The sequence below is a fragment of the Lathyrus oleraceus genome, chromosome 5 (assembly GCF_024323335.1).
Source record: "Lathyrus oleraceus cultivar Zhongwan6 chromosome 5, CAAS_Psat_ZW6_1.0, whole genome shotgun sequence".
In the NCBI taxonomy this organism is placed as follows: Eukaryota; Viridiplantae; Streptophyta; class Magnoliopsida; order Fabales; family Fabaceae; genus Lathyrus; species Lathyrus oleraceus.
Genome location: NC_066583.1, coordinates 211,426,700 through 211,498,788, shown reverse-complemented (window position 1 = coordinate 211,498,788; position 72,089 = coordinate 211,426,700). Strand labels below are relative to the sequence as shown.

General features: G+C 35.6%; 6 protein-coding genes across 9 annotated transcripts in view; 3 read left to right on the top strand and 3 right to left on the bottom strand.

Moving 5' to 3' along the window:
* Nucleotides 1–1,714, bottom strand: part of LOC127082984 (coilin) — a 6,866-nt gene extending 5,152 nt beyond the window's left edge. For all 3 annotated transcript variants that reach the window (XM_051023217.1, XM_051023218.1, XM_051023219.1), the window contains exons 1-4: nucleotides 1,360–1,714; nucleotides 1,207–1,271; nucleotides 854–1,114; nucleotides 321–527 (exon numbers count right to left, since the gene is read on the bottom strand). In XM_051023217.1, the coding sequence (XP_050879174.1) occupies nucleotides 321–527; nucleotides 854–1,114; nucleotides 1,207–1,271; nucleotides 1,360–1,557 (731 nt within the window). In that variant the 5' untranslated portion in view covers nucleotides 1,558–1,714. The remainder of the gene's footprint in view (nucleotides 1–320; nucleotides 528–853; nucleotides 1,115–1,206; nucleotides 1,272–1,359) is intronic.
* A 37,099-nt stretch (nucleotides 1,715–38,813) lies between these two features.
* On the top strand, nucleotides 38,814–47,340 carry LOC127082981 (protein PECTIC ARABINOGALACTAN SYNTHESIS-RELATED). Of its 2 annotated transcripts, XM_051023213.1 has the most exons (12): nucleotides 38,814–38,956; nucleotides 39,028–39,345; nucleotides 39,488–39,538; nucleotides 39,622–39,712; nucleotides 40,928–41,004; nucleotides 41,676–41,764; nucleotides 44,168–44,287; nucleotides 45,341–45,457; nucleotides 45,548–45,691; nucleotides 45,782–45,905; nucleotides 46,005–46,196; nucleotides 46,450–47,340. In XM_051023213.1, the coding sequence occupies exons 2-12, from the start codon at nucleotides 39,046–39,048 to the stop codon at nucleotides 46,807–46,809; spliced, it is 1,665 nt and encodes a 554-aa protein (XP_050879170.1). In that variant the 5' UTR covers nucleotides 38,814–38,956; nucleotides 39,028–39,045; the 3' UTR covers nucleotides 46,810–47,340. The 2 variants fall into 2 exon arrangements, with proteins under 2 accessions (XP_050879170.1, XP_050879169.1); XM_051023212.1 differs by having other exon boundaries at nucleotides 38,856–39,345.
* A 1,011-nt stretch (nucleotides 47,341–48,351) lies between these two features.
* On the top strand, nucleotides 48,352–52,926 carry LOC127082980 (uncharacterized). Its single transcript, XM_051023211.1, has 14 exons — nucleotides 48,352–48,709; nucleotides 48,787–48,946; nucleotides 49,049–49,306; nucleotides 49,449–49,623; nucleotides 49,819–49,880; nucleotides 49,996–50,159; nucleotides 50,287–50,396; nucleotides 50,975–51,033; nucleotides 51,128–51,262; nucleotides 51,345–51,592; nucleotides 51,698–51,845; nucleotides 52,069–52,144; nucleotides 52,265–52,315; nucleotides 52,487–52,926. The coding sequence occupies exons 1-14, from the start codon at nucleotides 48,654–48,656 to the stop codon at nucleotides 52,702–52,704; spliced, it is 1,920 nt and encodes a 639-aa protein (XP_050879168.1). The 5' UTR covers nucleotides 48,352–48,653; the 3' UTR covers nucleotides 52,705–52,926.
* A 3,094-nt stretch (nucleotides 52,927–56,020) lies between these two features.
* Nucleotides 56,021–57,431, bottom strand: LOC127079768 (uncharacterized). The gene is made up of 3 exons (XM_051020137.1): nucleotides 56,785–57,431; nucleotides 56,525–56,673; nucleotides 56,021–56,088 (listed from the first exon to the last, which is right to left on the bottom strand). Exons 1-3 carry the CDS (start codon nucleotides 57,429–57,431, stop codon nucleotides 56,021–56,023), a joined length of 864 nt encoding a protein of 287 aa, XP_050876094.1.
* A 1,121-nt stretch (nucleotides 57,432–58,552) lies between these two features.
* Nucleotides 58,553–59,059, bottom strand: LOC127079767 (uncharacterized mitochondrial protein AtMg00810-like). Its single transcript, XM_051020136.1, has one exon. It carries the CDS (start codon nucleotides 59,057–59,059, stop codon nucleotides 58,553–58,555), a length of 507 nt encoding a protein of 168 aa, XP_050876093.1.
* Nucleotides 59,060–66,611: 7,552 nt separating this feature from the next.
* Nucleotides 66,612–67,842, top strand: LOC127082979 (sufE-like protein 2, chloroplastic). The gene has a single exon (XM_051023210.1). It carries the CDS (start codon nucleotides 66,735–66,737, stop codon nucleotides 67,314–67,316), a length of 582 nt encoding a protein of 193 aa, XP_050879167.1. The 5' UTR covers nucleotides 66,612–66,734; the 3' UTR covers nucleotides 67,317–67,842.
* Nucleotides 67,843–72,089: the final 4,247 nt, after the last annotated feature.

Genomic DNA, 72,089 nt, shown 5'->3' with positions numbered 1-72,089 from the left:
AGGGATGCAGAAATAAAACAGCTTATACATGAAACCCCATTTCCTACTTCATGAAAGCGCATCTCTCAATCTAAAAAGGTAGATAGAAAAACCATAAAATGGCCAGAATATAAGATCACCGTGCATGCAACAAATTGTCCCTGACATTTTCTCAGCTAAGTGTCTTGCACAAAACTTTCCAAATACACACTGTAATTTACGATTAGAAAATGGAATATATATATATATATATATATATATATATATATATATATATATATATATATATATATATATAATCCAAACATCTTATAAATGATAAATCTCTGGTAAAAATGCACCTTGTTTCATCGTTTGTTGACCCATTTTTGTCATCTTTTTGTTTAATTAAATCAGGGTTGCTAGACTTTTTTGACAACTTTTTTGATGACTTCTTGGCAAGACTTGGCTGGTGGTGAGTACCGTCTTTAATACTTATATTTTCCTCATCGTCGACCTCAGGAATGACTGATACGTTTTCAGTAGTAGACATCTTAATCTTCTTCTGACTGAATAGAAAAATAATTGAATCAAACTAACAAGTAACAGCTCGAATAATGTATACATCCACATATAACTGCTACAGAAATTCTAAACAATAAATAACTGCAAAAGGCATTTATACCCCTAGATAATATATAGTTATATACACTTGAAAATTAAAACAAGTAGTTCAGCAAAAAACAAGTTGTGCATCCTTACAAAAATTACTTCAATGAAACTAGATTCTGAAACACCCAAAAGCAAAAATGCACCATAAACAGCAAAGCTCATACAATTTAACAAGTCTGTATGCTTGCAGGGCACAACAGTTAGAAAATGTGAAGAAACAAACCTAGGGCTCTTAAGCTTCTTCGACGCCTTTCTCTTTTTCGAGGTTGTATTCCCATCCGATTTAGATTCCACGTATACCACATCTTCAGATTGATCATTATCATCATCATCATCTAGGGAAACAGTTTCATATTCTCGCCTCTCCTCTTGAAACCCCTCGATTGCAAGAACATCCAGAGCCTCTTTAGACCGATTCTCACGAGCTTGTAATGGCAGCATTGCAGGTTTACTATCAGTTAACCTACTTCCCTTTCTCCTCACACTACCATACACATGCAAACAACATAATAATAAGTAATAAAAACTATAACAACATCAGAAATTCAATACAACCATTGGATAAAAAAAACTCACCACACAATGTCTTTATCCTTCAAAATACAAGTGGACTCGAACGACGGTAAAACAAAGTCATCCATCTGAATCAAAAACAATAAATCAAACAAACAGAACAATGAAGTGATAAAAGAGGAATGAAAAGGACATGCAAGTATGAGAAATGTATACCGAAAGAGTGATGCCGGCGGGAGAGGTGCGGTGGAGGCGGAAAAGGGTTTGGAGATGAGAAGTGAGATCGGAAATGGTAGTGAGATGGGGTTCTAGAAGGAACCAGCAACGGTTCAAACCTTGTTTCGTCTTTGACTTACTTAGTATGTTAGGATCATCGAAGAGCAATCGGAGTCTCACCTTTTCTGCCATCGCCATCGTCAATGTTGCGGCTTTGCCAGCCAGAGCGAACTTTTCTTAAACCCTTGCTAGCTAACACAGTAGTTTCTTCACTCTTGGATGACTGTATAAGACCCTCACTCACATAGACACACAGCTGATTCTTTCCTCTCTTTTTTTTAATTTAATCTTTGTCTCGATAATCAAAAATAATCAAATTGGTATAATTTTAAAATTAAATATGTTTGTGTGGTTTTAAATATCTTACATTTTCTTTTTAATTTGTCAAATATATTTAGATAAAATACTTTTTTTTCTTTAACTTTATCTTTGAGTTCATTTTAGTCCTAAAATTTAAAAAAATCATTAATTCACTTTGTCTTTTATATGGATTTAAATATTAAAAAATAATTGAACTTGTATATGATTCATTATAAAATTAAGGTTAATAATTTGATGTTTCTCTTCTTCGAGAAACAAGTACAGAACTTGTAAAATCGAAAATTTCTGGTGGAGAATAAAACACTACAACTGTTATCTACAAGTATTCAGAAGCTCCCATTATAAGAACATTGATAAGCATGGATGTTAACATCTAAAATTCATATATTAAGTGAGTAAATTTACTTGATATTGGAAGCACTTGTTGCAATAATAGATATCTTTAAGACAAATATCTCTGGACCAAATCAAACTAAACACGTTGTGTGATGTTTTCAATGCTGACATGTAATGCAAATAGTTTTTTTGGTTTTTCTCATCAAAACTATTAGAGAAGAACAATTTATAGTTCTCATTGTTTAGTCTTTTGTTTCAGTTCTCTTTCTAAGCCATAGGCAAAGGCGTCATCTGTAACACCCTAAACCCCGGAAAATAGGTTTTAAATAAAAATAATAGGAAAAGGATGTTACTTCATCATAAACACTTCATAAATCATAAAACAACAGATGTTGTACAACGGAAATTTACTTAGAAACATCATAAAATATGTTTGATTTAACTGAATCAATACATCATAATCAAAATCTCATAATAGTTGATTACAAACAAATCAAAGTAATGCAAACGAACGTCATTATCCCCAGTGTTACAGATCAGAGCATTCTTATTCAAAAACTAGAATATACGAAAGATAAAAGGCTACTGAGAGGCAATAACCATCTCACTGCAACAACGAACTGCAGTCCTGCTAATCACTTGTGCAAAGCACACCACAAAACCAACAAACAAGAAAGGGGTGAGAATATACTTACATATAATACAGTGTGATTTCAGCAACAGAATGACATTAAAGAAACACAATGATCATATATATATATATATATATATATATATATATATATATATATATATATATATCAGTTACAATCACAAAACACGTCACCACAAAATGCAATGTTATGATCCACCAACTTCATCACCTATATGTATATGGTATCAAAATTATATTGTGAAATCAGAGGTATGTTACTGATTTTATTCCACTAGTCCATGGTCCTTCCCACCTAGACCAACGATCCCCACCAATGGATCTAAGACTCGCCCCTGGTCTTTTCCACCAAGACCAACGATCCCCACCAATGGATCTGAGGCCACCAAAATGGACCGAAGTCCCACCTAAACTCCAAAATACATGAATGCATGGTAATATGAATCATGAATATGCATTTCATAGACAAACATCATACTTCACCAAAATTATGTATAATAATATTTATAAACACCAAAATTATCCCAAAAGATATCACCAAAATAGGTTTCCATTCACGAACCACAGAGTATCCAATAAAGATCACGCAAATTCAAATCAACTAAAATTTTGTTTATTAAACAATATATTCACTTTTCTTACACCCAAAATTATTTAATTAGTTATATTCATAAAAGTGAGTTAAACATACTAATATTTTTATAATATTTTATAAAAGATATATTTAATTACTTTAAGACTATTTTATCACAATTTCAACTAAGAACAAATATTTTGTTAGTTTTTACTTTATTTATAAAAAATATTATTATTCACCAGAAAGATTAAACAAAATTTGAAATTTATTATAATCAAACGGTTTAATCCTTATGACATTGTCAAATGTCTTTAAATATATAAAACAAATAAAACATAAATGGTTGAAATTTCAGAAAATAGTAAAACGTTATTTTCAGAACTTAAACGAGCTTAAACGGCTTAAAAACCGAATAATCAGTGTTTCCAGTGAGTTTGATTTATGAGACTATTCCCTTTCCGAAAATATATAATATGCGATATTCTGACGTCAAACTTGCTCAAAATTCTGCTGAACCGTTATGAATCGCGACTTCTCCTCCCATACGTGCAACTAGGGGTGGCAAACGGGCATGCCCACCCCGTTTAGGCCCGTCCCGCAAAAGCCCGCAAAAAAACGGGGCGGTCATAGTTGAGGATATGGGCCTAAAACTTAGACCCGCCCCGCAAAAAAGTGAGGGCGGGGCGGGACAGACACATTTGAGGGTGAGAGCCTAAATCCTTGGCCTGCCCCGCACCCGAACCCGTTTTGCCACCCCTACGTGCAACCAACCCTCCTACCTCAGGTTTTCCAAGTTTCCGCCTCCCAATGTTGAATTCTTACCACATACAATTCCCAATGACAAACTCCCAAAATTAATTTTAGAGTTTTTAGATTTTCTCCAAAAGAGTTACGGATGACAGAACCGTAAAATAAAGGACAAAGAGTGACCAAATGAGATTATCTATATAAACACTTGTGAGATATTATCATATAGTACTGACAAAGGATTTTGGGAAAAACCAATTTGACAAAACATTTAGGGATCGATACTTTTGAATAACACAATCACAAACATTCAATTTTATATTATATTATATTGTGATTTAACATCAAAATTCAATATCGATCACCAAAAGTGATAACTCCCAAAACCAAAATTTCAATATAAAAATATATTATTCATAAAAAATCATACATACTAAAGGGGTTGGACCAAACCTCATATGGTCAGAGCAATACTTGTATTTTGATTTGATACATTTCACAGAGGTGAAAAATAAGCGCTGATGAGAGGGTAAGGGAACCATCATCATTCTGCTACCTAAAACCCACCATATAGTAAGCAATCTCCCCCTACCTTATCGATTGAGCTTTCAAGGTCTTGATGTTCTTCCCTCTCCAAATAACTGCCTTAGGATCGCTCCCAAAATGGTCTCTCTAGACTCAGATGCACCGTTTAGAGATATGTGTCAAACCTTCATTTTTCCCCTAACTGTCGGACTCTTGTTACAATATATATTATATTTAACTCAATTAAATATTAATTCTCAAATATTTAATCCCAAACTAAATATTTATTTAATTGATAAATAAAATAAAATATATCTTAAATTAAATAATTATTCAATTAAGCGTCACACATTTAATATTTAAATAAAATATTTATTTGATTTTAAAAGGAAAATATATTTTTAACGTAAGGTGTCACCCTATATTTAAATAATTAAATAATTATTATTATAAACCTCCAATAATTATTATCGTTATTCTAAATAATTAACTAAAACATACCGCTCTTAACCAAATATTTTAATAATTATTAAATTACTAAAATACCCTCGAATACTCTAAAACTTCATGAAACACCAAAAAATGCACCAATATCACACAAACAAATTATCAAATAATTCATAAAATGCTATAATTAAATAAAAACAATTAAATAAATTATGGGTGTTACATCATCAACTTGAACTCCAGATAGAACAAATTTGATCCTCTCAAATTGAGTTTGGATCAGAAAATATTGCGGTTGAAATTGAACATTAACATTAACATTATTGATCATTTGTTGTTGTGGAGGAGAGTATGACTGGAATTGATTACCTCTTGAAGCTCTAATTCTTGAAATTTTCTAATGAAAGTTGAGATCGGAAACCGAACAAGTGGCCTCATATTGGCCAATGGAGGAGGCATGTTTTGTTGCAGCCTAGTAAACTCGGATTGAGTTCTGGTAGGCCAGTTTGATTCTCTTCTAGTTGTCTACATAACAAAGCTCTTAAAATCATCTTTGTGAATGTGATGAATCTGAACATAATACATCTTGTTAAATTGTTGAAAAACTTATGATTTGTTAATATATAATTTATTCGTAAAACAAACAAACAAACATGATATAGCTTAGTGGTAGATGGAAAGAACTTTTGTGCGCTGTTTGAACAATTAAATGATCAACTTAGAACTTTTTAAAATTGAGGGACCAAAATGGACTCCATGATAAAGTTAAATGACCAAAAAGGGTATTTTGTCAAATATTTATTTTAAAGAATGGTACTCTTAAAATTTTACATCTACATTTTTGTCACTCCTGCAACTTAGCGACGATTTTTACAATTTTGTGACCGAATTAGCGATGGTTTATTACTTAACGACTAAATTAACAACAATTTTAGCGATGGTTTATTACTTAACGACTAAATTAACAACAATTTTAGCGTTGGTTTTAGTATTATGAATCAAAAGTGTGGATGAAAAGTTTTAGGAGAATCACTTTGAAATAAAATATTTTGAGGGATTAAAAACAAAATTTGAGATATTTAGGAGAACCACAAACATATTTAACTCATAACTTTATTAGGATAAATATCTTAATTTTTTGTTTTTATTCTCTAAAAAAAATCAAACAATAGTCTTTCGAATTATTTATTTATTTTTTTGTTAAAATAGTTCTCTTAATACTTTGCATTTATACTTGGAAATCTCTCATCTCATCCTTATTGGTGCATCCAATACCTTTAAATTTTCGAAAATGTTCTTCATGCGCCCAGGTGCATCAAAAATCACCCCAACGAGTGTTTTTCTGAGATACACTTCATTTTGATCAAAATATGGTTCGGAGACGCATCTTGTAGGAACAAGATTGTTCGTATCCATTGGGTTCTAATGATAATAAAGTACTTATATAACAAATGGATATACTAACACATATCAAGTGTGCAGGATCACAATCATATAATTAATCATGTTGAAAGCATATGTGGAAAAGTAATAAAACTCTGATTCTAATTGATCAAATTCGGATAACTCTGAATGTGTTCATCAGCCTCTGAAGGTTCAGACTATGGTCATGTGTTCCAGCCTCTCGTGACAGCTCAAACTCTGAAGGCTTGAGGAACCTCAAATCTGTACATTGTACCAAAGTAGACCAGTTTTGTTAAAGCACCAGGTTTCTGGACAGAGTCAACTATGGTTTCATTTTGCAAGGCTCAAGGAATGGTGATGTGACCTCTTCAGTTTGGTATACCTTTTGGTAGATACCTAGTTCTTCGAAAGGTGTTGTGAACAATACCATTATTCAGTGGACAATGCTTCTAACCATATACATTCTCCAATGTATCTCTTGGTATGCTTATTCACTAAGTTTGATCTTATGATAAACCCTCTAACGAATTTTTCTTTGCCTCTATAAAAGGAAGTTGGAGATTTGAAGGAAGCTGTACAACAACAACATAATACAATATCTTAAGCATAACTCTGAGCTTTTATCTGTAATTGTTATTGCATAAGATTTTAAGATTTTTTTATCTTTATGTATCTTATAAATCTTAAGAGATTAAGAACCTTTGCGGTTGTTGCACAACTATTATACTTCTGATTGTGTATCTAAGTATAGTAGTTGTCTTTTCTATTAAATTGTTTGTTTTAAGTAGAATAAGTCTCTTGCTCGCATGCTTTAGTACTTAAGTCTCGTGCCTACATGCTTGAGCAGTGAAGTCTCATGTTTGTGTACTTGAGAGCAGTGAAGTATCTTTATAGGTTGATTGAGCAGAAGCCTCTTGCAAGGTTTCTTGAGCATAAGTCTCTTTCTAGGTTGATTTAGCAAGTAAAGTCTCTTGCAAGTGTCCTTGAGAAAAGTGTAATTTATTTATTATAGTGAAAAGATCTTATTGAGGTAAGGGGACTAGACTACTCTCAGCTGAGGAGAGGAACCAGGATAATCTTTATGTGTTTCTTACTTTTACTTCTAATCATTATTATTTTTGTTGCTGCTATTATTTCTGATATCAGATTTTGAAGTTGCATTATCATAAGCAAAATGATTTTTTTGGCATACACAATTCACCCCCCCCCTCCCTTTTGTGTATTTTTCTCACCTTCAGTTGACATCAGAGCATGGTTTGTATTAACACTTAATTATGGTTCAATAATCGATTTTGAGAAAAATATGATTGCACTATCACGCCGGGTGCTCCTATTTCTTATGACTATAGTACTAATGAGAAAAGTCATTATTCTGCTAAACCAATTTCATTCAGTGGTGATTCCACTCAAGTTTGAATTATGGAAAAGCAAAATGTATACTTGCATCATTCGTCTTGATAATGAGTTATGGGACATACTTGAAGATGGCATAGACATGGTTGTTGATGGTGTTGGGATGGTTAGAGATAGGAAAAATATTACACCATCTCAAAAGAAAGTGTATAGAAGACGCCATAGAGTAATAGGTGTTCTGATTGAGGCTCTACCTCACTCGGAATACATAAAAATCATTGATAAGTCTACTGCCAAGACTATCTTTAAATCGTTGTGTTCCACTTATAAAGAGAACCAATAAGTGAAAGAGGCTAAGGAAAATCTTCTTCTTCAACAATATGAGTTGTTCGGGATGAAGGATGATGAAGATATTGAAACCATGTTTTATAGGTTTCAAACTCTTGTATCAGGCCTTCAGATCCTGAGCAAAAGTTACACTATGTTTTATCATATAAAGAAGATCTTGAGAAGTCTCTATGCCTGAGGTCACAACTCTTTAGGAGGATAAAGACCTGAATACACTGAGTCTTGAAAATTCGATAAGCAATATTCGGGGCCATGAAATAGAACTGAATGGAGATAAGCCATTGATGAAATCCAAAACACTAGCGTATAAATATGTGGCTGGAAGATTTGGTGGTAAAGCTGTAAGATCCTCTAAAGTCTGGAAATCATAAGAAGCTTCTGATGGTGACTCTAATTAGGAGGAAATGACCTTTATCATCATGATGTTTCAACAACTGTCAAGAAAGAACAAAAGATTATATGGTAAAAGCAATGACTTCAAAAGGGTATAGTTCTAAAGACAAAGTTGATGACCAGAATAATTGTTTCAACTGTAAGAAGCCTGGTCACTTCAGAGTTGATTGTCCTGGTATGTAGAAGGAAGAATCAAAGAAAGGAAACTTCCAAAAGGATAGCTTCATAAGTAAATTCAAAAAGAGTCTAATGACAACATGGGACGAACTTGATAACGAATATGGATTATAAAAAGATGAGGGGTAAGCAAATCTGGCTCTAATGGCCATCACACCCTCAAATACATAATATGAATCAACCTCTGATTCAGATTTTGATGGAGAAGATAGTGTATTTTCTAATCTATCTCATTCTGAGTTAATCTCTTTCGCTCAAGAGCTCATTATTTGTTGTCAAGATAAAGCAAGACTCATGAAAACATTGAAAAAGGAATGTGATCTTCTGAAATAAGAACTAAAAACTTCTCAAAATAAATTCGAATCTTTGGAGAAAGATCACATTACTCTAGTAAATAAAATATTTGATAAAAACTTGAGTGAGCATAAGATGACTCTTTAAGACATTATCATAACTTGTCTTGAAAGGACAAAACTTACTTCCATGATATATGGAGTAAGTGAGAGTAAAGGAAAAGGTCTAGTTATAGTGAGAAATATGCTAATGCTAAAGCTTAACTCATAAAAACTACATATGCTTCTTCTTCAAACAATGTTCAAACAGGGCTGAAAACTTGTTTTGTGGCTGCTTCTAACAAAGGTAAGAGTATGAACAAATTAGAACCCAAAACAAATTAATAAAAGTGTCATACCCCAATTTTGCCCCTCATTCAATAAATCAATGCATGCATCATGGCATTGACATCACCTGCCTATCATATCATGCATTTCACATTGCATAGTGCCTAAAATGTTAACCAAAATAAACTTTCAGATCTACACACAGACCGATCAAACTGATTCTCCAATGTACACGAAATAAGCTGACGAAAAATTTCAAAATCGAGATTGCAGATGTCAGTATTATTAATCTACGGTTCACGTAGTTTAACCTGGTAGGCTTGTTTTATTTTTTAGTTACTTTTTCAGTTGCATTTTAAATAGTTTGAGTCTTTTAAGCGGTCAGTTTTTATTTTAAAATTTGATCGAGACATGTATATTTCTGAGAAGTTTATTTCGCACTGATCATTTTGGTGCATTCAGTTTATCTTTTCTAACACTTTTGCGCCCGACTTTTATTTATTTTTGAGTCTTTTATTTTTATTTTTTTGCCAAAGTGTTCAAAATGATTAAATATGATTTTCTATATTTTTTATTTAAATTTTATTATGATTATTTAAGTTATTAGAATTTTGTTTATTTTAATTATAGTTGACTTATTTTGAACTCTAAAATCTTAGAAAAAGGCATTTTGGACTTTTGTATTCAAACTTAAAAACCCTAGTTGATGAGAAAGAGAGAGATCCAAGAAAGACTCGGCGACACCACTTGTCCCAATGTCTCTCCCTCAAAATTCCACAAAAATATTTAAAAAGGGAAAGAAGAACTGAACGGGGGAAGTTCTTTTTTCTTTCATTTTGGCTGTTGTTCGTGAGTGATTTATGATTCTAAAACACTAGCTCAAGGGAAACAACTCATATTCCCACCCTACAACACAAACCTTCAACTCACCACTCAAAATCAACCAACTAGCAACGCATCAATGGTCACCACTCTCACACTCCAAGTTCACAATTCAAATTAAAAAAAAAAAGTAAAAAAGAGAGCAACGCATGAGTTTTTTTCTCATTCTTAGTGTTGCATCTCATGCTCCATCCACTCATTCATGCCTTCAAAGAGGGAATGCATTCAAAAAGAGAGAAGGATATGTTTTTTTTGTACAATAAAAACTAGTAAATACTAAAACTTATTTTTCATCTTTTATTTTCTTCTTCTTCGGCTACCATAACACATTAAACTCACATACAATACCCACCTCTCCCAAGTTTTTCTTTTTTCCTTTCCTTATACATAAAACACTATTTAACACAACTAAAAACTCCTTACACCAAATTACATTCTTCATTTCAAACTTTCGAAGCAATACGCACGATGCCGCTCACCCTTACCATAACTTCCACATGAACAACACACCAAAGACCACATCTGCCGGCAAGCACTCCAACAGCCGCGAACCACCCCATACAACTTTTGGAGATCTCAAAAACAACAATAAATAGTAAAAGCATCAAGCCATCATGAAGCCCTGCCACTGCACACATCAACCATCTTCATCCACTTTACCTCCACACAACCACCATCATGTAAGAATTAACATCAACCTTGCACCTTAAAACACCACCGCCATTTTCATGTTGTTCTCTTCCTCCTATATAAATCGTGAAACCTCCTTCATCACAAACACCAATACATCATGTGCACAATGCATCTCGACCACCTTATCCTTCATCCATCATGTCGATGACAACTCCAGATGAGCTTGCAATAACCTCGACACCGACATATGTCCGAAAGTTTCCCTTCTACGTTTCTTATTTTGTTTGTGGAATGAAAACATGGCTATGAAGGGAAGTAGAGCAATTTGAGTTTCCTTTTATTTTTTAGAGAAGAGAATCGTGATAGAGAAGAACTTCTTATGTTTCTCTCTCTCTTCTAAATGTAAAACATAGGCACGAGGATAGTAGTTTGGTTTGCCGATTCTTCTTTTATCGTAATTTTTTATTTATTTTAATTAATATGCATGCCGCGTGTCATTATTGGTTTGGTTGTGCTTTAAATTTAAAATATGGTATGAGAAAATGGTGATGCCAACTCTCTTTTCTCTTGCTATGTTTTTCTTTTCTTGTTTTAATTATTTTTTATATTTTTATTAATTTTTTTTATTGTCCATTACTACTATCTACTATTATTAGTAAGTTACAATAATTGTGTTGTTGGATTGGGCCTTAGGCAATTTTGTTTCTTACATCCCTCATGTGTAATATGCACTTCCTTTGTTTTTATTTTATCTTTAATAATTAATTGTTTAGTTGATTAAATTTTAATTACTTAATTATTTTCTTTTTATAATTACTAAAGTAAATTATTTGATTATTTTGTTTATTTGATCTCGATTTGTTTAGTCATTTGATTAGATAATCTCTTTCAATGTCCATCGCACATGTAAATACTCGCACTCAGTTTCGTACTAACTTCTCTAACATTTCATTCAATCTCAAATAATTTTCATCATAAATTCAAACTATTTCCAAAACCATCAGAGTGTCAGTCGACTTTGCATCAATCATGCCAAATCTCTTTAGCAAGTCCTTGCAGTACTTGGTTTGATAAACAAATGTGCCTTCACTTAGTTATTTGATTTTAAGTACTAGGAAGTAATTTAGCTCTCCCATAAGGCTCATTTTAAACTCTCCCTGCATAAGCTTAGAAAACTCTTTGACAAGTTGCATATTAGTATATCCAAAAATAATGTCATCAACATATACTTGAACAAGAAGAATATCATTTCCATGGCGCTTAATAAAAATAGTAGTGTCAACTTTCCCCCTTAGGTACCCTTGATTAATCCAAAAACTTGCTTAGTCACTCATACCAAGCCCTAGGTGCTTGTTTGAGACCATACGAAGCACATTTTAATTTGAAAACATGATAGGGATACTCGTAATTTTCATAATCGAAAGGTTGGGCAACATACACCTCTTTATTAATGTAACCATTTAAAAACATATTTTTCACGTACATTTGAAATTCTTAGAGCAAGCAAAGGAAAAAAGAAGGTGTATGGCCTCAAGTCGGGTGACCGGAGCATAAGTCTCCTCATAGTCAATACCCTCATCTTGTTTATACCCTTGAGCAACTAACCGAACCTTATTTCAGATTATCACTCCATTTTCGTTAAGCTTTTTCCTAATAACCCATCTTGTGTCAATTACTTGATGATGTTTTGGATGCGGGACAAGGTCTCAAACGTCATTCATTTTAAATTGGTCTAGCTCATCTTGCATTGTCATGGGCCAATGCTCGTCAAGTAATGCATCTTTATCATTTTTAGGTTCAACTTATGACATAAAAGCAAAGTGATAACAAAACTTACTTATTTTAGAGTGTGTTGCCACGCCTCTTGTGATATCTCCAAGAATATTATCAATAAGGTGATCTTTGGATGTTCTCCAAGTCAAAGGAAGGTTGTTCGCTGCAGTCAGATTCTCCTCATTTTCCTCTTCAAGATCATCATCTTCTACTTTCTCATTTTCATCAATTTGAGGTTGATCGACCCCTTCATTGGCTTCATTGAGAATGTCATGCAAAGACACACCTATATCATGAAAAAGACATACATTTCCTAACATTTTTTGGAAAAGACTCATTAAAAGAAACATGAACAAACTCTTCAACAATAAGTAGCCTCTTGTTATATACATTATATGTCTTACTAGATTGTAAGTATCCGAGGAAGATACCCTATCAGCTTTAGCATCAAATTTACCTATATTATCCTTTCCATTATTCAAAATAAAGCATTTACATCCAAAGACATGAAGGTGGGAAACATTAGGTTTTATACCTCTAAGTAATTCATATGGGGGGTTTGTTTAGAATAGGACGTATCAATATCCTATTCAAAACATAACATGTCATGCTAATAGCATTGACCCAAAAGTACTTTGGTAAATTACCTTCATTAAGTATCATCCTCACTAACTCCTCTAAAACTCAGTTTTTATGCTCCACAACCCCATTTTGTTGTGGAGTTCTAAGACCTGAGAAGTTATGCCCAATACCATGTTTCTCACAATACGTTTCAAAGAGAAGATTTTCAAACTCTCAAACGTGATCACTTAGGATGGAAACAATTTTCAAACTCATTTTGTTTTGGAGCAATCTAGGAAATTGTTTGAAAGCCAAGTAAGTCTCATTTTTACTAGACAAAAACATAACCCAACAAAATCTAGAATAATCATCAACTATAACAAAATCATCATAGTTTTCACCTAAGCTTTTGGTCCTATAAGGACCAAAGAGGTCCATATGAAGAATTTCAAGAGGTATAGGTGTTTAAACAACATTTTTCGATTTAAAAGAGACCTTTATTTGCTTCCCCATTTGACATGTTTCACATAGGTGGTCTTTTGTGAACTTCATTTTAGGAAGAACAATTACTAGATCCTTTGAGGTTACCTTGTTTAGTAAGTCAAAGTTAATATGAGCTAAGCACATATGCCATAACCAAGAGTTTTCACTCATGGTTTCAAGGTACTTAGTACCAACTAAGGACATATCATCTAAATTTAGCATATAAGTATTATTGACTCTCAATCCCTTAAACAAACAATCATTCTTCTCATTATGCCCAAATAAACAACAAGTATTAGTGAAAGTGACTTTAAAACCCTTGTCACAAAGTTGGTTAATACTAATAAGGTTGTGTTTAAGACCATCAACAAGCATTACATCAAAGATAGTAGTATATGAAGGATTACATACACTACCTTTTCCAAGAATAGCTCATTTGTTGTTATCTCCATAAGTGACGGACCCTTTTTTCTTTGGCACAAAGTCAATGAAAAGCGATATATCACCCATCATATGCCTTGAACACCAGCTATCAAGATACCACATATTTTCGGTAGATTCAATACATTCACCATATAGGTTTAAACAAAGGAAATAGGTACCCAATTTTCATTGGGTCCTTAGAAGTGAATGAAATCAAGGTTGCATCTAGGCAACCATTGAGAGGCTCCTTTAGGAACTAACATCTTCCTAAAATTGCACTTTTCAATGGTATGATCCTTTTTGCAACAATAATGACAAGATAGATTACAATGAGATATGCTTTTACCATTTGAATCCTTTTTGAAAATTTTATACTTTTTGCATGAAAACACACTTTTAGTTGTAAAGCTTTGTCTAATCTGACTTGAAGAGCATTTATCTCTTTTTTCCAATTATGACAAGATTCACAACCAAACCTAGAAGGTCATTCACTCTCATTCTTATCACTTTGAACATCTATCATAGATCTCTTAATAGCTTCCAACTTTCTTTCGGATTCTAACACTTTAGCTTTTAATTACAAAAATATATTTTCATGTGAAGCTAATTTCTTATAAGCATTTAATGCTTCTTTATGAAGATTATCAAAAATGTCTTGCAATTGAGAATAAGATAAATCACTAATAATCTCAAGTTTAGAAGGACTTACTTGTTTATTCTTCCTTCCATTTGCCATGAGACAAATTCGGGTCGATTCTACACTTGAAGTGGAGCTTTTTATCACCTGAGGAATCACTTGCACTTTCACAAGCTACATAAGCTCTTATAGATTTACTAGACTTCTTGTGATACCCTCGTTCTTTGTCTTTCTTAATCATGGGACATTCTGGTATATAGTGACCAATTTCACCATAATTATAGCAAGTGCTTCTAAATTTACCTTTCCAATTCACACCATCTTTTGAAGACTTGGACTCCCTTCTAAATTTGGCTAAGTTTTCTTCGAAATGCTTGACTTTGTTCTTCCAAATATACCTTTGGTAACTCTTGACAAATAGCCCAACATCATCATCATCAGAGTTTCTGTCATCCCTTTCTTCACACTCACTAGGCTCATTCTTTGAGGACTTAAAATTAGAAGTCTTTGGAGCAATGAACTTCTCTACATCTTCCTTGTCTTTACCTTTCTCTTTCTTCTGAAGGAGAAGGGCGATCCAAAATGCAGCGGAATTTAAAATTTCTCCTTTAATGATCCTTACGAATGGGCATGATCAATGATAGAATCGTTGTGAGCAAAGTCCTTACCTTGAATAAGTTTTGAATGATAGCAAATTGTGTGATCATTGACCAATTGTTGGCATGTGCATCATTTTGCATGATTCAATTGTGTTTTTATCTCATACTATTGTCTCATGTCTATACATAAAGATCCACAGTGATACATCTATTAAAAGAACTCATAAAAACTATTTTGTATCAGTATGGATTAATACATGATCTTATGCATCGATCCATGAAATATGTTGTAAACCACAAAACACTTTTGCTTCAGCATGCATCGATCCATACGAGTCATGTATCGATACATGGACAGGCAAAATGCTCTATGGATCGATCCACACGCATCTTGTATCGATACAAGCTTAGTTGAAATGCTCTATGTATCGATACATACGAGCCTTGCATCGATACATGCCTTCATTAACCCTCTAAAAATATTCAAAGTTACAGTATGAATCGATGCATAACATCATGTATCAATACATGGGTCTGTTTTACCAACTAACAACTTCTGTTCTTTCTATATAAGAAGTATTTTGACAGCAGTGCAAAGGTACGAATTCAGAAGAGAAAAATAGTTGAACACAAGATCAAAGTAGTGTAGCAGCAGTTGTTTTGGAGCATATAGAAACCTGAAAGATACTTCATCTTCTTCATCTTCTCAATCACTTTTCTTCAAGAACATCAACACATAATCATTCTTGTTCTTCGGATTAAAGGATCAACGAGATAACGTTCAGTGGTACGATCAAGGGTCTAGCTGAGGTGTTCAGTGGAACGATCAAGGATTTAGCTGAGTTGAAGGTTGAAGGGGGTTTCGAGGAAAAACCTACTGGTTTGTCCTTCAAGAACTGGAGTGTTCTTGAGGGTTTGTTAGTCACGTTTGCAGAACAGATTTAGCCACAGCGTAGGGTTTGGAAATCGGGTGATTTCGCAAACAGGTCGTGGAACCGGTGAATTGTTTGCAATTTCTTGCAGGAAATTCTTGATCGAGCTCAGATCAAGTGGAGGTTTCATACAAGAAGAAGTTATTGGGATTTAGAATTCTGTCTTTGTATTATAACCTTGTATCAACGAATTCGGCATTATTGATAATTACAGTTCTCAATTTCATTTGAAATTTAGAGGGAGACGTATCCATACGCGAGGACGATGTGGGGAACTTCCTTACCAAATCTCTGCGTATCGTATTCTCTCCTTATCTCTTTTTACGTTTTCAATAGTTTTGCAATTTCAGTTAGTGTGTTGTGGCTGTGTTCTTCGCGATACAATAGTGGCAAGAAAACTTCGTTAAATAAAGTCCACCATTGTTCATCACAAAGCGCATACACACCAACTGTTTGACAAAACTGTTTGCTGTGTTTCTTCCATTGGAAATAGGATCTAGTAATAAGTGCATTCAATTTAATTAGATTCTGGTGTTGATTATCTTTGTCATTCTAATTCAAATCCAACATTAAATTCGTGTGTCCGGTTTTCTAGTAGCGGTTCAGAATAGACGGAAGTCGATTCATGACAAAAATTTTCCGCTAAGTTTCAATAACTCTGATAAAATTTTAAATCCGTTAACTTTAAAAGAGGTGATCTATTCACCCCCCCTCTCGATCACTAGCCACACCGTCTAACAAGTGGTATCAGAGCGTCGGTTCGCTGGTGCTCTGTGGCTGTCTGTAACGATATGGATTCTGAACCAAAGGGGGCGTATAATAGAGCGCCTATTTTCAACGGTGAAAATTACGGCTACTGGAAAGACTGCATGCGAGTTCATATAAATTATGTTGATAGGCTAGTATGGGCTGCCATTGAAAATGGTCCTTTTCAAATTACTATGACCAATGCGGCTGGCGCCATAGTTCCTAAACCAGAAGCTGATTGGAATGAGAAAGATGAGAAAAAATGGTCGTGTGATTAGAGAGCTCGAAATATGCTAATTTCAGCACTTGGTGTTGATGAGTATTATCGAGTATCCCATTGCACGACAGCTAAAGAAATGTGGGATGCTTTAGAAGTTGCTCATGAGGGTACTACTGAAGTAAAACAGTCCCGCATTAACACTCTCAATCAAGAGTTTGAGCTCTTTCGCATGAAACAAGGAGAAACTATCTCCGACATGCAAAAGAGATTCACTCATCTCACTAATAGGTTGAATGCACTTGGAAAACCTATTTCCAATGAAACAACTACTAATAAAATTCTAAGATGTCTTAGCAGGGAATGGCAACCAAAAGTAACAACTATTAAGGAAGCCAACGATCTAACGACACTTTCGATTACAACTCTGTTTGGAAAGCTGGAATAACATCAGCAAGCATTAGAAAGTCTTGAAAAGTTTGAGAACAAAAGTAAGAAGGAAAAGGAGAAGAAAAGAGACAAAGAGGGAGAGAGGAAGCCAATAGCTCTTGTGGCCTCTAGCTCTAAGTCCTCACGAAAAGAGCAAAGTGACAATGATACAAGTAGTGACAAAGATTCAGATGATGAGGAAATGGGACTGTTTGTAAGGAGGTATAACAGATTCATTCGAAAGGATGGAGTAAAGCATTCCGATAAAAACCTCATGAAGTTTCGAAGACAATCCACAAATTATAAACAAGAAGAGAATAAGAAGAGTAGAGGAAGAGGATCTTGTTTTAATTGTGGTAAATCTGGACATTATAAAACAGACTGTCCCTTAAAGTATAAGGATCAAAGAAAAGCTTCACCAAAAGGGTACAGCAAACAAAGAAGAGCTTACATTGCATGGGAAAGTGATAGTGATTCATCAAGCACACAAAGCTCAAGTGATAGTGATGAAACTGCAAATCTGTGCCTTATGGCTCACACCAAAAATCTGTCTTACCACAAGAAGAAGATCAATGACAAAAAGGATGAGTGCCTTGCTTCCGTAGATAGAAGGTGGTTTCTTGACAGCGGTTGCTCAAGGCACATGATCGGTGACATATCGCTTTTTATAGACTTCAAGGCAAAGAAGAAAGGATATGTCACTTATGGAGACAATAACAAATGAGCTATACTCGACAAAGGTAGTGTAGGTAATCCCTCTACCACTACTATTTCTAATGTCCATCTAGTAGGGGGACTTAAACACAATTTGTTAAGCATAAGTCAATTATGTGACATGGGCTATAAAGTTTCCTTCACAAAAACTTGCTGCATAATTGAACATGCTGAACAGAACGTTGTGTTTAAGGGTGTAAGAGTAAACAACATCTATATGCTTTACCTTTTTGATGTATCTTTAACAAGTACTAAATGTCTAGTTACCTTGAATGATGATTCTTGGCTTTGGCATAGACGTTTAGCACATGTTAATTTCGATTTGCTTAATAAGGTTGTATCTAAGGATCTAGTAGTCGGTCTTCCAAAAATAAAATTTTCAAAAGACCACCTATGTGACGCGTGCCAAATGGGAAAGCAAACAAGGGTCTCCTTTAAATCAAAAAATATAATTTCAACTTCTTGACCCCTTGAGTTCTCCATATGGATCTCTTTGGACCTTCTAGGACAAAGAGCTTAGGTGGAAATTATTATGGTTTTGTAATTGTTGACGACTATTCTAGATTTACTTGGACTATATTCCTTCATAGCAAAGATGAAACTTTTTCTGCCTTCAAGAATTTTGCAAATTTGTCCCAAAACAAAATGAATTCCAAAATAGTTACCATCCGTAGCGATCATGGTGGTGAATTTCAAAACTATCACTTTGATAAGTACTGTGACAAGTATGGTATTGAGCATAACTTTTCAGCTCCTCGAACTCCACAACAAAATGGCGTTGTGGAGCGTAAAAATCGTGTTTTAGAGGAGCTGGCAAGAACAATGCTAAATGAGGGTGGATTACCAAAATACTTTTGGGCTGACGCAGTTAGCACAACTTGTTATGTTTTAAACAGGATCTTAATCCGTCCTATTTTAAATAAAACCCCTTATGAGCTTTTAAAAGGAAGAAAGCCAAACTTGTCACATCTACACGTGTTCGGATGTAAATGTTTTGTTTTGAATAATGGTAAGGAAAATATTGGGAAGTTTGATGCAAAAGCAGATGAAGGTATCTTTCTTGGATACTCACTATCAAGTAAAGCATATAGAGTGTATAATAAGCGTTTACTTACTGTTGAAGAATCTGTCCATGTTTCTTTTGATGAGTCTTATCCGAAAAATGTCGGAAAAGGTATTTCTTTTGATGACGCAGGTGTATCTACAGAAGACATACTCAAGGATGCTGTTAAGGAAACTGATCAGTCCAAAACAGCTGCCCATGAGAAGGAGGAAGATACTAGTCATGAAGAAGATGAGGAAGAAAAGACAGCTGAAGTGAATGATCTTCCAACAGCTTGGAAGTCCTCAAAAGACCATCCCATCGACAACATCTTGGGAGACATTTCAAAGGGAGTAATGACCCGTTCTAAGATAAGTAATTTTTGTTCTCACTTCGCTTTTGTTTCACAAGTAGAACCTAAAAATGCCAAAGAGGCCTTGATTGATGAATTTTGGCTAATGGCCATGCAAGAAGAGCTTAATCAATTTAAAAGAAATGACGTTTGGGAACTTGTCCCTCGTCCGCGAGATCATCATATCATAGGTACTAAATGGGTTTTTAGAAATAAGCTTGATGAAAACGGAGTGATAACTAGGAACAAGGCACGTTTAGTAGCACAAGGGTATAACCAAGAGGAGGGCATAGACTATGAGGAAACTTATGCTCCAGTTGCTCGCCTTCAAGTTATACGTCTCTTGCTTGCCTATGCGTGTTCCAACGATTTTAAGCTTTACCAAATGGACGTAAAGAGTGCTTTTCTTAATGGTGTCATAAATGAAGAGGTATATGTTTCACAACCTCCTGGTTTTGAGAATGCTGAAAATCCAGATCATGTTTACAAATTAAAACGAGCTTTGTATGGTCTTAAACAAGCCCCTCGGGTTTGGTATGAAAGGCTTAGCAAATTTCTAATTGATCATGGATATTCAAGAGGTAAAGTGGATAATACTCTCTTTATTAAGCACAAAGGAAAGCACATCCTTTTAGTTCAAGTTTATGTAGACGATATAACTTTTGGTTCAACTAACATACACTTGGTCGAAGAATTTTTCAAGGTTATGCAGGGTGAATTTGAGATGAGTCTCATGGGGGAGTTGAACTACTTCCTAGGACTGCAGATAAAACAACTTGATGAGGGTACAACAGTATGTCAAACAAAATACTGCAAAGAACTACTCAAGCGCTTTGGAATGAATGACTCAAAATCAATTGACACTCCTATGCCTACCAACGGGAACTTAGATAAAGATGAGCATGGTAAGAGTGTAGATGTCAAAAAGTTCAGAGGTATGATTGGATCTCTTCTGTATCTTTCTGCTTCTAGACCTGACATCATGTTTAGTGTTTGTATGTGTGCACGGTATCAATCAAATCCTAAGGAATCACACCTAAAAGCGGTTAAGCGTATATTTAGATACCTTCATGGAACATCTAAATATGGGCTTTGGTACTCCATAGGAAGTAATTGTAGTTTAGTAGGTTACTCCGATTCTGATTTTGCTGGCTGCAAATCAGATAGGAAAAGCACGAGTGGTACGTGTCACCTGTTTTCAAACTCCTTGGTAAGTTGGAATAGCAAAAAGCAGGTATCTGTGGCTTTGTCAACTGCAGAGGCTGAATACGTTGCAGCCGGTAGTTGTTGCGCTCAGATTTTGTGGCTAAAATAACAACTACAAGACTTTAACATTCAACTCAAACGTATTCCAATAAAATGTGACAACACTAGTGCCATAAACCTTACTAAAAACCCTGTTTTACACTCTCGCACTAAACATATAGAGATTAGACATCACTTTCTTCGCGATCATGTTGAAAAAGAAGACGTTGTATTTGAGCATGTTGATTCTAAAAATTAGTTTGCTGATATTTTCACTAAACCTTTGGCAACGGAACCATTCTTCAACATTCGTCGCGAATTAGGGATATTCGATCTATCTCCATTGTTGTCTTAAGCTTGGTTGATTTTATTTATATTATGCCTCACTTGGTTGATGAGACTTGCTTTAGATTTCACTTATTCCTCTCAAGGTTACACCAACATAGGTAATATCACTCCTTTCTATATCTCATCTCGAACTATGTAATTGTGTATGTTACAACAAATTTCTTACTATCGTTTATGTAAATATCTTTGCATATATTGTTTGAACATTAAAATCTGATTTGTGAATCATACTTGAGCATATTGCATAAAAATTAATTAAATTGTAGTTTAGCATCAGTATGCATCGATCCAAAACATGTATGAATCGATTCATGTCCTCAGGATTACAAATATTTCAAAATGGGTTCAGTATACATCGATCCAACCATCGTGTGTATCGATAGATAGATCCTTTACAAACGAAAATTCATGACATGGATCGATCCATGGCAATATGCATCGATACATACTGTCTGCTACTTGGATTAAATGCATTTTTCTCTCTCATGGATCGACACATCAGCCACTTTTATCACATCCTGTCACAAAACTTCATCCTCAACATCCACTGCACATCTCACTCAAATGCTTAAACAGATGGAGCTTGCCAATAAAGAACGTCATGACGAGGCACGATCCTGACATGTACAACAAAGTGAGTGGCATAAGGAGCATCGTGAATGGCATGACGATCACAGACGGATGTATCATAACCAACACTCCTGGCACACGGACTTGGTGAAGTGGCACCAAGTCTTCTACAATGAAATGTCTGGTTTTATGGACGACTGTCGTGCCAATCCGGGCATTATGGACAGATTCAGAAGTGTTGAAGTTCATAACCGATTCCGGCACTACACATTCATGGGCCATAATCCAGATGAAATGCCTCCTCCTCCACCTCCGCCTAGCTTCAGAGATCCTGATAGAGATGACGAGGAGTCATGTGGTGGCTATAATCCACATTGAACCATCCCCATTTCATCTCACTACTATTCATTGCATATTGCTTAAGTTTTTTTTTTCGATTTAGTTGTACTTTATATGTTTTGGTTTCTGTTTATCTTAAACATCTTCTACTAGTAAAATGCCTATTACTTTCTGTTTACTTTACGCCTTTGGTGTCCTTACCCCTATTTGTCATTCTTTGTGAGTGACTCGTTACTTTTAAGCTTCCTTCTCTGTGATTGTTAGCTTTATTATCAATTTTGCTGTGTCTTGCTACTCACATATTGCCTTGATGAAACTGGTTCTTCTTTTTGATGTTGACAAAGGGGGAGAAAGCAGATGTTGACACAGCTGACAAAAATGCACAAACTCAGGGGGAGTATCACACATCTTGCCAAAAATTTGCCATCATCAAAAAGGGGGAGTTTGTGAGCAAAGTCTTTACCTTGAATAAGTTTTGAATGATAGCAAATTGTGTGATCATTGACCAATTGTTGGCATGTGCATCATTTTGCATGATTCAATTGTGTTTTTATCTCATACTATTGTCTCATGTCTATACATAAAGATCCACAATGATACATCTATTAAAAGAACTCATAAAAACTATTTTGTATCAGTATGGATCAATACATGATCTTATGCATCGATCCATGAAATATGTTGTAAACCACAAAACACTTTTGCTTCAGCATGCATCGACCCATACGAGTCATGTATCGATACATGGACAGGCAAAATGCTCTATGGATCGATCCACACGCATCTTGTATCGATACAAGCTTAGTTGAAATGCTCTATGTATCGATACATACGAGCCTTGCATCGATACATGCCTTCATTAACCCTCTAAAAATATTCAAAGTTACAGTATGAATCGATGCATAACATCATGTATCAATACATGAGTCTGTTTTACCAACTAACAGCTTCTGTTCTTTCTATATAAGAAGTATTTTGACAGTAGTGCAAAGGTACGAATTCAGAAGAGAAAAATAGTTGAACACAAGATCAAAGTAGTGTAGCAGCAATTGTTTTGGAGCATATAGAAACCTGAAAGATACTTCATCTTCTTCATCTTCTCAAACACTTTTCTTCAAGAACATCAACACATAATCATTCTTGTTCTTCGGATTAAAGGATCAACGAGATAACGTTCAGTGGTACGATCAAGGGTCTAGCTGAGGTGTTCAGTGGAACGATCAAGGATTTAGCTGAGTTGAAGGTTGAAGGGGGTTTCGAGGAAAAACCTACTGGTTTGTCCTTCAAGAACTGGAGTGTTCTTGAGGGTTTGTTAGTCACGTTTGCAGAACAGATTCAGCCGCAGCGTAGGGTTTGGAAATCGGGTGATTTCGCAAACAGGTCGTGGAACCGGTGAATTGTTTGCAATTTCTTGCAGGAAATTCTTGATCGAGCTCAGATCAAGTGGAGGTTTCATACAAGAAGAAGTTATTGGGATTTAGAATTCTGTCTTTGTATTGTAACCTTGTATCAACGAATTCGGCATTATTGATAATTACAGTTCTCAATTTCATTTGAAATTGAGAGGGAGACGTACCCACACGCGAGGACGACGTGGGGAACTTCCTTACCAAATCTCTGCGTATCGTATTCTCTCCTTATCTCTCTTTACGTTTTCAATAGTTTTGCAATTTCAGTTAGTGTGTTGTGGCTGTGTTCTTCGCGATACAATAGTGGCAAGAAAACTTCGTTAAATAAAGTCCACCATTGTTCATCACAAAGCGCATACACACCAACTGTTTGACAAAACTGTTTGTTGTGTTTCTTCCATTGGAAATAGGATCTAGTAATAAGTGCATTCAATTTAATTAGATTCTGGTGTTGATTATCTTTGTCATTCTAATTCAAATCCAGCATTAAATTCGCGTGTCCGGTTTTCTAGTAGCGGTTCAGAATAGACGGAAGTCGATTCAGGACAAAAATTTTCCGCTAAGTTTCAATAACTCTGATAAAATTTTAAATCCGTTAACTTTAAAAGAGGTGATCTATTCACCCCCCTCTCGATCACTAGCCACACCGTCTAACAATCGTTACCTCTTGTGGCGATTGTAACCTTTGGTGCAGATCTACAGAGCGATCACGAACGTTGAACGATGACAACGCCTCTACTCAGTCCACACGAACGAATTCCTTCAATCTCAGTGCTAGCTTCTATGAATGAAGGCTTTGAGTGAGAGAGAGAAAGAGAAACGAAATTGCAACTGCAAATGCTTCTACACAAGGGTTCTATTTATAGAACCACTTGTGTGGGCTGCAAGCTAAAAAGCCCACTCAAGTGTATATGGCCCATATCTTATAATATGCCAAAATCAGTTAAGCACGTGGTACCTTACCATATTTTGTATTCTACTTAAGTACGTCGTACCTTACGATGTTCTACAATTCACTTAAGGGCACCGTACATTACGGTATTCCTTAGTTACTCTATCTCTCATCAATCCGTCCTTTGTGTGTGACCCTGTAGGTTTTTGCGGCATTGGCAATTATATTAAATCACGTATTTAACATAATAAACAGTGAGCGGTATCTAGCAACACATCACTGCTATCCAAGACACGAAAATGTCATGTGATCTGACAAATCCTTATGTGATAATAATTATGTGTATAATTACCCTTTTGCCCTTATGTCTATATTGAACACAAGGCATAGACCGTGTCATCCTTGTCCAGTTCAATATTGGGCCCATAGACGATTATCCTGTTACGTAGGATGGGCAAATTCCATCTATGTCACTCATGTCCCTTAGCATGCTTCGTGGAGTACCCATCAACTGTCTTTATGGTCATCCAGTTACGGACAATGTTTGATCAGCAATAAGGCACTCGACTCTACATCTAGGGTCCATAGTGGTTTCAGGTCGAATTGTGGTATACACCAATATCACCATGAGAATAACTTCTGACACTTTGCATAACATTCTATATAGTATTCTCATAGCGGGTCAATCTAGTACAAATATTACTCTTAATATTCATACCTATGTTTAAGACTTGATAACTCCTTATCCATGATCCATGAGATGTGATTATCAGTCTATAAACATAATAGTCTTCATGCTTTAATGTTATCCCATTTCACAATAAAGCTCGACTACGGATACTTTAATAATAATGTCCTTATGTTTAATGTGATCTCATGATTAAGTCATATTCGATACATTAAACGGACTAGCTATTCTAGGGACTTTATTAAACAAACATAATAAAGAAAAAGCCTTTTATTATTAATAAATAATTCGATACAAGTACCAAAAGTATTGGCCTCTAGGGCTTACACCAACATCTTCATCATCTTTTTATACTTTTTTTCATGTTTTTCCAAGTGAGTGAGATCTTGCTCATGTTTCCAGTTTACTAAACAAAGTAGTAAGACCAAGTGCTTTAAGATCATTTGCTTGTTTAATCATTGACTAAAACATGAAGTAAGATCATTGACTAAAAACTTCCTAGTGGATTTGCTCCAAACTTCCACTACTTCTGATTCACTAACTCTTGTCACTTCAAATGGTTATGACCATTTGGACCGAAGTTTCCCAGAAAGCAACCTCAACCTGAAATTAAATAATAGAACCATATCTCCTTCATTAAATTCTCTCTTAGTTATGCATTTGTCGTAACACCCTATTGTCCCCGTTGTCATACCCCAATTTTGTCCGGGTAAGAAAAATCTTTCACTAGCATTTACCACCAGATGTTATAAGGCATAGACTCTATCTTAGGGTTTCTCAGCCCTAAGCTACTCCAAACTCCCCATCATTTCTAAAGACACATCCAATACTCACATGATTATTCTAAATAATACCCTCAGTAACATCAATTTTTCAACAAATCTTTCAATGACATTTCATTTGTTAAGTTCTTGTACTTGACTCAAGAAAAATATCTGTTGCGTTTGTCTCTTATTGCTGTTACTAAAGCATGGGATGGTATGCACATTTTTGGGACTTATTGGTTAACAAGGCCCATTTTGGTTTATCCATAAGATCTTTTGGTTTTAAAAAAGGGCCCATTCCCATCAACATGTCCATAATTAATATTGCAAGTCCAAAGTATGGCCCAAGTCTTTTTTCACACATTACTAATCCAAAGTCCATTTTCTTGTTAGTAAGTATTAAGAGTCATGTTATTTTTTTTATGATCACTTGTTATTAGCCCATTTTCATATCCTAAATATTTATGCCAAATTCTAAGTCCTTCATAGGTCCCTAAATTAAATTTGCATTTTTGAAGTATATATGTGTTGGGTTTGAGATAAGTCACCATATTTAGACTCATGTGCCAAAGATCCTTTGTTGGTTTTGTGATTGAAGTTGAAATTGCAATACTTGTGACGTGTTTCATTTTAGACCTTTTGTTACATTTCTATTTTGTTGATAGTAATATACTAAGGGGCAACCATTTGTGAACGTCCATTTTTATTTCATTGTGGCCCAAACCATTTTCAGAACGAGATAATTACTTTAAAGACTTAAGCACTTTGATTGATTAACACAAATAAAGTTTTAAGATTAGAACCATACATATGTTACAAACAGTCCCAAAGTTAATACAATTATCCAAAATACAAAGTGTTACATCAAAATGTTACAATTGAATAACTATATTATACTGCTATTGGAAACATAGCCCTCCAAGGAGTGAACTGCCCAAGACCGTCATTTGAATCAAGGCACCCTAATCCAACTGCCTCATAGAGCTGGCGCATACTTCTTCCCAAAACAGGGGTTGTTTCACCTTTGTAACCTGCGAGGGAAATAACTTAAGTCAAAAGCCTTATCAATAAGCACTTAAAAAGCTAGAAAATAAATTGATGAATTGAATAGGTTAATGCTTTGCACAAAAGACCATAAGGAACACCCAGTTCAAACAACATTGAATCCATAAAATAATAATCCCACGAAATCTGGGATGAAAAAGTAAACCTGACAGAGTTTATCATAGGATTCGATATCTCCTCATGGGGAGGATCAACTAGACATTTTTATTATTTAGTACCCATAGAACATTGGGTAAGGGAGGACTAATGTTAATTTTTGGAAGAAAGAACCTTTCCATCCATACAACCATATAGGATTCAGAGAGAAAAAGAGAGAGGAAGACGAAAAAAGTAAAAGGTGAGGGAGAAACTTATCTGAGCCGTGACGAAGAAGCTCGCGTCGTCGGCGACGTTACTCAGACTAAGAAGCCTTTCTTCCCCCTCTTTTGCCTAAAATCCTTACTCCATTTCCTTCGTCGTTGTAAGTGGAACGAAAACCCCTTGTTAATTTCTGTGGATCATGGCGTTGAGGGGCTTAATTTTGAAATTAGGTTTAGGGTTTTGAACTTCTCTTGTTATCATTTGCTGTGCTGAGTTTGTTTGGAGTCTAGAGTCGTGGGTGGTGATTAGGGTTGGACGGAGATTTGAATCTCCGTCTTGGTAAGGACATCGATCCGGTCGGAGGAAGAGTTTGTCGTTTAAACCAAAGTCGGATTCGTGGTCACCGACAAAATCTAGATAGGTTTAGTGTTTGGATTTTGTTTGTTTGAGCGGTGGTTCGCCGGAGAAGAAGGTGGCGCAGCCGTCGTTGGCCGGCAGCCACCATCTTCTCTAGTAGGTTTTTGGCTGTGGGTTGGATGAAATTGAAGAGCGTGAGAGAGAGTGTTGGTTGAGGAGAGAGACACGAGAGTGTCAAATGAACTCTCTCTCTCTCTCAAAAATGGTTTTGTATAATGGTGAGAGTAAATGCATAAAGGCCAAATGGCCTCCCCAGAACACGCCACGCGTGGTTGACTGCTGAGTCAACCAGGGGATCTCGTGTGGATCCCCCCACCGTATGGTGGTGTACCTTCCCCTATCCATCACCTGATCTAAGGACCAAGTCAGACTTCTTGATCTGAAGGTCCAAGATATCCCCACGAGTCAACACGGTTGACTGGTTTTAGGGCCTTGTGGGTTTCATTTTGGGCCAATTCAACCTGGGCCTATGCTTGTTTTTCTATTAAAATCCTCATTTGCTCATTTTTGGCAGATTATGTTTGGGTTTTATCCCAAGGCCCAAACTGTTTTATCTTAATTTTTATTTAGTCTTTTTTTATTTACTTGATTTAAATAGAGTTTTATAAATTAATTAAATTACCACTATCATTTAAAAATAAATAATAAAAAATATTTGATTATCTATTATTATTATTATTATTATTATCATTATCATTAGTTATTTCAATTATATAATTATTCATTTTTTGGATTTTATGAGGTTTATGTGTGTTAATATTTATTTAGTCATTTGTATAAGTGTTCGACTTTATATGTGTGTTGTGATACATTTAAGATAAACCATTCCCATGCCATCAATTCAAACCAATTTTTTTTTATAAATTAAACTTCTCGATTCAAAGTCGAGCCCATTTTGAATGCCTTTGTAAGTCGATCGCTTCTAAAGCATCGCCATCAACCTCACATGGCTTACTCTTGGGCCTTCTTACAGTGAGACCTATTCGATTTTAATTAATCGATTAGATGAATTATTCACTAAATAAATTCAATTCATTCACAAAATACAAATTTTAAACCTCGATCCGACATCGAGTATTCTTTATTAAAATTTAAAATACCTAATCACAATTAAATGCTATTTCATTTAGAAATGAAAAAGGAGATGGTTTTGAGTTTTCAACTCCTCTCCTCGATTATTTGAATACAAATTCTTTTACTCGATTAGTCAAATAATCGTCATTTCTAATCCACTCAAGCACAAATAAATCAAATCCTTTTATAATAAGAAATGAAAAGGGAGATGACTTTGAGTCTTCAATTTTTCTCCTCGACTATTTGAATACAAGTTTTCTTACTTGGTTGTCAAATAATTGTCGTTCCTCTACAAACTTCCAAACCCCGATAAAATCAAATTATTTTCACATTAAGCTAAATGAAAAGGGAGTTGACTTTGAGTTTTCAACTTCTCTCCTCAATTGGTTGAATACGAGTTCTCTTACTCGGTCAGTCGAACAATTGTCATTTTTCCACAAGCATACAACTTAATCAAATCATTTTCTTAACAAACTATACGAAAAAAGAGATGGTTTTGAGCTTTCAACTCCTCTTCTCAAATGTTTGGATATGAGTTATTTTACTCAGTCATTCAAGTACTTGTCCTTCATTCTAAAATACGTCAACCATATACAACCTTATTTTCATAAATATTCAGATGAAACAGAAAGCGGTCTAGAGTCTTTTATTCCTTTTTCCGATTATTAGGATACGAGTTGTCTTACTCGATTATCCGAGTATTCGTCATCCATTCAAAACACCTTAACTATTATCAAATCCTTTCTATAATTAAGGATGAAAAAGAAAGTGGTCTAGAGTCTTCTATTCCTTTCCCGACTGTTAGGATACGAGTTGTCTTACTCGACCATCCGAGTAATCATCATCCAACCAAAATATCTTAACACAACCAATCTATCTTTTTTCGCCCTCGTGCGATCGAAACTAATCAAAGCATCCAACATATTAATCCAACTTATCACCCCTGTGTCACCAAAATTATTTTCAGAAAAACGCTGTTTAATCCCTTCTAACACGCATAACAAACTAGTGCTTAAGCCTCCGCCGAGAGTAGACAAGCTAATATTTAGCCTTTGGAACGCGATCTAAACAGTTGTTCACTAAAAGACACCAACCAACCGTAGTTTCCCGAACTATGAATGCTCTGATTTCCTTATTGCACTATAAGAATACGTAGGCACGAGATTACGAGATCTTGGCGAGCACACTAATAAAAAACCTTCCTTTTCCCCTTTCAGAGGTTCCCATCCATTTCTATTTTCAATATATTTATGACCTGAAGAAAAAAAACAAACGTAAGTTAACACTCAAAACGCAAATTGAACTAAAAGGTTTCCGTTGAGTACAACAGACGTAAGGGGTGCTAATACATTCCCCTTACGTAATCCACTCCTGAACCCGAATATGGTTGCGACGACCATTATTCTATTGTTCAAAAGGTTTTATCGATATTTTCCTATCCCTTTATTTGGATAAATAAAGTTCGGTGGCGACTCTGTTCGAACATAATATTTTCCGCGACCATCGCGAGGAATCGTATTTTTCTAGATGTGACAGATGGCGACTCTGTTGGGGACTAGCTCCAAGCAAAAGAGAGTGAAGCCTAATTTAGTTCAGTTGATGTATTATGTGTTAATTTTGTTTATTTGTTTGTTATTTATTCTGTTATTATTATTCTGTCATAATTATTGTCTGGTGTTTTATTGGCTATGTATTATTGGGGTTCTCTGGTTGGTGATACTTTGTGAGATAGGCTCTCCACCCGAGTCTGAGAAAAACCATAAGATTAAGTTGGTGGTTGCGTAGTGGACGCCCACAAGGAGTCTTCCTTGTTGGGAAGATACGAAGACCCCGCCTAGAAGAGATTCTCTTGAGATATTATTGCCCGACGAGTTTTTATCACGATGATAGTATTCTCAAGTTGGATCAATGACTCTATGGACCTTTTAACCCTGTAGCGGGGTTTTCGTTACCTTTAGGTTTATTGACTAAACCAAAAGTCAACATACAATTTGAGTCGCCACCGCACTTTTATTTGTCCAAAGGAAAGGCTAAAAAGCGAACAAAAGCCAAGTAAGAAGTTTTTCAAATCAAAAACTAATAAAAATGTCAGAGATCTAGGTAAGGGGGTTGGTTATGAAATGGGAAGGTTTTATGCACCCAAAACATCGTTAGTACTCTAAGGGAACCTCTTTTTGCAAATATGTGTTGTAGGTTGGTATTTGTGAAAATATTTGTACAAAAGATTGGAGGGATGAGAAAAGAATAGATTATATTTACAAATTTGTTGTTTGAATGGATGAACCCATTGCCTACGTACCATCACAAAGGAGGATCAAAACCTCGTAGTTCGGGGTAAAAATTTCAAAAATTGGTGAATTGATTTTTATCAAAAGCCTTAAGGTCTTTTGTTATCAAAGGGAGAAAACTCAACCTAAACCAACAATCCACCATGTGAGGAGGCTTCAACATGCTAGTGAGGAGTTAACCCTATAATAAGCATGGAAGACTTATAATCCAATCACTAAGGATGAGGTGAGATTTACATCAACTACTATGATAACTCAAACCTATGACTAATGTTTTGAATTTTTTTTAACAAGGCGGCCATTGGAACCACAAAACAACTTGAAATGAGTTATATTTACAAGTTAGATTTATTTACAAAAATGAGGTCAAAGTTGGATTAATGTTTATTCACAATGAGTATTTATGAAAAGAGTTTTGAAAAAAGTCAAAGGCTTAAGGCCTAGGTTTCTAATTTGAAACAAAGTCAAAGTTTTGAAAATGATTTTTGGCTTGGTTAGAGTGGGGAGAAGAAGAGAAGGGCTATTCCTAAAGCATGCAAAGATAAGATGGGAAAGATAAAACCCTTGGAGTTCCTTTTCTTAGAGTCATAGAGATGACTCAAGATGCTCATTTCCTTTGGACTTAGCACACAAACAAGCAATCAATAATTGAATTCAAGCTCCTAGGATCTCCATTTGGCTTGGCTCTTAACTTGGCTATTCATGACAATGGTCCTCTACAATCTCAAGATGGGATCCCTATCACACAAAAGCAAACATCAAAGAGTTCACAACACAATAAATGGAATGGACAAAGAATAAGTTTGAGGAGAAGTCCTTTGAGATCAACTTTGGATTTTAGCATTCTAAAGGCATGAGGCCTAGTTGTTCTTCAATAAATTTTGCATTCTAAAGGCATGAGGCCTAGTTTCTCTTGAATTCCTTTAAGCATGGGTATATACTAATTCTAAGTCCTTTCTCCTTTTGCATTTGGTTCACATCAAAACAAACACAAAACAACATAAAATAGCAATATATTTACACAATAATGGGCTCAAATGAGCAAAAGAAAAATGACATAAACATAAAATATGTGCTCAAGTGAGCAAAGATGAAAATCAATATGAATAATGAGTAAGAAATAAATGATATTAAAAGTAAATGACAAGAAATTGAAAACTCAAATTAAAGTTAGTAGTCAGTAAGGTTATGTTAGTTTGTCATAAGACAATGTAGCGCTATGTTAAGCAATCGTAAGTGGACTAATGTAGTAGTCACACCTATCTGAGGCCGGTCAATAAGAATATAGGTAAAGAACACAAGTTAGAGATCATGATTAGTAAGCCAAGCTCCATAAACTTGCCATGCCAAACAAAAGGGGAAGGGCCTTGTATTGACTTTTGGTTATTTGCTTGACCAAGAAGCAACCTATCTTGGACACAAAACAACTCACTTGATCATGGATCAAGTTGAGTTTGGTTTGGATCAAAAAAGGTTAAACTTCTTATTTGTCAAGACCAACTTCAAGACTTTAATTCATTGACCATTGATGGAAAGAAATGGATGAAGATGAAAGGGAGGGGAAAGGAAGACAACAATTAATTCTAATTGATCAAATGTGAATCAAATCAACATCAATCAACACCAAATAGAAGAGGAATGAAGATAACAAGTCAAGAAGTCAACAGTATTTTTTTGGTATTTTTTGAATTAAAATAAAATGCAAATAAAAAATAAACAAATAAGGTTGAACCTCAAATTTAATTCAAATCAACTTCAAAAAGCCCAATTAAATTCTCATAGGTTCAACATAGTCAAACAAGCTTTGACTAATTTTCTCACAAGTTTTTGAAACCAGAAAGTAATTAAAAAACAATTAAAAACAATTAAAAAATAGCACAATATGAATTAAAATCTCAAATAATCTCAAAACAATCAAGAAATTGTTAAGACTATTTTTCATTGACTTATCATGATCCATAGATGCTATGAAAATATTTTTGTATTTTTTAAAAGTCAAAAAGTATTTTAAAATGAATTAAAAGCATTAAAAAACAAGTAATTCATAAAAAATATCAAATGAAGTCATAAAAAGAATTAAAAATCATAATATGAAACTAGATTTTTCAAGAAAATCTTTGGAATTGGTCTCATATTTTTCTGACTTCAAATGAATTTTTAATGAATTTTTGAAAATAAAAGGAATTATGAGAAAATAAAAAGAAAATGGAATAAACGAAAAAACCACAGCCACATGATGCGCTTCATTAATTGACGTGGCACTTGTGTATGGTCCAGATCTGAGGACACACGGTGCTCACAAGTCAAACGCGCCACATCCAGCATTAAATAAAGTAATTACAATGGATGATCAAGATTAGATCGTGGCAAGGTGATCCAATGGTCAGGAAGTGGCACACGTGGTGGTGGTGGTGGTGGTGGAAACCACCATCTTCTCTGGCGAAACAACAACTTCCGGCCACCAGTTGCAGAGAAATAAATGTTAATGGAAATGGAAAACAAGGACATGGAAATGAAGCTTGTGTGATGGAGGTCATCACTGTACCAATGGATCTCCCTCACTCTTCCTATATTAAGATAAATGTGAAGGAGAAAATCATGGTGTTCATACTGAATGTTCATGAAATGATGAATTGAAAGCATCAACAGTTTGCCTCAAGTGTGAGGACTTCAGAAAACCACAGAAACACAAGCAAACTACATTGAATTGAGAGTTCTAGATCCAAAAAGTTTGAGATTGTACCTCTGAATTAATGAACTTCTGGCACGAATTATCCAAGATCCTTGCTCCTTCTTGATCTATGAATGTAATGGAAGTGATTGGCTAAGGAATCAGGCTTTAAAACTCAGCTAATGATGCTGAATTTCAAGCTCGAAAGTAAGAATTTTTTTGAGAGATTCCTTTGATAATGGCTATGGTTTCACTTCTGCAGCACTTGGGATCTCCAAAAGGTTATCAAATGAATGAGAGTAGGTGGTTATTTATAGCTGAATGCATCAGCTGATCATGCTTTGTTCATGTGCATGTCAAATGGAATTTGGATTGCATGGGCCTATGTAAGCGTGTGGAAGGCCCAATGATGAATGCAGAAGCTTGCTGAGATCAAGTGAAGGGGAATTGGTCATGTGCATTGGACTGAACAAGCTTGCATATTCAAGTTTCATCATAAAATACCAAAATGCACACAAATGGAAATGAATTTGAAACTCACCAATGGAAAACCCCATGGACTATTGTGAGTAATGCTTAGAAAGCCCTTGAAATAAGGAACAAAAGTCATGTTGGGCAAAAAATCATTTGACATGTGCAAATTGATGAAAACTGGATGTGAAAGTCCAAGTACAAAACATGTTCAAATCATTTTGAAAAAGTTCACCAAAAACAAGCTTAATAAATCCCCTTTGTTTTCATTATGCAAGCTTCAAATGAAAAAGTCTCCAACATAAAAGTTGTAGATCCTTTCAATATGGTCAATCTAGACTCAAAGTTTGCATCATTTGGATTTTCCATAACAAAGTTATGGGTATTTGAAGTTGGGTATTTTTTCAAATTCAATGAATTAGGTCCAAGATGACCTATAATGTTTTGCATTATCACATGTATTTATTTTAGGATTATGAAATTTTGTCCAACATAACATTTGAAGTAGATATCTCAATATTTCCAATTCATTTGGTCTCACCGAAAATCATAAAAATTAAGGAAGTTATGCCCTTGGTAAGTTGACCCAAAATTAGGGTTTCAGTCAAAATGACCTATAATGTTTTGAAATGAACGATGACCTTCCAAGTTTCAAATGAATTTTTGATAAACATGAAAGTTTTTCATATGGTTCTTGGGAACAGTTTTTCTCTTGGTGTCATCTTCATTTGACAAACACATCAAAAAATTATATCTCATTGAACCTCAGCTTAGTCAGATGACTTAACTGGTCAACTTTTCAAGGCCAAACTTCCAATCTTAATGAATAAATGATTGAGGGGCCTCAAATAGGCTCATATATGCATAAAATGATGAATGAAATAAATTCCCTCGATTAAATTTAATCAGAGGTTGAGATTGCTTCATGGGCAAGGCACAGTCAAAACACAGTGGAATTAGGGTTTCCTTGGGAAACAATCTTCAAGCCCTTTGGGTTATCTTGATCAAATTGGTAAATTGAGACACTTGGGAGACATATATGATGATTAGGAACTTTTTGTAACATTTTCGTGCTTTTTCTCATCTTCATCTAGCCATTGCATTGGGCTTAAGAGCCTCCTAGGAGCATTGTTGAGCACATGATCACTTGAGCTTCAAAACAAAAAGAGTTAGTGACATATTTTTGTGATTTTGGTTAGTAATCAAATAAGAAAAGCAATAATATACAATGTAAGCATGCTTGCAAACAAGTCCCAACCATAGGGTTAAGGAGCCAAACATGCTATGATCCTTGAGGCAATGCACTTGTGCAATAACATGATGCCATGAGGGATCTTAGGGTCAAAATTAGGGTCTTACAAACCCATTATATCTGGTGGTTATGTAGTATTTACCTAAAAAGTCCCAGACTTATTGGGTTAATATGAAATCCCCAATCAGATGAGATCCCTTGGGCGTATTACTACCTTACAATAGTATTCCCAACCTCGATCTATGACTCTGAGAACCTTATTAGAACCTTGGACTCGAGAGTTGTGTAGTATGGACCCACTGGGAGTCTTCCTCTTTGGGACTATACGAAGGCCTCACCCATATGAGACTTTATTTGGGGATGTTATTGGCGGGTGAGTTTTCATCATGATAATAACCTTCCTAAATAGTGATTGGTGACTTTGGGAACCTCTTAACTTCAAGTTGACTCTTCAACTCATTCAACTCAGAAGCAAACATTCTATAGGGAGCCATCGATACAGGACTAGTTCCAGGAACTAAATCAATCGAAAACTCAACCTCACGTTTCGGCGGTAAATCACTTATATCTTCAGGAAATACCTCCGCAAACTCACAAACTATTGTCAATTCTTCAATCGTCCTCTTCTCACGAATATCTAAAGTTGCCAACAACATAAACAACTCGACACCACCTTGCACCGATTCATCAACTTGCTTAGCAGACACAAACCAATCTTCCTTAGCACCAACCTCAGGAAAAATAACCGTCTTCTCAAAATAGTTGATATACACCCGGTTAAATTCTAACCAATTCATACCCAAAATCACATCAAGTTGCTCTAAAGGAAGACAAACTAAATCAATTCCAAAATCCCTACCAAAGATACTCAACAGACAATTCAGACACACATAAGAAGTAGAAACAGAACCCATAGCAGGTGTATCAATAACCATACTTCTACGCATGTCAGATAATATAAGATTCAATCTCTTAGCACAATCCAAAGAAATGAAAGAATGTGTTGCACCGGTATCAATAATGGCAATCAAAGGGGTACCATTAATAAAGCACGTACCTTGGATTAGCCTATCATCGGTAGTGGCCTCCGCACCAGACAATGCAAACACCTTTCCCTTCGCTTGCTCCTTCTTCGACTTATCAAATTTGGTACTAATGTGACCTTTCTCACCATAATTATAACAAGTCACACTCGAACCAACTCCACGCTTGTTTGCTTTGTGACCACTCTTGCCACACTTGAAACATGTCACAGAATCCTTACCACAATCAACAACACGATGACCTTCAACACCACATTTGAAACACTTAAGTGGAGTAGAAGATCCTCCCCCACTTGGCTTCTTGCCAAAACTAGATTGTTTCCTCTTGTCATCATACGGTTTCCCTCGATCCTGATTTTTCCCCTTCAAACTCTTGTAGAAAGAAGCACTCTCCCTACTATCCTCATCATAAATCCGACTCTTGTTAACCAACTCCGCAAAACGAGTAATCTGTTGGTAACCAATGGCCTTCTTGATATCATGTCTCAAGCCATTCACAAACTTCAAGCATTTAGATCTCTCAGCATTAGCAGTATTGTAATGAGGACAATACTTGATAAGCTCCTGAAATCTAGCAGCATACTCAGCAACAATACCATTTCCTTGCTTCAATTCAAGGAACTCCACCTCTTTCTTCCCACAACAATCTTCTGGAAAATAGTTCTCCAAGAAGACATCACGGAAAAGAGCCTAAGTAACCTCAATGCTATCTTCCTCAAACCTCTGAAGAGTGTTGTTCCACCAATCTTCAACTTCCTTCTCAAGCATATGAGTACCAAACTGCACTTTCTGAGCATCAGTACAGTTCATGACTCTGAAGATCTTCTCAATTGCCTTCAGCCAAGCTTGAGCTTTATTAGGTTCATGCTCACCCTCAAATACAGGAGGAATGTTCCTCTGGAACCTTCCCAAAGCACGAAACTCATCATCATCTCCATTCTGTTTACCAGCATTCGCTTGAGGGACCTGACCAATGGAGCCAGCCAACATCCTCAGCGCCTCAGCAATGGCATCATCATTCCTGCCTGCAACCATCGTCCTAAACAGCCCGAACAACCAGACAACATTATCGATCGTGTCAGATACACAAATCAAATACAACAGGATTAGAAAACATTAACGACTATTGACCAACTGGTCGACCATGCTCTGATACCACTAATGTAACACCCTTTTTTACACCCCAAAATACTTAACATATAATCAGAGTGAATAATCACGCATATAAACAAAAGGGCGTCACATCGACGTTTTCAAAACTAAAAGCTTTCACAAACCAACATCATTCATCATCAATATACAATACACATGGTCATTTAAAATAACATATTTCAAATATCATGAATATTCAAGAATATGCGTTCGCAGTGGAAAGTAATGAATACTCATGTATTTCATAAAATGATCCATGCCCCATACCATGATCATCTCTCAATAATCTCCTCAAGATAAAATAAAACCATATCCAGAATATTTGACACTATGGCCTCTCAAACAGCAATTGCAAATAAACATGTTCACAAGTAATAACATAATACATATCCAAATAAGATATGAGTTCAATACTACTAATCTACCCCGTGTTACATGACCAGAGCATTGACTTATTACCTAGTCTCTAAGCTAAAACACGGAAACTCTCTGGCTAAATCTCGAGTGAGCTACCTTCCACTTACTTCAGCAATACTACTCTTGAGTATCTGCACGATGCCCATGTAAAGACAACATTCAAACAGAAGGGTGAAAATTCAAATCATTATGAAGAAGTATAATAAAGCATAATGATTAAATTAACAATTAACGGAATTTATCACACCTTGTATAACCATGTAAATAATACTAACCAACATTTATTTCACATATTTCAAACATCCATCAAAATTCAAGGAGTATAATATTAAAATCCAATACTATATTCCCAAATATACACATAACTACAATTATCACATAATCACATATTTTGCCAAGTTATGTATCCAAACATCACCAAATTTAATTACCATATCTCATACACACATCACAATCACATTTATTGATTTAATTGAAATACACTGAAGTGTAAGATCATTTTACACTGTCAGTTAATCTTAGACGTTGGATATTAAAATAAATTTGACTTTTATTTTGAAAACTTATAAACTAATGCAAACGGGTGATGATGAATCAACATGAGCATTAAAATGACCAAATTGCCCTTGTAAGATAAATGTAATTACATTCCAAACTTTAATAGGTAATCTAATCTCATACGATTCATATGAACAGTGATAGCTTGTTGTGGAAAAGAATATAAAGAATTGCACAATCAAGTGGATCTGAATTCACATGGGACATCCCCAGAAAAAGAAGAAGAAAACGTTGCTCTTCTCCGTGTTAGGTACCTACTTCTTACTAAATAAACTGCTATCATTACATTACATTAATCATTAATTATAGTGAGAGAAACAGAAACAGTGCTCCATCTCGATGGCGGAGCTCCGTCACTCCTCCTCAATCGGCTCCCGAACCGCTTCTTCTCCGATGAAGCGCGATGGCGCCGGCGCCGGCGATTCCTCCCCACTCATTCCCGAAAACGACCTCTCCGACGATGATCGCCACTCTCCCAAGGACCGGGACCGTCCTCCCTGCTCGCATTTTCATCACCTTTTCTCCCACTTCACCGACGACCATAGGGTTCCTCTTCACAACTCCAGGATCTCTATTTTCTTCACCTTACTTCTACTTCTCGCTGGCTTGCTCGCCCTGTTCACGATCCTCCATAAACTGGTCAGTACTCTCCGCATTCTTAGATTTCCCTCTAATCTTCACTAGTTATGCATCGAGTTTGTAAGAAATCAATAGTGGTTTACTTTATTTTAATCTTCTTCAAGTTCTGACAATAATTTGATTCTGATTTCGTTTTTTGTAGAATTCCCCTTACTTGTGTAAAAAAGATGGGATTGTTCTTCACTGTCCACATGTAAGTTATCTAAAGGATCATAGTTTTGATGTTGTTTTTTCCATACACATTTCACTCAGCATGTGTGGTATTTTTTTTTGTAGGTCAAAGAATCAGCATCTCTTTGGGAAAATCCTTACTCATCCACAACATCGTGGAAGCCGTGTGCTGAGCGCAGAGATGGTGCCATATCAGGTTTCATAGACCCTAATTTGTGTCTGCATTTACTTTCTCTTTAGCATTACAAACAAACCATGCCAAAAGAGGTATTAAATAAGCTGATTAGAATTAAGAACACATTCTTCACCCAGTAGTTATGACATAAGTATCATTTGTCAGTAGCATTGACAAATTACAGTTATGATTGGTATCTCAAGATAGATATTTGAACTAATGACTACATTGGTTTTTAGTTAATGAAGTGAATGACCCCTTGAAATTTTTTTATTGCCCTCTTATTTCTTTAACCCCCTCCTATGAATGGTCTTCATGGGTTGATACTGCCCTTCTGTATGTCTATGTCTACATTCTATAATTGGTTCTTCAAAATTTCCTTTTCAGTGTAATATTCCTCAATCATCTCATGTATGTTAGTGTGGATATCAGCGTTAGTAATAGCGGCTGATAGCGGTACTATCCTAGGATAGCGTCCCGGAGCGGTGACCCTCCGCTATGGAGGAGCGGGGTTCTCATCCCAGTTTGAGATAGCGGCCGCTATTTAAGGTTTAGCGGATAGCGGGAGCGGAGCGCTTCCCGGCCCGACGAGTGGATTTCATCAGTTTTGAAAGCGAAAACCCATAATTACCCTTAAAAGAAAAGAAACACCGGAGGAGTTTTGAGGAAATTTTCCGATTTGCCCTAACTCATAACACAAGTTGAGTAATAGGTCTTTTTCTCACACGCTTTCGCTTAAGTTTTCAAGTTTTCTTCTCTTCTTCTTTCTTTTCTCTTATTTCCTTTCTTCTTCTTTCTTCCTCTGATTTTTTCTAAGTCTACTTCCTCTTTTTTTAAGCAAGTCCACTTCCTCTTTTTTTTAAAGCCTTTTCCTCTTTTACTTGAGCTATTTCTCCTCTGTTTTTTTCTGGTAAGTAATAGTATTTTAATAAATTTATTCCTCTTCTTCCTCTTTTACTTTTACTTACTCTATCTCTCTGTTTTTTTATGGGTACTGTGTTATTTGTTTAGTTTTACATTAAATATGTTTTATAGATTATTCATATAAATAATCCAAAAAATAGTCAAAAGGCGGTTGTCCCTCAATCCGCTATCCTGCTATCCCATTTTTGGGGTCGACTGCTCCGCTCCGCCATCTGGAATTGATAACTCTGGTGGATATATTCAATTAGTCCTATATAATGTTGTTTTTAATACTATTGCATTGGCTGATAGTCCTTTTATACTTCCATGCAGAACTTCCTCAGGAAAATGCAACAAATGGCTATATATTCATTCACGCTGAAGGTGGTCTAAATCAGCAAAGAATTGCGGTACGAGTAGTTCTTTCAATTGCGATACCCTCTAGTCTAGACTGTTTTCCTGTTTTGAAATTCAGAGTTTTTCATTTTGTTGCTCATTTTCTTTTGCCTTGCCATCATTACCTGGTAGACTGGTACAATTTAGATAGAGAATTTTCATTCCTGCTGTCCAATATGCGAGCTCTATGTGCTTTGAACTGATTGATATAACTGAAAAGGAACCTATTGAAAAATTTAATGACAGTATTTATTCACATACTTGTTCAATATTTCTATTTCGGGATGCATTTTTAGATAAAATCAATTGAGACAACTATTTGACTATATTAAGTCCACATTTGGTGCTCAGGTAATATTTCCAATAAGCGTCTGCATTCTTATCTGGTTTTAAAGTGCCATCACAAAACTGTGCTGTTTCGAATTTGATGCACTGACAATACCTCTACAATTATTATTTAAAATTGAGTTTTGACTCTGGTTCAATGTTGCATTTGATTCATGATGTTGATTTTACTGTTGTGTACATAAAAATGGGCTATATGAAATGACACTTAGCATTTGTAGAATCATAATATTATATAAGACTTTCTATGAAATGACACTTTGCATTAGGTTTTGTAGAATCATTTCATAATTATTTATCAATTTTGATGATTTATTTTGGCCCCTATTCCAAAATGCAGATATGCAATGCAGTGGCTGTTGCAAAAATAATGAATGCCACTCTTATTTTGCCTGTATTGAAACAGGACCAAATTTGGAAAGACCAAACGTGAGATCTCTTGTCCAAAACTTTTCTCATGTTGTTTTGATCAGTTAAATTGTTGCCAGCATTTTGCCAAGCACACATTTGACATATCACATCATAAATATAATATATTTTTTTACCCCATGTCATTAGTTTTTGGATTTCTAATCAATCTGGCTATACTTTTTATCACTCCACTACTACTTTCCTCCTTTCTCAGCTGTAGATGCTGTCTTGCCTTGCATGGAAGATTTCAATAACAAACCACCTTGCTGAGTATTGTTAGAGTAGAAGGATACAATACCAGGGAGTTTAAGCAGTTAGAATTAGTTAGTTTAGTTTGTTGAGGAGGCTCAATTAAATAAATAAAGGAAAAATAGTAGAAGAGGGTTGAGTCATTGGGGTTGGTTAGTATGTGGAAAAACAGAATAATGGCTTAGTTGTAGAAGGGGAATGTGCTGTTCATTTTTCAGTTCAAATAAAATCATTTTTCCTTTTCCTTACTCATAATTTTCCACTGAATTATTAACAAATTGGTTTGACCTGCCTCTTCTTTTGTGGGGAAGAAATGGAGAGTGAGAGTTGTTCTTGAAAGGAGGTTTAGTGATAATGGATTACAGCCTCAGTCATGGTGATCTGAAGATATTAAAACAACCAATGAAGATGCAGGGATCCGGTTGTGACAAAAGAAGGGTGGAAGTGCCACCCTCTGAGGTCAAGGAGAGTGCTGAAGGGACATGAAAAATCAACCACGCATTGGGTAAGGGGGTGAAGAAACAGATACGTGTTTATGAGGAAAAAAGTTTGAAGCCATGACCCTCGCCAGAGATAGCCTTGCTGCAGCAACAGGAAAAGGATTCAGAAAGAGATAAGGGGGAGTGCAGCTACCAAGAATTCTTTTCTTGTGTGAAGAAGACCAAGTTTCCTTATCTTGACAGTAGCATTCTGTTTGGTTGGGTCACTGGACCCAAAAAACTTCTTAAAGGTGCATTGGATAAAGCCTTTTGAGAAGCTGCAGCAAAAACCGGTTATAGAGATGCAATTAGAGCATGACCCAATGGGAGAAAGTTTGACTTGAGGACGAGTAAAGGACATAGAGGGAGATACAACACTGGTTTCATGCAGCATCAAGCATGAGGATCCAGATAACTAGTCTGGTTATGCTTCCACCACCAGTGCGCCCAGGCACTAGCCACATGTCGGTGGCCTATAGGTTGTTAGTTACTGACAGAGCCATGATTGGCAGGTATGTCAAAGATAAGTCTCAGTACCGTAGATGTTTTTGGATCTGGAGACATAGAAACGGGCGGAATTGGCATTCTGCAAAATGGGTCTTCTTCTTTGCCCAATGGCTCAGGCTCAAATCAATCTTAAATTTAGGTACATGAACAAGGAAATGGGATGCTGCCAATCCACCAATGGCAGTTAATGTTTGAACAAATGAGCCGAGCCAAAACCTATAGGAAAATAGACTACAATTATTAATGAGACATGGCTCCTACCCGTACTCCCTATTTCTTTTCTTCTTCAAGCAGATCGGTGCAGCGGCCGTGCTGCCTCTGCTACTGTCGAATATCGATCAATAATAACCCCCCAAAGACAAATAATTTTTTCTCAAGGGCAAGAATCAGGTCCTAACTTAAGTCCTAGTATCAGGTTTCAGGCCGCAGACAGGTGGGGAGATTTTAATCGAATGGGAGTTGTTAAAACACCTTACCAGATTTCAGTCTCTAGGAAAGTCTACAGAAGGATTCTGGTGGAAGATGAGCAAGGGGATGAAGAGGGGTACTGTGCTGGCAGAATTTGAAAAGAGTAACTTGTACACTATCAGCTGGCTATTTTCAACCGTGAGGACAAGGTTGACCTTGAAGGGTGTGGTATTTAGGACTGTTTGCATAGCCAAAAAAAGCTAAACCGCATTGAGAACCCAACCGAACCAATCTCTAAAACACCAATTTGTTAGCATTATTGTGCAAACTGAACTGCTGCTTACAACATGATCATTGAACTGAACTGTGGTATAAAAATAGTTTGGTGAACCATAATTAAATGAACTTCTGTTGATTGGATCTAATCTGTGTTTTCGCCCCTCTCTGTTACCCACCAAAATATCAGTACAATCAAAATGGGATATTAATAGGTAGACACGATGATGAAATGCATTTTTTGCAAAAAGTTTGGCTAATGGAAAAATGTTTTTTTACTTTTCATTTCTTTTCAGTCAACTTTCTAATTTTAGTAGAAGAGGATTGAGATTTGATTAATTTAGGAAAAACCGTACAATGGTTCAATAGTAAAAGGGGAATCCCTCTTTGGAGTGAATTCTCTTTGTTCTGTTCATTCTTCAGTTTTTCAATAAAATCATTTTGGTTTTTCTTTTTTCTGATCATGGATTCCTAACAATGATGGTGCATTTCATAATTACAGGAAATTTGAAGACATTTTTGATGTGGACCACTTCATTGACTACCTAAAGTATGATGTGCGTATTGTCCGCGATATCCCAGAATGGTTTACTGATAAAACAGAGCTATTTTCTAGTATAAGGTTTGATAGATTCTTGTCCCTTTGAGTAGGGTCTGTTGAAAATCTAAATCCCAAGCTGCTGTAAGTGATGGAGAACTATATTCCTTTTATACACACATGCACAGGGGATGTGGCATGTATCTAGTGAAAGGACTTCTTTATATGAAAGTGAGAGTAGTAAGTCTTAGCTATATAACTGTTTAGATTGGATGTTTTTCTATGGTCAATGGTCTCACTACTTAAAAAATCACATGATTTTATCTTCTAACCCTGTCATTTCATGGTTCGATCTAAGGGCCAAGTTTTATTCCTCTACTCTCACGTAAAGATGACCTTCTCACTTGATATGTCTCCACCTACTCTGAAAGTAAATCGTCAAAGTTAGTCTATTTAATAACTCGTTATAGACATTTAAGTTTCATCAATTCAATGTCTACAAAGAAGTTGCTAAATGAAGTAACTATGAATAAAGTTACTTTTGAACTAAGGTGGTCTCAATCACATGTGTGTGTGTGTAATATAAATTTGAGGGATTGATTAGTATGTCCAAAGCCAGTATCATGCACGTTTACTGTTTCATTCATGAACTGATTGACATAAGTTTTGGTTGATCTGCTGCATTTTGTTATCAAATGGCATCATATTTTATAATTATGATTTTGCAGTTAGATTTGTGTGCCTTTTATTCAGTCTGTTGAACACACAAATTCCCGAGCCAGTATGTAAAAACCAGTTTTTATGTTGGTTTTCTATTTCATCTGAGGATTTATTAACATGGGATTTTGGTTTAAGTGCCGAGTGTTTGGACCAAATAGCTTGACTATTATGAGTTTAAATTACTTCCTCACTATGAATATCCTGCATTGATGATGGTTTGAGGGGTCAGGGGTTGTTGTGAATGGACAGAGAAGACACAAACCGAATCTCCTTTCTATATGCCTTTTTAAATCCAACTTTTTGCATGCTACTCTTAACTTTGGCAAATTATTACCACTGTTATCAACATTTTCCAATAACTGCTCAATATTGATGCCATTGACTTGACTAACAAAGCAAGAGTGTGTTGTCTTTCAGACGAACCGTGAAGAACATTCCAAAATATGCACCTGCACAATTTTACATCGACAATGTTCTGCCTCGCATCAAGGAGAAAAAGATTATGGCTCTGAAACCATTTGTTGATAGGCTAGGGTAGGCCAATGATGATACAAATGCTAGATTCCACTTTTTATTTTATTTTATCTAGTTGGTGTTGTCATAACGACCCTGTTATTGTTTCAGATATGACAATGTTCCTTCAGAAATCAACAAGTTGAGATGTAGGGTCAATTATCATGCTCTGAAGTTTCTTCCCGATATAGAGCAGATGGCAGATTTACTAGCATCAAGGATGAGAAACCGAACAGGCAGTTCAAACCCATATATGTATGTAACGACATTCATGATCAAAGACTTGTAGCTGATTTTAGGTGCATTTTTTAATTGTCAGTAATTTAACAGTTTTACTGTAAACAGGGCATTGCATCTTAGATTTGAAAAAGGAATGGTGGGCCTTTCGTTTTGTGATTTTGTGGGGACAAGAGACGAGAAGGCTAAAATGGCAGAATATAGAAAAAAGGAGTGGCCTCGACGGTATAAGGTGCCATACTACTATTTTTATTTAAAATCAAAATGAGCAGTTGGAACCTCTCAATTTCATTGGAACATTTTGATCACACCATAATTGTTAAAAATGCAGAATGGTTCCCACTTGTGGCAATTGGCTCTGCAGAAGCGAAAGGAAGGGCGTTGCCCTCTAGAGCCTGGCGAAGTGGCTGTTATTCTTCGGGCTATGGGCTATATGAAGGAAACTCAAATTTACGTAGCTTCTGGACAAGTTTATGGTGGACAGAATCGGATGGCTCCTCTAAGGAATATGTTCCCTAATCTGGTAAGACCTTTCTACTGCCATGTGAATTATAAAAAATGAGCATGGTGCCCTGCTTTGAAGTTCTTTAAACTGATTAGAAGCTTTATGTAGTGAATTGTGAATATAATGGTGTCATGACATGAGATTTTTTCTTGTCAATAAAAGCTGTCAAGCTATGATGCAATGATCTCTTGCTCTTTGTTATGTTGAATTTATTCATCAATAACTTAACATACCTATCGGTTTGCTACTTTTGCAATATGATGAATGTTAGGTTACAAAGGAGGAGTTGGCAACTAAAGAGGAGTTAGATGGTTTCCGAAAGCATGTGACGAGCCTTGCAGCTCTTGATTTCTTAGTGTGCTTGAAGTCAGATGTATTTGTGATGACCCATGGAGGCAATTTTGCTAAGCTGATAATTGGGGCCCGAAGATACATGGGTCACCGGCTAAAGTCAATTAAGCCTGACAAAGGACTAATGTCCAAGTCTTTTGGGGATCCGTACATGGGTTGGGCTCCTTTTGTAGAAGATGTAATTGTGACTCATCAGACACGGACGGGATTGCCAGAAGAGACTTTCCCTAACTACGACCTGTGGGAGAACCCTCTGACTCCTTGCATGTGTAAAGCCTGACCATAGCTGTTTTTATTGATGCTTTACACTGGGACTTTCACATTTCCAAGAATTATACCATCTAAGTTATGAGTTCTATATATCTCTATGGTAAAGTGAAAACATGGTCCGTGGTTAATTCACCGAGGTAGGAGTGGCAGTAAATAGAGATTTGGAGACGAGGTAATGGCTTGCAGGAAATGAGGTTCGATTGTTGGTTATTATTTTAAAGAATAGATTTCCTACTATTGAGGGTTGTCCTTGCCGAGAAACCTGGTGGTTTTTTTCTTTTCATCTAACATGTAGGCTGTAGCAATACCTCAAGTCCACTTTTCTTCCTCTTGAAAAGAAACTGACCGATTTTTTAAATTGAGAAAAAGTGCAAATTGTTGATGAATTAAATGTTGTTGAGTTCCTTTTGTTGTTCAAAAGATTATTTATGTAAGAGCCCTTAGCTGTAAAATGTTAGGGCGAATAGCATATACTATATGTTGGCCAAAAAAATGGGAAACATTTGAATATGTCCTTCAGCCAAAAAGTTGTTGGCAATCATTTCATTGTTAATTTAAAATATTAAATTAGTATACTGCCAAACCAATTATGTTTTACATAATATGTACCCACTATGATCAAAGGTCACTAGAATCTAAACCCTAAAAAGGGAATATATATATGTAGTATGCCGGTCTTGCTTATTCATTTAGCAAAAATGTAGTATATGAAATTCAATTTTAGACATCTAAATTCGATAATAAATCAAACATGTGGTCAATACAGCTCAATATTAATAGGGCATATACACATCAATTGAACCTCATTAATCCAAAATTTGAATGTTATTGACCACAATTTCATTTTCATGTATCTTAATTACATTGACTTTTATTCTGGACAGTTAACCACATTGATATAAACACTTACAAATTATATCCAATTTCGATCAAATTTGTGGTTAATGAGTTGTGACTTGTGACATCTAATATATCTAGTAATCTAATTTTGCACGTCATTACTTTTGTATGCGAGCTACATTAGCCATACAAAATATTGCTAAATTTAGATGTTGAAATAACATTTGTGATTATCCAATGCTTAGCTCGTTGGTGCAAATCATGGGATATTTCTTCAAAAGTAAAATACATTTTGCGGCCATTTAAATTGTTTAACTATTCGATTAGTTCTTAAATTTCTTTTTAACATAGATTTTTAAGTTTTATTACATGTACAATTATCCCTTTTCATTTATTGTATTACGATATTGATGTGATATGAAACGAAATTGGCTTCTTATTAAACATGTAGTCATTTCCCATCTCCTAAGAATCTCATAAATTTTAAAATTAGATTAAACAACTTGTGACTAATCGTGTAAAATTTCCTTTCAAGAATTTCGTACAATAATAATGGTCTATGAAAACATATAGACTACACAATATATTCGTATTCCCTCTTGTAGAAAATGACAAAAGGATGCACGCTGATAGATAAATTAAAACATAAACCCTTCTTACTTTTCTTAAGTAAGCAAGTAGCACTAGTCTTTAGTGGAGCTTAATCCATTTTTCTTCTTAGGCGATAGTAATAGTTGAACAAGAGGCACACGTGTGGTTTGTTGACATATGATGCGAAGGTAACAAGATCACACGTGTGCAACCGTCCTCACCCGCGAGTCACGACTCTGTTAGTGTAAATAAATGGTTACAGATACAGTACCAATCTCTATCTGTATAATTTCATTTCAAGTATAATACTCCACTAAAGAATAATCAATCAATTATAGTAGCGTATAAATTAATAATTTCTTATGATTATTACTTAAGTGCGTTGGACTTGTTGGTGTCGATGGAACAACCGCACAAGCTGTAATGAAGTGCTTTTCCATCTCTCTCTGCATTCTTCTTTCTCTCTTCTCTTTTCAATGGTATTTTTCTTCTTCTTCTTTTTTTATTTGTACTGTGTTTGATTATTCTCTAATACAATTTGTCTGTGTTATTTCAGTGTGTCATCTAGAAATGTATCTGAGAGTGACATACAACAAGCTACCATCCCACCAAGAGGTTGGAATTCCTATGACTCCTTTTGCTGGACAATTTCTGAACAAGAATTCTTACAAAATGCTGAAGTTGTTTCTCAGCTTCTCCATCATCATGGATATGAGGTATGTGTTCTTCAAGGAATTATATAGCTTATGGTTGAGATTGTATTTGTTTGTTCTAGTTATAATCTGATATAGACATGATATTGTTTTAAACACTTGTAGTATGTTGTGGTGGATTATCTCTGGTATAGAAGAAAAGTAGAGGGTGCTTATCATGATTCTCTTGGGTTTGATGTGATTGATAAATGGGGGAGGGTGATTCCTGACCCGGGAAGGTGGCCTTCTTCGAATGACGGGAGAGGGTTTAGCCATGTGGCTAATCGAGTGCATAGCTTGGGTTTGAAGTTCGGGATTCATGTTATGAGAGGCATAAGTACACAAGCTGTCAATGCGAACACGCCTATTCTAGATACGAAAACGGTATTGCTTTGTAAATCTTCTATTATGTCTTTTGTAATACATTTTGTTCTAAAATTAGTAACATTACCAGCAAGGTATGATGATAGTGTTTTACCTTAGTGTCAAGCTTTTCATTTTACTTTCTCCCCTTTCAATTTCTTAGGGAGGTGCTTATCAAGAATCTGGTCGAGTGTGGCATGCGAAAGATATAGCAATCCGTGAAAGGGCTTGTGCATGGATGCCTCATGGTTTCATGAGTGTAAATACAAATTTGGGCGCTGGAAAAGCTTTTTTGAGGTCCCTTTATCAGCAGTATGCTGCATGGGGTGTTGATTTTGGTACTTACACTTCAATTTTACAATCTTTATGCTTTGTCACTACGTACTACATACTCATGTCGTGGATGACAACCATGACGATTTTATACAATTTATTGCATAGCTTCATCAAGTTTGGAAAAGTTGAGCATTTTTGCCTTTTTTGGCTCGTTATTTATACTGTTTTTTCATCAAGATTATCATTTTTACTGGCAGTGAAACATGACTGTGTATTTGGCGATGACTTGGATTTAAATGAAATAAGCTATGTATCAGAGGTATCATACAGTTCTCCTTCTTCCCCGTCCTTCTCTTTCGCATACAAACAATGACATTGGCAGTATTATACCAGGGTTATTGGCAAACTTACCATATGATATGTCATTATTGCAGGTTCTCCGGGAGCTTAATCGCCCCATTGTCTATTCATTGTCTCCTGGAACCAAAGTGACACCAGCCATGGCCAAGGATGTCAGTGGACTGGTCAATTTGTATCGTATAACAGGGGATGACTGGGATACATGGGGGGATGTCAAAGCTCATTTTGATGTATCAAGGTGGTTAAATTACTGTGTTTTGCTTCAAAATATTTCGTTCTATGTTGCAACTTCGCTGCTTCTCAATCTGTGATCTGTTGTTCCATCATCCTATGAAGTAAATTTAATTCATTTAATTCTGAATCAGAGATTTTGCAGCTGCGCATATGATAGGGGCAAAAAGTTTAATGGGGAACTCATGGCCGGATTTGGACATGCTTCCATTTGGATGGCTAACTGATCCTGATAGTTGTTGGAGTAAGCCCTATTAATCAATCTATGTCGATTGACTTTGCTTTTATATCATTTCAACGAGAATCTATGAGTCACACACATAGAACATTGACAATGGAACAAATTATTAAATCAAATAAATTTAGATTTAGTTTAATTAGATGCTAAATTGCATTAAACATGATTTGTATTTAGTGGTTCATTCTATAAATACAAGAGGAGCACACTTCCTAAAATTCCTAATGGTCGCGTCCCCTCATGAAATGAAATGACAAACATTCCGTTCCATTTTGTGCTCGCGCAGACTATAAGGAGACACCGACGTTTTCTTCATTTGTGATTTGTTAAAACACACTTTTAGAAGTAATCTTAATATCATTAAAGGTGTTTGATTTGATGTTCGAATTTTGATTAATGGTTTCAAGATCTACTCGTTGAAATTGTTTTGCCAAGAGGATTGAAATTTTTTAAAACCCGTCTTAAATTCCCAGAAGCAACAAGGCCTCATTGCTGCCTTTTCTTATTCACGTATGAATATCACTCATGAATATCGTTTATGACTCTTCAATCATGACACTGAATTTTCACCTCTTCTTTTGCAGCTTCAAATACAGGTCCACATAGGTATAGTAACCTCAACCTCGAAGAGAAGAGGACACAGGTATTAATAAAACCATAACTGAGTTGCTTTTCCGTAAATTCATTTGTTAATATGTGTACATCAAAAGAAACTGAGTGAGTGTATTCCTACACAGATGACCTTATGGGCAATGGCAAAGTCTCCCCTTATGTATGGGGGCGATGTTCGGAAGATCGATCCCACAACATACGGTCTTATCACAAATCCTACCCTTCTGGAGATTAATTCTTTTAGCTCACATAATATGGAGGTATGTGATCCATCAAACTTTTTTTTCCGGGGAAAGGGACATAATATATTTGTCAATTTAATGCATTTTATGGTATTAGCAGTTTCCTTACATTGCAAGCTTGAAGAATGAAGATCAGGATTCTGAAAGGCAAATGAGAAGAAGCTACAGAGAAACAAAAGCATCATACACACATTCATTAGGCCTCACTAGCTGCACTGAGTCAAAGGCAAGTGGTTGGACTAGTGAGAGTATTAGCCAGTATCCTGAAAGAATCTGCTGGAAAAGGAATTTAGGAAAAAAGCATCTTGCCCCCTTCTGCATGCACAAGAGAGAACTGAACATTGCATTGTAATCATGCTTTGTCTTGTCACTCTATGCTCTATTTGCCTATCTTTAATTTGATTATTTGTGTTCTTGTTAACAATAGAAATCATCGTATTGATATTGACGCAGAGATGAAGAGAATATGTATCAAGATTATCATCATTTAGTTGCAGTGGACAGAATAAAATTTTGCTTGGATGCTTCTCCAAAACAAAACATTACTTCCAAAGAGTTCAAGCGAGGTACATTTTCGCCCTGCAGGTGGGATTCAAATCAGGTATGTTGTGTCGTTCTGTGTTTAAGTTGTGTAAGAGTGAGATCTCTTGTAATCATATAACCAATGTGTAATTTTGATATATTCAAAGATTATTTTGTTCGTGCATCACTGTTTTTATCTGTACCGTCTTCTCGAGACAACCTTACAACCTTTTGATTTGCATGCATTTTTTCTTTTAAATCTGTATATTCTATTGGATGTTGATGTATGCAGTCTTTAACAGATGTGGCGGTTGAATCGTAATGGGACCCTGGTAAATAGCTATTCAGGCTTATGTGCCACAGTAGACCCTGTTAAAGGTGAAATTTGCAAATGCTTACCACTTTATGAAAATATTGTCCTTGTGCAATTTCTTGAGTTTATCTTGGTTTTTCCTTTAGCTTATCATTACTCATAACGCTAGCTGGTCATTTATGCAGCTACGATTAATTCTGGTGGTTTTCGCGCTTGGGCTGCAACCGGAAGAACAGGTCAGTTAACAAAAACTACAGATAAATATTGAGAATTCTCTTGATTTTTCTCCAACTTCACCAAAACATCAAAGCAAATAATTCATCACTGCATTTAAGCACTTGAACTAGAATGTACAACACAGAATTTTTGTTTTCTTTTCTAATTCGTATACTTGTATCTTTATGCAGGAGAAGTCTATGTTGCTTTCTTCAATCTAAGTGAACAGAAGGCGGTTATATCTTTGAAGACATCAAACCTATTTAAGGTTTTTGTTGGGAGAGACTTAAGAAGTACTTGTAAAGGCAGTGAAGTGTGGAGTGGAAGACACATTGTAATAACGCAGGGGGTGTTATCGGCGGAAGTGGAAATGCATGGAACTGCACTATTTGTTCTCAATTGTAACTAGTTTGGTCCCATAAAAAAGGGATCTGTAATATTTAAAATGTACTTAATCCAAGTCAAATTTAGGGGAAGTTACACAGAGTATATATTTATAAAAAAAATGAAGAACTTTTATATAATAAACTCAAATTGAAATTAGCTCCCAAAGGAACTAAGCTTGTGAAAGGATACTGAGGTAGAACCTTGGAGGGTCAAATGCCTTATTTAAGGTTCTTTCCCACATAAATTTTGTTTACTTTAAAAAGTTTTTATAGGTTGGAAGCTTTACAAAAATAAATTATAAAATAATCCCAAAGAACGTGCGATGTGGTTTCCTCAACATCGCCACCGTGATAACAACTCAAAACCAAATGGTGAGAATGTTCTGATGAATTAGAATATTTCCTATCTTGGATTTCGAGACTTAGATGTCTTAAAAGAAATCAAGCTTCTTGTTTGGATAAATACTTTTGTAAATATTTTTGTAATATCTCTTAAAGAAACGAAGCAATAAGCAATGATTGCAATGATTTTTGTGATGGTTGGTCGTCATGTGTTGGTTGAGTACTTTGGCGGTGTTTTGTATGGCATGACAATTTGGCGGTGTTTCGTATGGCATGACAATTTCGTTTATGACGGACACATTTGGCGGTGTTTCGTATGGCATGACAATTTCGTTTATGACGGACACACATCCTTAGTAAAGTCTTTACAATCAGTAAAATTCCATTGGACGTCAACTATTGTCTATATTGAATAGATGTTGGTGCGACGGTGGAAAGTTGCAAGTCTTCTTGCTCCCATGTCATTGCGGTATGTTCATATGTTAGCCATGATCCTTCCAAGCATCTTCTGTCATTTACAAGTCATAAATATATTCAATGTGTACAATAATAGCTTTCCGGTGGTAGAAAATGAAGAATTTCGAACTACATATCAAGGGGACATAGTTTGACACAACGAAAATATGAGAAGGAAGAAAAAAGATCGCCCTAACAACACACGTATTAGAACCGAAATGGATTCGACTGACAAAATGGTAAGATTATATGATATATTGATAAGTAGTAAATGAATTGTGTTTCTTGCTTTTTCCCTTTCGATTTCATGTGTGTTTTCATCATCCTAGTCTGATTTTATGCGTTTTTGTCCTCCTTTTACGTTTTCAGGTAATAATAAGGTATTGGACCGAATCGGAACGACAAAGGCAAAAGATTGCACAAATGAGACTCTTCTAATACAAAATTGATGAGTCCAAAACGGTCTGGCCGTGTCTCATGACACGGGTTGTGTTGCCCCTTGGAGCCATCCCCATAGTAAAAAGCTAAGTCTGACACGAGATGACCATGTCCCTTGACATGAGCTGTGTCAGCCCCTTAGAAAGTTACAAATTCTTGAATTCTGGTTGTGAGAAGCTGAAGTCTAAAGATTTTCACTTTGGATGTGCCTTCATGAGTAGTTTTGAGGATTTTCCAAGCTTCTTTATCTACAATACATGTATTAATCAACCTGAATATATTTTTATACACCCCATTGAATAGGGCATTAAAGGCTTTGTAGTTTCCAATAGCCAATTCATCTTCTTCCTTGGACCAGTCCTCTTTAGATTTCAATTCAGTAGTAGCCTTCCCATCCTTGTCATTCACAACAGGATGTTCCCATCCTCTAATGATAACTTCCCATGTCCTGTTATCCATGGATTTTAAGAAAGCCACCATCCTTGCCTTCCAATGGTCATAGTTGAATCCATCTAAGATGGGGGATCTGTTGATAAATCCTCATTCCTTGTCCATGGAGCCAAAAAGTATTTTCCCTGAATCTCACCCAGAAACAGAGCATGATGCCTGCTTAGATACCAATTGAAATTCTGGCAACCAGATCCCTGATGTCGTACACGATGTCACGACCTCAGAGTCTGCACATTACCACACCACAAACAATAGAAGGATAAATATAACAATATAACAATAAATAACATAATCAGTTGTTAACCCAGTTCGGTGCAACATCACCTACATCCGGGGGCTACCAAACCAGGAAGAAAATCCACTATCACAAAATTAGTTTGAAGTCCTAAACAACCTCCGGTTTTACAAACTTCTCACCTAATCTCTACCTGTGGACGTTTCTATCTAGGACACACCTAGATATTAGACCCCTCTCACTTCCCTTAACCATACGACAACTAACAACTGAAAAATATAATCCACTATTGCTTAAAAGCTTCTGAGGGATTGTTAGTTACAACTCAATACAACAGGTCCAATTCATGTATCTAGGTGATACTCGAACGACTCACACAAAGCATACATATGAAACCCTAATGATAACAAAATACTGCAATGCTTCAATACAATCTTAGGTTTATAACACCTCTATAAATAGCAGTGAAAGGCATGGGCTTCAGTCTTGATTTTCACCAGATCCAAGATCTCGGCACAATCTTCTGAAGATATGACTTCAACCAAATCAGATGTTTCCTAAAGTGTCTTGACATTGTTACTTCGTAAATAAGTCAAGATACAATATTCTTCAGGTACAAGGAAAACGCTCAATAATATACTCGAGCTAAATCTTCAGAGAATCTTTAGATAAAACATTAAAGAGAATAAATCTCACAAACAACTTAAGTTCGGTTATGCTGAATGTTGAAACAACATGTCAGGACATCTTGTTCAACATCTGTCAAATGTACTTGTTTTTCCAAAATGCAGCCAATCACAATATGTCAGACCTAACAGTCTCCCCCTTTGGTAAATTTTAGCTAAAATAATCTTTACAACGGTCAATAGAGAAGAGGGTCAATAGATAAGAGGGATAGAACCAAGGATATACATCAACAAGAAAGCATACGACATCCTTTTTCACACAGTCACTAGAGGCAGGCGCAATGAACAACAAGCCCCATATTGTAAAACACACCATAAGAAATTTCCTTTTAGACAGGATGTTAGGACATTGTTCCTGACATCATGAAAATAAGTATCATGCGCTCCCCCTGAGTATTAGGCACTCCCATTGAGTATCAGAACCACAAGATGAGTTACCCCAAGGGTTACTCCCCCGCCATACCTGCACATGCTCCCCCTCAAGGAGCAAGAGGGACAAGAAGCAAAGCGCAGAGCACACTACTACTATTACACATTCATACACACCTACTCCCCCTTTTTAGCCATAAAGTTGACAAACAAACCATATTAACCAAAACATCATTGTAAGTCACACAAGGTTAAGAGAACTTACAAACCAAAGAGCACTTATAAAGTGCATAAAATGGAATCCAGGGCACAACCCACAAAAGAAACAAAATAAAAATCAACACACAAAATAACTAGAGATCATTAATCTTCATCACTGCTGGTAGCATCTTCCTCATCACTTGCATCATACATGTCTTCATTTTCTTTTTCTTCATATGTTCCATCATTTTATAAACCACCTTCTTCTTCAGACAGAGCCTTAATCAACATTTCAATTTTGCTTTTCCTTTCAGTACAATTTTTTATAGTTTCATCCAAGGTCTTCCAGGTGTCTTTCAACTCAGCTAGGATGCTTGTTCTGTTAGTGGACCTTGAAGGAGTCTGTCCAGATGTCATGAAAATGTCTTGAGACATGTTTCCTAGTGAAAAACCTATAATGCAATGAGAGAGGATGGTCCCTTTTGCATGTACTGTCATAATTGATTAATATACGGGGGTGTTGACTCAGGATAACCCCACATATCAAGGAAGGAAATGCTATTGGCATTTTTACAGCATAAGAAGCAACATGCTTCATAGTTTGACCAAAAACATAGGATCCAAAATCAAAATTTGAATTGGTCACAACAATATAGATAAACTTACCTAGACCAGTAGCTATATTGGAGGTGTGATTGGTTGGAACCCAATTTGCAACTCTAATTCTATGGAGAACAACATACTTGACACTCAACGAACTAGCATACAATTTTCCTTTCATTGGCCATTCCTTCACTTGCTTAGCAGTAATCTCTCTGCAGATGACATTGTTAGAGACTTCAGTTTTAGCTTGTTCTTCTTCATTTCTGCCCAAGAACATGTTGATTATTTAAGGAGAAAAATCCACACATCTTCCTCTGACATACACTTTTCTGAACTCCTTGCTTCTTTTGTTGTCACACTCTTTGGAGATGTTCACAATAAATTCTTTGACAAGCATTTCATAGCATTTTCCAAAACCTATTACAGTTTTCATTAATCCAGCTTCTTGAATCAAACTCAACACATCTTTACATTCGAAAGCATCTTTCCCCAAATCCCTTTCCAGTGCTAACCTTCTTTGATAAACAAATTTCCATTTTTCAACATTTTTAATAGAGTGAAAAGAAATGTTGTCAAATGGAACTTTAGGAATATTAGCTAGTATCTTCTTTCTAGAGGCTTGCTTTCTGGAAATAGAGATGATGTCCTGAACATTGTGTTCGACATCATGATCAAATTCACTAGATTCAGAGGAAACTTCCTTCCTTTTTAGGGACTTCTTCTTAGATACAGGAGTCACCAACTTGCTCCATCTTTTTGTGGGACCAACACTAGCTTTGTTCCTGACAGATTTGGAGGGAGCGTTGGAGGATCCAACAACTTGGTCTTTTTTGTTCTTCAATCTTTTAGCAATGCCAGGAGCCAGTATTTGCCCAATAGGAACATCATCAGAAGCCAGTTCCTCAATATTAACAATGTCAGTGGGTTGATCAACATGATTTTTATCTTTGTTACCCAGCTCATTAGTCATATCTTCAAACCTTTCACATCATGCTTATCTCTGGGGTTCTCAGCATTGTTATTAGGTTGGGCCAAGGATGTGGAGATATCTGGCACGACATTTATCTTGGGGTCAATCCCTAACACTTGAGAGGTCAACACACATATACTCTTATCAACATTGTCTTTGTCAGCAACGATCATGCTAGATTTACTCAAGGTAGTAACTGATCTAGGTTTATTGTTGGTTTCATAAGTTTCAACATTTTCCATAACATTTTTCGCAGCGAGACAATATTTAGACACATCAACATTAGGTTCAATGCTGATGGGACCGAGATACAGACTAGTCATAGACATGTGTTTCTTCACTACAATAGGGGGTTCAGGATCATTGATATTTCTAGCAGTTATGGAGGGAGTGGATGAGGTACTTACTTTAGAAGGCTTGATTTTCCTTGAAGATGAAGTTCTAGCCTTTCTCATGGGAGTTGCATGGATAAGGACAATCGATAGAGGAACAACATCAGTAATGACATCAGAGAGATCTATCTTAGTGCCAATATGTTTAGGGTTTGATTGCTCTTTGGAGGATTTACTTGGAATGGACACAGAAGGTTGTCACATTTTTGAGGTTTTTGGTAGAGAGGAGATGGAGAGATGAAGATGTTTGAGAACAAGTTTGAGAGAGAGAGAGAGAATGCAGAGGGTAGCGTGAAGGTGGCTAGGGTGCATTGTTGGGAAAATAAGAAAAAGTTATAATGATAGTCTTTGAGTTTTATGCACAATTAAGTGGAGGGAAGAGAAAATTTAATTTCCATATGCCCCCTTCAGTAATTGCTATAATTATTCAAGCATGCAAATTCCCAATTTGCCCCTTAGTTTTTCAAATTGATTTACATCTAAAGCTTTGGTAAAAATGTCTGCCAGTTGCTTTTTAGTAGTTACATGCTCAAGAGTGACAATTTTGTCTTCCACCAGATCCCTAATGAATTAATGACGAATATCAATGTGCTTAGTTCTGCTGTACTGAATAGGGTATTTGGAAATGTTAATAGCACTTAGGTTGTCACAATACAATGTTATGACATCTTGATGGACATTGTATTCTTCTAGCATTTGTTTCATCCAAATTAATTGAGAGCAACTACTTCATGCATCAATATATTCATCCTCAACTGTAGATAAGGACACACTATTTTGCTTTTTACTGAACCAAGATATGAGATTATTTCCCAAAAAGAAACATCCTCCAGAAGTGCTTTTTCTATCACCAGTAGTGCCTACCCAATCTGCATCATAGTATCCTGTTAGTAAGGAGTTTGCATTGTGAGAATACATCATTCCATATTCAATAGTTCCATTGATATACTTCAGAATCCTTTTCACTTGAGTAATGTGACTTATTTTGGGTTCATATTGATATCTAGCACAAAATCCTACAGCAAATGTAATGCCAGGTCTGCTAGCTGTGGGATAAAACAAACTACCAATCATACTCCTATACAGACTTTGATCCATATTTATACCTTTTTCATCTTTGGTTAGTTTCAAATGAGTTGGTGCATGTGTCCTTTTATGGCTAGCATTTTCCATGCCAAACCTCTTCACTATATCCTTTGCGTACTTGCTTTGGAAGATGAAGGTAATGTCATCCATCTGTCTGACTTGGAGCCCAAGAAACTATGTCAGTTCACCAACAAGTCTCATTTCAAACTCAGATTGCATCTGCTTGACAAAATGTTGTACCATCTGGTTTGATATCCCTCCAAACACAATGTCATCAACGTATATTTGAGCTATCATGAGTTTACCATGACATTCTTTAACAAACAAATTTTTGTCTGTTCCTCCTTTATTGCATTCATTGTTAACAAGGTACTTAATGATCCTCTCATACCCAGCCCTAGGTGCTTGCTTTAATCCATAAAGTGTTTTCCTTAATTTGTGTACATGATCTGGAAAGTTAGGATCTATGAACCCCTTGGGTTATTCAACATAGACTTCTTCATTCAAGTACCTGTTTAAGAAGGCACTTTTCACATCCATTTGAAATAGTTTGAATTTAAGTAAACAAGCCATTCCTAACAGTAGTCTTATTGAATCAAGGCGAGCAACAAGCGCATAAGTCTCATCAAAACCGGCCCCTTCAATTTGAGTGTATTCTTGAGCAACAAGTCTGGCTTTGTTTCTAGTTACAGTCCCTTTTTCATCAGATTTGTTCTTGTAGATTCATTTTGTGTCAATAAATTTCATTCCTTTAGGTCTAGGAACTAAGTCCCATACTTCATTTCTTATAAATTGACCTAATTCCTCTTGCATTACATTGATCCAAAATTTATTAGTCAAAACTTCCTTCACATTTTTGGTTCAAACTTAGAAACAAAGCAAGCATTTGAGATCACATCTTTAGATCTAGTGGTGACCCATTCATTAAGGTTTCCAATTCTGAGATCTGTTGGATGGTCTTTCTGTATTCTGATGGAGGGACCTTTGTTGACTTGGGGGTTATCAGGTATAATGCCTTCTGATTCACTGTCTGATTCAATACCTTCCTCATTTTCAATTGAGTTAATCTACCGAGATGATGTCTCAACATCTGCTTCAACATTAGTCCCCTTTTATGAGATATTGTCATCCACAACCACATTGATGGATTCCATCATAACTTTGGTTATGGAATTAAAGACTCTATAGGCTCTGCTGTTTGTAGAGTATCCCAGAAATATACCTTAATCACTCTTGGGATCCATCTTTCTTCTTTGCTCATGGTCAATTATCAAAAACTCGAGAATTTGCCTGTAGCCTCATCAACATCGGCACTGGTAGCTGTTGTGAATCCCAGCATTCCTGCATGACCCTTATGTGAGCTATGCAGGCTTAATGGATATTCCATTGGAGATTTTCAGATGATTTTGGTAGGAGAAACCAATCAGGACACTGTCAATTATGTTAACAATTAAAGAGGAAACCCGTAATCGAATACCTATTACCTGAGGTGGAAAGACCATCCCAACTTCTCTTACAATTTTTTTTATCATTATTTGTAAGTAAGCAATTATATATATATATATATATATATATATATATATATATATATATATATATATATATATTAATTGTGTCTTTTTTTATAAATAGAGTCATCTGTTGAAACTTTGAACCACAAGATTGATGGACAATGGTGTATATATATATATATATATATATATATATATATATATATATATATATATATATATATATATATATATATAGATAGATAGATAGATAGATAGATAGATAGAGATAGAGAGAGAGAGATATTTTCTCTTTTGTGATTGAGCGTGTCTAGAAGAAACTCAAATGGTGAAAGGAAAGATGTTTATCTCGAGCAAGAAAGGAAGTCCTTATTAAATATGTAGCCTAAGCCATCCCTAGTTACATAATGAGTTGTTACAAACTTCCTGAGGGATGCTGTAATGAGATTAAGAGTATGCAGGCCAAATTTTGGTGGGGTTCGAAGCAGGGGTAGAGGAAAATCCACTAGATAAGTTGGGAGAAAGTGTCTACAACTAAAGGGAGTTGAGGTCTAGGCTTTCGTGGTTTTAGTGACTTCAACATAAGCCTTATGGGTAAACATTACTAGAGATTTCTATTTTGGGGGAATTATTTGTTGGAACAGGTGTTCAAAGGGCGCTACTACCGTAGAAGTAATATAGAGGAAGCTAAGATGGTTTTCTCCCCTAGATATGCTTGGAGGAGTATCCAGAGTGTGAGAGACGTTGTTTCTAAAGGATCAAGATGGAGGAACGGTAATTGGTAACATGTTCGCATTTCGAAGGATAATTGGTTGCCAGGTGTAGCGGGGTTCAAAGTCAATAGCCCAGTTAGAGGGTTGGATGGTGAAGCAAAAGTTGGTGATTTTATCGACCATGATCTTGGTATTTGGAATAGAGAGATGTTGAGGACATGTTTTGACATTTCAGTTGAGCAACAAGTCCTGAGTATTCCTCTATCGTTTAGAGATCATGCAGAAAAATTGATTTGACATTATGAGAAACATGGAGAATATTCGGTTAAATCCGCTTACCGTCTTCTTAGAGCAACAAAGCAACAATTTCCACCAGGACAATCAAGCAGTTCAAATAAGCAGTTGTGGAAAAATATCTGGAATGCTCCAATTCGTAACAAGATCAAGAACTTCTTATGGAGGCTTATAAAGAACATCCTTCCAACCAAATGTAACCTACAAAAGAAAGGAGTCCGAGTTGATAATATGTGTTATGTGTGCCATTCCATCCCTGAAACAGTTCAACACCTTTTCATGCAATGTGATGCTACAAAGCTGAGTTTTTTTCTCACCTCCTTTTGACATTCGTGTGCCAAATGATCTAGATCTTATTGATCGAATTTCTCATGTGCTAAAATGGCATGATCCTTTTAGAGTCCAACTGTTCTGCACCAATCTTCGAAAAATTTGGAGCGCAAGGAACCATTGCTTGTTCAGGAACAAAGCTTTTCGGGCTCAGTTGGTGGCGGATGAGGCCCTTGATTGGGTCTTGGAGTTTGATAAGAACAATTCGGATTTAAGATGCAGGAAACAGGCAGTTACGTTGTTAGAAGGTGAATCTCGTGGACATGGTTTAATGTTTTCTAGGTGGATGCCGATTGTTTCCAAGAGGGCTTCGTTTCTCTGGGTTGTGTCATCGGGAATCAAGACAGTTCTGTCCTTGTTGCTATGAGTAAGAAATAGTTGATCAGTGTGGATCCCTATACAGCGGAAATCCTTGCAATTCAATGGGGGTTGTAGACTGTGCATGCCCTTAAACTTGATAAGGTTCTGGTATAGTTCGATGCAATGGTTGACGTTGACTGCATAAATGAAATATATTTCTCAATGCCTTTAGATAATATTGTTGTTGACTGTCGTCTGTTATTAAGTAGTTTTAAGGAGACTTACATCATGTATCTGAATATGAACCTTACTGGGGATGCTCATCATCTAGTTAAAAGGGCAATCTTGTAGGTTCAAGTTTCAGGTTTGATGTATTCCAACTTAACGAGACTCTACTTTGTGTAATGTTTCTTCAATCTCTTCTATCTAATGAAATATATTTCCTTTCAAAAAAACCACAAGCCCAAACTCCAACCGAACCGGCCGGACCACACGTGATACTAAATATTGATGACTCTCTTTCGATTTGCAAAATTTCTAGATCTTTTGGGAATACCTTCATTGTATAAACCCTTGAGAAATGTGAAAGTCATCAAATATGCGAGTCAATGAGTTTTCCCAATTCAGTACCAACCTTTATATTTAACACATGCTTGCTAGTTTTCCAATATTAAATGTTCCATTAATAACATTTATCTCTCTAATGTACTAGTCCTATGAAATTATACAAATATTAAGATAATGTGATATAGTTATGTCACTAAATTGATAACATAGACGTAAATATGAACTTGGTGTTTGTCTCATTTTGAAATTTTTTATTCATTCTAGTTCAGGTGCTTGTTTCAATTTTGTATTTGGTATGTGTAATGAAATAACAAAGTGACGCGGGGCTGCAAATAAGAAGGTCTGTTTCAACGTTTTTATTAAAAATAAAATTAAAATTAATATGAATCGGAAGAATTTTTTTATTCAAATAATCTATTTTTTAAAAAGAATTATCAAAATAATCCACTTTTTAATTTAATTTTTAAATTAGTCCACTTAAAAAATAAAAAAAACGTTAAGGCGTAGGTGTTAGATGAATTGACGCATACCCTTAATTTTAAAGAGGGGCCGTCAATTGAGTTGACTATAGTATATGGTGCCGCCAATCCAGGGGCCGTCAATTGAGTTGACTATAGTATATGGTGCCGCCAATCCACTTGGCGCTTATGCGTATAAAGTGAGAGGATGCACCAATTGTTCTGATGTCTATGTGTATTGTGTAATTTTTTTTTGTATAAATAGATGTGTTGGATGATTCATTTTTTTTACATTTCTTTTCGTTATATTGCAAACATGTTTCGTTTTCGTCACCGCTATGGAAAAGTGATTTATTCGAGAGACAAGCCTCCGATGGAGATGATGTTACGTGGATGAGTGCGAGTAAAAATGATAAGGATGCTAGAGAAGTGATGCTTTGACCAGATGACATCAGTTAGAAATGTTATAATCAGTTAGAAATGTTGTTTTTAAATGTTATGATTAAGTATTTTTATCTGTTTTGATATTTGTTGTTTGTGTTGTTTATTCAGACCTATTCGTTTTTAAGTGTGCTTAAGTTGGAGTGATGTTTGTTGTTAACCTTGTTGTAACAAAAAAATTATTAATATATCAAAATCAAAGGTTACAAAAATTGAAAGGAGGTACTAAATTATGATGCAGAGGTTGCTCTTAGATTGAGACATTTTTTCTTATTGTGTCCGGGTTAACGACATATACTACATAATCTTATCATTTTATCATCCGTATCCATTTCTGTTCTAATACGCGCGCTGTTTGGGTGTCCTTTTTTCTTTCTTCGCATCTCATCGTTGTGTCAAACTATGTTCCCTTGATATGGATGCCAATATTCTTCCATTGCTAGTAATGAGAAACTTTTGTTATAGACATTCATGACGATAATGACCTTGTAAATATCAGATAGATGACTGTAAGCGTCTTGACGAGTATGTGTGCATGCCAAACTAAAATAGGTTGTTCTGACCAATGCGGTTATGGGTAGATTTCTAATGTCTTTGAATACGCCGTTCATGCATTCCACAAGGTTTGTTGTCATATAGCCCCATCGACAACCTCTGCCAAATGCCCTTGTCCATTGCTCTAATCGTATGTTATCCACCCACCTTCCTGCATCTGCATTTGACAATCTAATTTCGTCACGGTAATGTTGAAATGACGACTGAGTTAGAGCGTCTAATTTCGTTACATGTTATTGGGATTGCCTATCGAGGATAAGACGGTAAATGGTAAAATCAACTATGTGAATTCAATTTGCATGGAACTCTTGAATGCTGACTTGTTAGATGATAACTCGAGAGATCAAGGTATACTCCTTCACGCCTTAAGGCATATTACAACAACTTACAATTAGATGAAAATTCTACCTAAGACGCTCGAATAATAAAAATTAGGTGTTATATTATACTTTTAATTGGTTTATTTTTATTTCCCGAAGGTAGTGGTTCTAGTATGCATGTTATGTATTTTCCTTTACTGAGACATGTGGATAGAATAGGAAGTTACAGTTGAGGATCCGCTTGTTTGACTTATCTTTATAGCTTTTTGTGTAAAAATGCACACAAAGACACATCTACATTCTCTGGATGTGCTGTTTTGCTCCAAGCATGAGGTTGGTCCAGACTACCGTCCCTAGCGCCTGTCAACCACAACCCGTTCACATTCCTGGACGCACAAAAGGAAGTTCTTAACAATAGACTATATTTACTTACTTTACCGATTATTATCTCTAAATAATATATTTACTTTTTTGGTGCAGATGGTCGACACGTGGTATGAGTTACAACAGATGTCCTAGACACTGTATTATCCAATACCGCAATCTCTTGGATCACCTTCGACCAACAGATGTATTACCATTAACCTAATTAATTCGTAATAATTTATTTTTTAATATCATCCACATTTTATAATCTAATATATTTTCACATTTCAGTTCATTTGGCGTCCGTATCTAAACTTGGATTATGACCATGAAATCAACGAACAAGATGCAACCATTTAGACTGCATGCACACCGATCATAAGATTCACCATTGTGGAGATGCATCATAATGATCGTGTTAAATTGCAATTCGATATGCTTCAACACAACCCTGATCCCTCGAAAATCCTCAGAGAATGACATCTACGAAAAGTTAATGACCAATGGAACTTTAACCCTTGGCAAAACTTTGCTAGATCCGAGTGTCAAAAATGGAAGCACCGACAATACCATGTCTTAACTGACGCTGTGATGTCAGTCGAAGAAAAACCAACTCATAATTATATGGCTTGGTACATATCGGTTGGATTTGAGTTCCTCGTCGAGGATATGTACCTATACGACCCGTGCCAGGTAACTTACACACAAGAAGGTTCAACATCTAACCCCCAACAACATTGCCAGATCGGTTACTCACAACCCCCTATCCATCAAAATTTCCGGTCAACAAACAAACAAACCTACAACCCTAACATGTCAAACACCCAACCATAATACCAAGAGCATACCCCGTACCACCACCAACAAGTAGATCATCATCAAGACACCGAATATCGCTATGCACTAAACACATCACCCTATCATAACTGCCTTAGCCAAAATACTCAGCGATCATTTAACACCAACTGTCCCTCCTCCTACTATAGCCAAGAAGTCCAAACATCACAAAACCAAAACATGCAACAATCATATGACTACCAAACACCACAACAATCATTTCAACCTTTCCCCGACGCATCATTCACACCAATGTCACCCGTCAGTCGTCCTGATCGCCCTCTAATAACTCAAACACAACCCAACTACTCTGACATGGGTCACGAACTCAGCTATGACAGTAGCGCTTCATTGCATACACAAGACTACACAGATTTGTCTGAATATCTTAGGTAATCTCCTGTAGGTGGTGGTGATGTTCCTAGGCCCTCAAATCTTCAAACACATGGGGTGAATCATCAATGTGGGTTAGAGCCACGCGTTCGGGTAGCTAAGGGATGTGGTAACAGAGGTCGGTTAGGTCATCCCGATCAACTACATTAGTCTTTTTGATTATTGTATGTAAACACATATTGATATTAATATCAATTGATCCGATTTCGACTTTTATCTATAATATACATTATTTTTCAAAAAAAATTACACAACACACACATGTGCCAGATCAATTGACGCATCTTTTAAAATTACACACACAAGCACAAATTAGATTAACAACATTAGGTGCATAAGTCAATTCAATTGACACCATCTCTTTAACTTAGAGAGCATACGTCAATTCATATAACGCCACCTCTTAAAAATGAGGTAGTTTGAGAATTAAATTGAAAAATGAGTTATTTTAATTTTTTTTTAAAAGTAAATTATTTGAGTAAAAAATTCGAATCGAAAAGATATAAAACAAATATTTGAATTTTAGAATCTAAAACTAAAAAAATCTAAAAACTTAAAATAATAATATCATCTACATAGATAGATTCAGTATATAAATATTAATACTAGTACATAGCTCACCGCCCCATACTCCCATCCATCCATTTCTTTCCTCTCCTCTTTTCTCTTCCATTTCCCTCCTCCTTCTTTCTCTCAAAAAAAAAAAAAAAATTAATAATATTTTATTTCTTCAAAATAAAATGATATATCCAATTCTAAAAGTCACGGCGATTTCCACCTTATTAACCTTACCTCCACCTTCTTCGCATTTCTCCTCCAAACCTAACGCCGCCGTTAAACTCTCCGTTAAACCTCCCTTCAACAACACATTAACAGCCTCGTCGTCAATACCGTCACAATCTCACGGCGTGACCGACAAGCTCAACGGCCTCACCTCCGAATTCGCGTCTCTCTCGGAACCAATCGACCGAGTTAAACGGCTATTGCACTACGCGTCTCTTTTACCCCCGTTAGACCGGTCCGACCGGGTTCCGGAGAATCGTGTATCCGGTTGCTCGACGGAGATTTGGGTGGTGGCGCGTATGGACTCAGGGAGGAAGATGAGATTTACGGCGGATAGCGATTCGGAGATTTCGAAGGGGTTTTGTTGGTGTTTGGTGTGGATGCTGGACGGGGCGGAACCGGAGGAGGTGCTTACGGTGGAGAGAGAGGATTTGGTGAGAATGAATTTAGGGTTGAATAATGTTAAATCGCGTTCGAGGATTAACACGTGGCATAACGTTTTCTTTGCCATGCAAAAAGCTACTCAAGATTTGATTTAATAATTGGATTTGGACGGGTGAATTTCTCTCTTTTAAAAATGTAATTCATAGTTTGATGTATTTGTATGATATAGTTATTGTAGGTTAGTTAATGATATAGGATATAATATTAGTAAAACTCTAGAACTTGTTTCTGAATGGAGAAGTTAATGTTTTTCAAATACTATATGTTATTTTCTCCGGTGCAATTATAGTGGGTTTTTGAAAGAAAGAGAATATTGTGTATTTTGTTTCGGAATGGCATGATCAAAATTATGATTATTTTGGAGTTAGTGAAATGGGTGACTAGAAATGGGGAAATTTTGTTTGATTGATAGAAGATGAATGTGGAATCTATGGAGGCTGGCGGAAACAAAGGGGGCATTATCTTTCTTACATTGCGGAAATTTCATAAATGGGTTCAGAGTATTTCTCATATTTTATTTTTATATATTGAACTTGCAAAAAGTAAGTTGTAATTTTATTGGTGAGAAGAATCGGTGAAACCTCAATTGTCTCAATATGATATGTGATTCTTCTTCGCTTTTATTGGATTTCTTTTTAGACATGCTGGTTAATGGTTTGTCTTCCTGTTTGAATGTGGTGGTTATGACCGTTAACAATTTTGTTCTCTTCTGGCTTTCGATCATTATGAGAATATTTATATACAATTTCTCAAACATGGGTGTGGAAGAGCTATGTGATTTAAATTAATTTAGACAATCGCAAATGTTGATTAAAATCAGACAATTGAGATTAGTAAATGCGTTTTTGTGATTTTGGTTTTCAATCGATCTCTAATCAAAATAAAGAAATATAATTCACCTCTAAATAAAAAGTGGTATTTACGGGCGGGCGCGTGTGTGTTATCATAATGGCAGGTTATTTTGGAGGGTAAAAAGCATATCCCTATGTACATTTTTGGATCTGAATTTAGATTCTAATTAATTTGTTTCTTATGTCAAATGATCATGGTGGGGTTTGTTATGTTTTCTGAAAGGGTAAAAGGTGAAGAATTTGTGAATACTCTATGTAATTAATAGTGACAAGGAAATACATTATTTATGCTTTACCATAAGTGTGCATGTATGACTATGACAGATTCATTTCATTATATTGATCATGGTAAAGAATGGAGATGAAGATTTCAATTTCTCATGCTGCTTTTGACTTATGTGGGGAGAAGGGCTTTTACTATTCAATTTTAACTTAGACTGTTTTTTTTTTGAAACGGAACTTGATTTTGAGGTAATTTATTATATAAAACTAAAACTAATTTATATATATATATATATATATATATATATATATATATATATATATATATATATATATATATATATATATATATATATATATATATATATATATATATATATATATATATATAATTTACGGTTCTAGTTTGGATCCATTTTACTGGTGGTCCAAACAAAAGAAAAATATATTGTTAGTGGTTGAATTAATTAATTATAGTGTTGTATTTGTGTCCATTATCTGGGGCTAGAAAATTCATTGATTCAAGGAATAGAAAGTATACAAATCCATCTTGATAACTGAGGGATGCATGGACTATATGACATATTCAATTCTGATCAAATTTTGAATGTTGACATTATCATTACTATAGCATTATATTGACTAGTGTCCAGACGGGCACTCACGTGCCCGTTTTTTAATGCACATCATTGAAAATATAAGTGATATTTTTTTATTTAAATATAATTTTTTAAAATTACAGCATAGGGAAATTATTAATAGAAAGTTACGTGAAAGTTAGTAATAGTGGTTTTATTGAAAGTTATTAGGTAAATTATACAAAAAAATAAGGATAAAAATGGTAGAAAAATAGACTACACCAAAAATAAGTATTCCCTTTATATATTGTTATAGATGATAAAGTAAATATGCAAAGTGTTAAAATGACTTAATTAGGAGTTTGTTCTTTTTTTTTATTATCTGTAATAATACTCTTGCAAATTTCACGATATTGAACATTATTAGATGGAGGAATTTGTTATTTAACCCAAAAAAAATTGTTGAAAAATAATTAAATAATTGATCTATTTTAAAGTGGATTATTTTTTTTGAAAGCTATGCAATTAAAAGAAAAAATTTAATTAGACTTTTGTTCAATTAATTTAATTTAATATTTTAATTTAATTTTTTATTTAATAATTTTATTTTTAAATTCTTAAAAAAACTATTATGTTTATCAAGTATGATCTTTCTATAGGTTTTAACGATAACTATAATATTAGCAATAGTTTAAGTAGCAATCATTTATATTCATTTTATTGATTTAATTACAATTTTGATTATTCTATTTTTTTTTGGGTGATCCCCCATTTTTAAACTACAATTGTGGTCCTTTTTTAAGTCTTGTGTTGAATTTTGGTCCTTTTTTGATGCTAAAATTCAATACAAAATCTTAAAAAGAGACTAAAATTGTAGATTTTATAATGGGGGACCAAAATCTCAAAAAAATAAATTAGGAGGATCAAAATTGCAATTAAACCTATTTTATTTTAAGTTATTCTTATGATCCTGTCATATTAGTTTACCTTAGAGTTCTTATGATCCCGTCAAGATGAAATATGAAAGATTGTGATGAACCATTACTTGACGAAAGGCCAAACCCTGGTTCCCGTTGGGGAATGGTATTTTATGGAGCTATTAATCAGTATGGTAATGACATTGAGGCAGTGACTATTGCTCCTCAAGGAACTCATTTTCCGTTTACAACTATATTAACTTTCAAATGTACGAACAACATGGCTGAGTATGAAGCTTGCATTATGGGGCTTGAAGAGGCCATCGATCTCAGAATCAAGTATCTTGACGTTTATGGAGATTCAACTTTGGTTGTGAATCAGATCAAAGGTGAATGAGAGACGAATCAACCCGGTTTGATACCATATAGAGATTATGCGAGGAGGATTTCAACTTTCTTTACAAAGTTTGAATTTCATCATATCCCTCGAGATGAAAACTAGATGGCAGATGCTCTTGCAACATTGGCTTCAATGATCGTGGTGAAATTATGGAATGAAGTTCCTAATTTGACTGTGATGCGTCTTGATAGGCCAACTCATGTGTTCGCTATTGAAGAAGTCAAAGATGAAAAACCTTGGTATTATGATATCAAATGTTTCCTCCAAAGTCAGATTTACCCGTCTGGGGCATCTTTGAAAGATAAGAAGACTTTGAGAAGATTAGCTGGCAAGTTCTACCTGAATGGTGATGTGCTTTATAAAAGAAATTTCGATATGGTTTTGCTCAGATGCGTGGATAGACACGAAGCAGACTTATTGGTGAGTGGAGTCCATGAAGGTTCCTTTGGTACTCATTCCAATGGACATGCTATGGCTAAGAAGATGTTGAGAGCAGATTACTATTGGCTAACAAAGGAATCTGGCTGTTGCAAGCTTGTAAAGAAATGCCACAAGTGTCAAATTTATGCAGATAAGATTCATGTTCCTCCGACACTGTTAAATGTCATTTCCTCTCCATGGCCCTTCTCCATGTGGGGAATTGATATGATTGACGTGATTGAGCCTAAAGCTTCGAACGAACATCATTTCATTCTAGTGGCTATTGACTACTTCACAAAGTGGGTTGAAGCAACATCGTATGTGAATGTAACCAAGTAAGTTGTTGTGAGGTTTATCAAGAATCAGATTATATGTCGTTATGGTGTGCCGAGCAAGATCATCACTGATAATGGATCGAACTTGAATAATAATATGGTGGAAGATCTTTGCAAAGATTTCAAGATGGCACACCATAATTCTTCTCCCTACATGCCTAATGTGAATAAGAACATTAAGAAGATCATTCAGAATATGGGGTTGACCTACAAGGATTGACATGAGATGCTCCCATTCGCTTTGCATGGGTACCGTACATCCGTCCGCACTTCAATAGGGGAAACTCCTTTCTCACTTGTTTATGGTATGGAAGATGTACTCCCAGTAGAGGTTGAGATCCCATCATTGCGTGTCTTGATGGAAGCTAAGTTGACAGAAGCTGAATGGTGCCAAACCAGATATGATCAGCTAAATTTAATTGAAGAGAAAAGGTTGACTTCCATGTTCCATGGTCAGTTGTATCAGCAAAGAATGAAGAAAGCTTTTGATAAGAAGGTCAAGCCTCGTGTATTCAGAGAATGTGATCTTGTGCTGAAGAAGATGCTATTTTTTAAACCAGATGCTAGGGGCAAATGGACTCCTAATTATGAAGGCCCATATGTTGTTAAGAGAGCCTTTTCAGGCGGTGCTTTGATTCTTACAACTATGGATGGTGAAGAGTGCACGCGTCCTATAAATGTCGATGCAGTCAACAAAATACTTTGCATAAAAAGAAAAGAACAACTCGCTAAGTTGAAAACCCGAAAGGGCAACTTAGGCAAAAATGAGCGTCTTGGTGGATTGAAAACCCGAAAGGGCGATCCAGGCAAAAATTAGAGACATAAAACAGAAAGTTTATCCCGATAGATTGAGTACCCCACCTTGGGGAAATCTATGCAAAAATTAAGGATCATGGCGAGTAACTGCATTCGGTTGATCTCCATTCATGAGAGCATTTTTGAGCAAGTCATTTGGTTCTGATTCATCATTCTCGACTAAAGCCAAGAGCACAGTGGATATTGAAGTTGGTAGAAGGATTAGTGATCATTGTATTCAATGTAGCCCATTTCCATGTAAATTACCATTTTTCAACTTTTGTAAAGATCTGTGGATTCTTGTCATTTACAGACTACCATTCTATTAAATGAAGTTGAGCTTTTTTATC

Excerpts from the sequence above, each read along its gene's own strand:
- LOC127082981 (XM_051023213.1), top strand. The coding sequence starts at position 39,046 with ATGGCGGAGCTCCGTCACTCCTCCTCAATCGGCTCCCGAACCGCTTCT. Across the intron at positions 41,005-41,675 it reads TAAATCAGCAAAGAATTGCG|ATATGCAATGCAGTGGCTGT; the intron begins GTACGAGTAGTT and ends TCCAAAATGCAG. Across the intron at positions 45,458-45,547 it reads CCATTTGTTGATAGGCTAGG|ATATGACAATGTTCCTTCAG; the intron begins GTAGGCCAATGA and ends TTATTGTTTCAG.
- LOC127082980 (XM_051023211.1), top strand. The coding sequence starts at position 48,654 with ATGAAGTGCTTTTCCATCTCTCTCTGCATTCTTCTTTCTCTCTTCTCT. Across the intron at positions 49,881-49,995 it reads AAATAAGCTATGTATCAGAG|GTTCTCCGGGAGCTTAATCG; the intron begins GTATCATACAGT and ends TCATTATTGCAG. Across the intron at positions 51,846-52,068 it reads GCAGGTGGGATTCAAATCAG|ATGTGGCGGTTGAATCGTAA; the intron begins GTATGTTGTGTC and ends AGTCTTTAACAG.
- LOC127079768 (XM_051020137.1), bottom strand. The coding sequence starts at position 57,431 with ATGACTAATGAGCTGGGTAACAAAGATAAAAATCATGTTGATCAACCC. Across the intron at positions 56,674-56,784 it reads AGCAAGGAGTTCAGAAAAGT|AGAGATTACTGCTAAGCAAG; the intron begins GTATGTCAGAGG and ends TGTCATCTGCAG. Across the intron at positions 56,089-56,524 it reads CAATATAGCTACTGGTCTAG|AAAAAGAAAATGAAGACATG; the intron begins GTAAGTTTATCT and ends GAACATATGAAG.
- LOC127079767 (XM_051020136.1), bottom strand. The coding sequence starts at position 59,059 with ATGGATGACATTACCTTCATCTTCCAAAGCAAGTACGCAAAGGATATA.
- LOC127082979 (XM_051023210.1), top strand. The coding sequence starts at position 66,735 with ATGATATATCCAATTCTAAAAGTCACGGCGATTTCCACCTTATTAACC.